Below are 72,089 nucleotides of genomic sequence, written 5' to 3' on the forward strand. Positions count from 1 at the left end.
GGCTTGTGGACTGATTTTGGGCATTGTTTGATTTTATAATATTTTATTAAACCCTAGATACTTTTTCTCTGGTTTTTTTGTGCGAATTCTCTCTTGTGAATAATCTGTTGGAGCTAGCCTGCAGGATAATCACTATTCTGTCCGGTTTCACTTTTTTGTATTCATGCAAATAGGCTTGACAAGCTCTTGCAGAATAGGTTTAGTGCAGGTTTTTGTCTTTTTGTATGTAGGCGTCTCTTTTGCATCTTTGATTACCATTATTTGTTTTTCTTCACTTTATAAATAAAAAGATTTTTTTAACGAGGCATATGATGATCATGTAGGTTCATTTTCTTCAATAAAATCTTATATTGCTGAGAAAAAAAAATAATGCCTTTCCTTTTCTTATCCATGTAAAGTCCTACATATGTTGTATTTTACTACCAGCTTTGTATCATGCATGTATACTTGGATTATCCCAGCGAATTGTTACTGTGAAAAGTTTTGAACTTTATCTTTAGATGCTGTTACTAAGGTCTACAACGTAGAAGCAAGGATGTCAATAAGATTAGTACACTATATTTGTTTAGGATGAGTATACACATGACTACATCGATATTTACCACTAACAATATATTGATATGTACCTCTAATATTTTAATAGGGTAAAATTTATAAATTATCATTAAATTTACTAAAATAATATTATTTGTCATTAAATTTTTAAAGTTACAAATAGACATTAAAATTTGGATTTTGTTAAAAATGGATATCAAACATTAAATGTTAAGGGGTGATGTAGTATGCTAAATTAATAAAAAAAAATATCTTATTTGACCCCTCAATTATAATTAAAATTTTATTTTGATATATTTCAATATTTTTAAGTATACTTTTTTATAAATAAAAAATTCAGATTTTTTAAATATATGATAACAATTTTTTTAATCTAAAAAAATATAATTTGTAAAAAAATTTAGTTCATCAAATACATCTAAACTTCTAATAACATATCAAATAATTTGTATTATACAAACTCAATATCTATAATATGACAATAAAATACCATATTTATTTTGGTTACGTCTATTTTGTTTTCAGCTCAACAAACTTAGCAAAATTGTTTTAATTAAAATTAAGAGTAAAATGAATTTTAATTACAATCGAAGGGCCAAAAGAAATTTATTTTCATTAATTTAGTATATCATATCACCTACTTAATGGCAATTAGTGGTATTGTACTCATTTTGTAACAAAACATAAAGTTTAATGTTCATTATAGAAGTTTTAAAAGTTTAGTATCTAAAAATATCATTTAAATATAATTAATAATTATTTGTAAATTTACTCTATAAAGTAGTGGTAATATCCATACACGACATTCATTTTAGAATATTCCGTTTGGTTATTATTTATATGCATTGATGGTAACAAGTAGTTACTAATGATTATTTTTGGTGGGTTATTGCACTAGAAAGAAGGGAAAACAGGGGAGGATTTTCTGGTTAGTTACTGGTTAATTTGGGAGGGGTTCCAATATTATAATAGTATCTATTCAAAGATTTTCAACCATAAAAGGACAAGGTATAGGTTATTTAATAATTGATTACAAAGATAACCCCATCTTCCAAATGTTGACACTGAAGTTTCAAATAAAAGGATATGGAAAGATTATTAAAGGCGATTATCGTTGTCCAAATCAGTTGCTTCACTTAAAATCTTGTTCAAAGCATTGCAAGAAGATGAAGAGGGTATTTTGTTGAATTGGTGAATTGAATGCAAAGGCAGACTTAGATAATTCAGATTTGAAACAGTCATTGGTAAATTTTGGGAATATATTTTACGAACCAAATGGGTTGCCATTGAGTCATGATCATGTTATCGGTTAGAGTATGATCTAATTTCTTTTCCGACAGTCCATGAAGTTACAATCATAATAATGATAAAATTGTAAAAACACCATGGTAATTCGTTTGATCCTATAAATAGAAAGTAGGTTTTCCACATAAATGTTGATGTCTTTTATTTTTCTGTTCGATCATATTAAATTTCTATTAATCGTTCCAATAACTATAACCCTATCCGACTCAAGGAAAGATCTCAGTCTACTAATATTCACTCGTATTATCTTCGTTACCAGAAATATGAGATTGAGCGTATTGTAAAGCAAATGATAGAAACAAGAATTCCAGTCAAGCACAAGTCCTTTCTCTACCCCTGGTGTTCCATTTCTCTGGCTAAAAGGTGTTGTGAAGGATTCTACTCCAGTCCAAGAGCTTCCTTCTTTCTTTTCTAAAGATGTCTTGTATGTTATAATTATCGAAACAGTAATGACAATGAATACAATCGAACAGAAAAATAAACAATATTTACCTGAAAAATCCAAAAGAGAAGATTACGGGCAGAGGAGAAGAAAATTCCACTGGATAAAAAATGTACAATATCTGTTACATTGTTACCTCTCAAAACCCTATTCCTTATGGGTCTCACACTTTATCACTGTTTTGATTGTAATTCATGGGTTAGTCTAAAAAGAAATTGGATCATAACTCTAACAAAGCACTACGTGAACATACGATGGGTTATTGGATTGTCTTGAATGGTTCTCATGAGGTGTTGATTAAATTGAAGAACTTGCCTGACAAGGAGAATACTTGAGTCTTATGCAAATAGTAGGAATTAGCAATAAAATTCAGGTTGTGACTCAATTCTAAGATCTATGCCATTAAACTTCTACTGTCAAGAAGGTAAAAGTAATATGTCACATCTATATCAATGTACAGTTGTCATCACCTTTAGTTTTTTTGCTGATCAAAGATTGAAGGACAACATCACAATAATGGGTATTAAGGACTATAATTATGACACTAATGACGACAGGACATAATTTCATTAAATTCTTACAATTTTCTCTTCATACAAATTATTTTCAGGTAGGTAAGGGCATGACCGTATGTTCATGTTCTTCCCCTTATGCCATGAAGAGGCAACCCAAAAATGTTGGTTATGTGGTCAGGTGAGTGGACTCCAATGGTGATAGGGTACCCCACACTTTTAGTGATCATTGAAAACTTTTAAAAGCAACCAACAAACAGCCTTTTCAGTTTACAGTTTCCACTTTTGCTGCAATAAGAGAAACTTCATCATCTCATTTTCCTCACCAATATCAACTCTTTTCGTCGTTCTCATTCGAAGTTCCATTCTCGTCCATGCAATCCCTTCTCAATTTCTTCAAGTGGTTCCAATGCATTTTTCGAGGTTTCTTGTACCTCATCACTGTAATTACAGATGAAAGGCGTGAAGGGAAGATTTCGAAACATGGCTCTATCCTTCAGCTTAACTTATCAGTTCACAAAGAGCAAGAGCAAAAGCAACATTATAAGTCTCCCGGAATCAGTAGATGGTTTTAAAGATCAACAGGAAGAAGAAACTGAGTTCGAGTTTGATGTTGGCGACACACGCTGCAAAGACCTGAAAGGCATAGTGCCTAGAGAGGATTCTCAGTTTCCAACATCTTCAAAGACTGATGAGCATAGCATACAAGAAGTGAAGGAGGACAATGAAGAACATCCATCGTTATCAGATTTCGAAGAAATGTCCACCAGGAGGAGAAGATTCAGTGGTGTTCTACACAAGCTTGAGGGGAATCAGAAGAACATTTGAAGATTGCAGGAATATCAGATTTCTCTTAGACAGTTTCAAGATATCGGTCCAGGAAAGAGATGTTTCAATGGACATGGAATTCAGGGAAGAACTATGGAGGATATTAGGTGGCAGAGTGATCCCACCCAAGTTGTTCATCAAGGGCAGATACATCGGAGGAGCCGGCGAAGTTTTCCGATTACACGAGCAAGGAAAGTTGAAGAAGATCTTGGAAGGGATACCATCAAACTGCCTGTGTACTAACTGTGCCAACGTGAGGTTCCTGTCTGCTCAAACTGCAATGGCAGCCGCAAGGTTTTTGCAGGAAAAGAAGGCGATGAACTGAGCACCAAATGCCCTGATTGTAATGAAAATGGATTGCTTAAATGCCCTGTTTGCTGTTGAAATCTCCACTTACTATAATTTGTACCCTTTTCATTATGTTTTGTATATTCCTTGCCTTATCTAACATATTCTTAGGATCAAATTGTCCTTGTTTCAAGGCTTTCAAGTCCATTACAAGGTATGATGACTATGTACAAACTTCCTTCAATTCCTATAACAGGGCTAAGTTAATCCTTATTATGATCTGGTTTTGGTTACATGTAAATTGTTAACTTTAATCTGTCCAACTTAATTCCAATGGACTGATCCGTTACATGAAATGCTGATAAGATTTTATCGATCAAAACTAAATTACCATGTGTTAGGTAAAAGTAACGTTTTAACATTTAGAAAATCGTAATGTCAAAATTTCATAACGTTTGATTATATTTTGGGATGGTGTAACTAGAGGAGAGGAGGATCTATTCAACTGGTGAAGGAAGTTGTCCGATTCAACTTTATGGTAAAAATTAATAGGGTTGGGACTATAAATATTAATCTTTGTATAGAGTGGGGTCTTCTTGAGTGAGTATCGAGTTTTTTTGTACTCTTGTTAGCTCGTAGTAGCTTGCTGTTTCTGTAGACATAAATTATACAAAATTATTAAAAAAAACAAAAGTCATTTAGTCCTTTTTTTAGCATTTTGAACCCCAACATTTTAATTTTAGGACAAAAATTCTATTTTGAAGACGGTTTTGGTGACTAGCATTTTCATCCACAGAAAAATTTTTGTCTTAAAATGAAACGTTAAGGGCCAAAATGACTATTTAGTCAACCTTAAGAGCACTGTTTTTTCATTAGGCCTTAAAAAAATGTAATGGATGTGATTATCTTTTTTTTTTCTTTTTGAACTCAAGATCTAGATAACTGAGGGTCCATTTTACGTATTAACCCATTAGTTTCCTCTTCCATTTCTTTCTTGATCAGTTATTACAATAAATGCTGGAAATACTTAGAAATGGTACTTTAACCTTTTACTTTAACTATCATATGTTTGTTAATTGCTTTTTCCTTTAACTCCCACGTGGTTGAAGTTCTGACCTTTCTTGAATGCATGTAAAGTTAAAAGGTTTAATTTAACTTTTACCATAATTTTAGGGTAAAAGTTATAAAGTTGGTAATGGTATCAATCATTAGGTATTACTAGAAAAAATCCTTTTAATGACGCGCAATGCGCATCTATGGGTGAGATGACACACAAATTCATGTCATTGAAGCCACCGACATAAATATTAGATGACGCGCAATTGTGCGTCATAAATCTATGACACGCATTTATGACATTCATTGCGCGTCATTGAAGACCCGTCATAAATGAAGATGACACACATTTGTGTGTCATAAATTTATGACACGCATTTATGACTTACATTGCCTGTCATTGAAGCCCACGTCATAAATGAAGATGATACATATTCGTGTGTCGTGATTGTATTTCGTAAATTATATATATATATATATATATATATATATATATATATATATAATATATATATTGTAGATTGACAAATAATCAAGCTAAATCACATTTAATGCCTTGTAATACTAAATAATATCATATTATATAAAGCAATCAATTTGCATACAATATATTCACATTAAGTGATAAACATTCAATTTCATGCACAATTCTCAGTTACATAAACTTACAAAAATTGTAGAGGGATAAACATTCAAATTCCATATATATGGAATAATGTGACAAATTTACATTCTTTTTAGAAGGATAAAACATGACAATTCAAATATAGAGTAACAATCACTGCTAACTGAGAAAGTGAAATATGAAGAGGCACCTCTACATGCTTCAAGTAATCTGGAACATCTGATTGCTGCATGTATTTCATTCCTTCAGTTGCATAAAACTCGGATGTGCACTCCAGGAAAGGCTTATCAAAACTTTCGGAGTAAATGCCCAAAGCAGTAAACATATTCAAAAGATGGTTAAGTAGTGTACATCAATGGAAATCATTTCATCAACCTAAAAAATATGAATTCCCAAAAACTAATTTTTGGTCAGCTTAAATGCAAGTAAGATCAATAAAACATTTGTTTAATCTCAGGCTTGAATGCCAAATAATTTGCTTTATAGTCAGAAAGAACAATTATGAAAATATCCTAGAACTTTTCATACTTTCACCAATTCAACAAAAAAAAAAAGATTTCATTTTCAACCATCTCACAACTTTTCGGCATAAATATCACGTACTTCTACTCTAAGACAACATGAAGGGCATATAGATCATGGAACATTACAACTCAAATGAAAAACAGGAGCATTCCAACATGGTAATTAATGGAAATCATTTATTGACTTCTCAATAGCAGGCCTTTGGTTTGTAGAATACTAGTATGTTCTCTTTATCTACATCCCCACTCAAAGCTTACCCACAACTCAGAAAATTTTATAAAACTAATTTAACATCATAAAATTGATTTAGTGGGAAAAAAGCTGCATCTCATGGGTCAGTAAGCATCAAATAATTGTTATGTTGCCCGAACATGTCATTTTTAAAGTACCTGAGTTTTACACTTATGCTGACATGTTGGATATAGGTATGGAAGTATAATCCACATATCTTTATCAGATACATATTTGAATCTAATACTCACTCAACATCCATTAAGATAGAGCAATAATATTTAATACCACGAGCATTAATATTGAACAAATATCCATGAAATTTAGGTCTTAAATCAACATCAATTGTACATTTCCTCACAAGTAAAAATTGTCAAATATTGAAAAGGCTTGTCAAATGCTTACACTTGTTAGGTCTATTGTGGTCTTCCATGGACTTGTAAAGCATGCCTTTGAATTCTTGCATCACTTTCAAACCTCTTCAAGAACTTTTTTTAGTATTTTACTGACAATAACAAATAATGTTAAGTTTACCTGCTAAGAAGATAAAGCAGCAGCGGGCCGTGTGAAATTATATTAATTATGGATTATAGATATGGTATTCTTCAACCAATACATAATGTCTTCACAAACATAGCTCTTGAAAGGCCTCTATCTATACAGACTCGAGTATAGAACAATCCTGAACTGAGAATAAGACCACCAAAATCATGTGACACATGCATAAAAAATAAAAAATAAAGGGTCCAATGCCTGATGTCAGCCATAAGGAATCATGCATATAAATAATGTATAGCAAATTTGTTTATAGATGCAATGGATTTATGGCTAGAATTTTGACTAAAATTATGCTCAAAACGTCAAATAATATGGTCACTGTATGCACTACAACCAAATACCACCAACCGTGTTCATGCATTTCTATCTTCTACATAACAATTCCAAGCATTCTGCTTGCATGGGAGGGGAGAGCAATTGATTTTGCCTGTCATAATACAGCTGTGGAGTCGTGAAACGGATTCAATCAAACGCTACTTTTAAACTTAAACTGTAATCGAAGGGAAAATATTTGAATCTGCAAACGTATTTTTGAATATTCTAGTGAAAATAACTAAAATAAGCTTAACTAAAAGTTTGGTTCGGTAACGGATAATCCTGCAAATATTACCTGGCACTGCAATCAACATCTTCACCTGCTACCATTCGATATCTAAGCAGTTTTCGGCTTCACGACTTTTCCTTAGTTGCCTCTTTGTGATCAAGCTCTTCATCCCTAGAAGAACAATAATGCACCGCATTGCGCAACAGACTGCCATTAATGAAAGAATCAATGAAGTTTGCACATTGTATTTCGTAATGCATAGGGAAACACTTCGGATATGGACATGAAAATACCTTCAAAAAATCACCAAGCAGAGCAGGGTACTGGGGTCTTCAGGTCAATAGTTGTAGAAGTCATAGAAAGGAGTGCTAACCCAGTAAATACACAAACTACGGCAAATGAAAGAACAATTAGACGAGACACAAAAGTAGAATCAAACGTAATTGCTCGGTGGAATTAACATATAAATTCATAGTTCAAACGAAACCAAAATAATCACTTAAGAAACAAAATCTCACCAGGAGGAAGACTCCAAAGCCATGGCCAAATACAAATAGAATAGCACCGAGTCTTCTCTACAAAGTTTCACCAAACAAATTACATAATTCACTGACATTTCATTTATTGAAAAATTATGGGCATTAGAGTTTAGGTATTAAATTAATATTCAAGGGAGAAAAACAGCTCATTGAGGAATTCAGACAAGTGATACCCATCTAAAATACCTATATATTAAAATTGCAGATACACAGTCTGTGAGAGTGACGCTGTTATTAAGTTTATTACGAAGTATAATCTGCATAAAACATACGGAAGACAGGAACGATTGTAGAGTGTTAAGCATACTCCCCTGGTGCAGTTGCTTTACGCTCAAACTTCTGTGCCACTGGAGCTGTTCTCGACTCTCTCATCTAGCGAACCCTACGAGCAAGCTGTCAAAGAAGAACTCTTCTTCACTAATCATATCCAATAGCCACTTGATTTTAAAAATCCATTGAAGGAAAAAAAGTACCTCAGCTTCATCTACACGTTTTTATGTATCAGGCACTTCTCCATCCCATACTCCATCGTCGTCTTTCGTTGGCCTCCCTCCAGGTCTCCCTCTGGCTCCTCCCTTTGGATCTGCAAAGATAACCAATACATCTGAAAAAGTGTTGTTTCCTATCCAGCATTTTTTTTCCCTCGAGTATCCAACCTCTTCGACTGAATGTTTGAGATAAAAGCAAAAACGATATAACAAAAAGTTAGAAAAAGATTAGATGAAAAGATTGACATCTTTTTTTATTATTAGGAAATAGAAAAAGACAAAAACCCTGTGGAAAGACAAATTTGTTTTTTAGAGTCACTCAACTTTGGGATCTAAACAAAAGACAAAACCCAAATGCAAAATGAGCCATATCTTTCTCTTCCTTGTCTGGTTTTCAAGGAAAAAGACAAAACCCAAATGCAAATGAGCCATATCTTTCTCTTCCTTGTCTTGTTTTTCAAGGATTTTCTGTCGTTTATGCAACGAGGAATATTTAAAGTTATCAAGCAACGAGGGAATAGATCAGTCCACAACATATGTCATACCAATATTTCCTGAGCTGTGAATCTTGGACGTTTTTCGATGGATTCAAAGCTATATATGAGAATGAGGTTATGTTGCTTTCAAATGCAACCCATTATAATTATATCAGTAGTTTCAGCATAGAAAATGACTGATTCAACCACCATCTAGGCTTCCCTTATCATCCTACTTGTTTTATCAGCAGTGTAATGAATGTAGAAGCAAAGAGTTATGGTGCCGTAAGACAATGCAGAAAACAATGATTGATATAGTTCTGGCCATTACCATTAAAATGAAAAAGAAAACTCATTAACCCAATTCCAAACACATGCACACAAAAATCAAAATTCAATTTCCCAGTAATCAAAGGAAACAAGAGAAAAAAAAAAAGAAATTCCCAAAAAGAAAGTAGAGAAATACGTGTAAAAAAAGAACAAACCTTGAACAGAAAGGAAGATCAGACCCCCATTTTTCAAAACCTTGTGACCAAGCACATTTGGATTCTTCAAAATCCAATCTTTTAAACCCAAATCCCACCTTCTCCATTGTCATCAGCCATAAAACTTGGCCCTGATTCATGGGTTCCGATCAAAACTCAGCATATGGCCTATCAGGCTTAATCTCAGACCCAGAATTCAAAGCTAAAAGCCTCACCAACTGTGCCTACGTCGTTTTGAACCCAAGCTCTTAGCCACTTCACCTTTTCGACTTAGCCTTCGTCCTGAACAAAACCCAGAAACGAAACAAAGGAAACTGATTTTACGTAGAGAGAGGGAAACAGACTGGAAAAAGAGACCAAACGAAGTGAAGATGAAAATTATGGGGGGAAAATTAAAGACGACCTTTAGATGACACACAATGAAAATTGTACTCTGTGTATTTGCTAAATTTTTTAGATTATGACTATTAAATATGATACACATTATTGTAAGTCATAAATCGTTAAGATTTTAATAAACATGACATTTTTTATGACACACATGTTTTGCAAATCATAAATTAGCGTGTGTCATCGTTCGTGTGTCATTAAAGGTATATTTTCTTATAGTGGGGACTAAAAAACCAACAATTTTCCCTTTTTAATGGAGTAAAAAATACAAAAGGATATAACAAAATTTTTAATGGAAAATGATGAGTGTGGAACATGTAGTGCTCATTTTGTCCGAGGCTTCATCCAAGTTTTGTACTTCCATATATATTACTAGTTAGTTTAAATACAAGAGGTTATTGAGCTTTATTTAGTTATATATTATATATATATATATATATATATATAATGTGTGTTGAAACATTTTAATATTAACTCAACAATGTGCATATAATATAGGCTTCCATATTTTATTATTGTTACTAGTTATATAAGGATTAATTATTAGTTATTAGTTATGCATGTCTATATATATTTATAATATTATTAAAACATGTTTCAGTGGTGTATCATTATATATAACATACACACACACACACACACACACACACATATATATATAAAGTTTAAAGCACCATTTTTAAGTAGGATATGCTAAAGCATGATTGGGTAGCCAACATGTGAGGGCAGGTTTTATTGACAAACTATGTTATGCTCGACTGATTTCTTTATGATTACTGACTAATTTTCTTTTGTCTTCTGCATTGCACTATTCATTCTATGGTATTGATCCGTGATCGATGTCCATATAGAAGGCTAATAATATGGAACGAATGGTACAAAAAGAGGTAGAAGATAATACAGATGTTATGAGATAGTCTGAGCAGTCCTAACTTACCAATAGAGATAGCTTACAGCCTAGATATGTGTCAGATTTGATTGTTACATCCACATCAATGTCTTTCAAAATGATCTGAGCGAGCTGAATGAGATCTAGGGAAGATAAGAAGCAGTTTATAAGAAGGTGTTCTATCAATTATAGGGTGACATCTCCTATCTCCTAGTAATTCCGATTGATCGAAATTGTTTAGAGCTCTTGCGTAATTCTGGAATTTTACTTTTGGCATAGTAGATCTGTCACCTACTATAGAGAAGTATCATGCTTTGATTCATTGTTCGAGATTACACAGGGTGTACACCAAACGGCCAAAAATTTATTCTTTAAAAAAAATTACTTTTGATGACTGAGATGAGTGAAGAATGGGTCATAAGAAGCATCAGAAGAAAGAGATAGTGAGAGCATCACGTGGACTGCTCTTAGAGAAGTAATTGATCGTCATCCAGAAAATAGAAAAAAGATGGACTTGTTTACTCTGGGAATTTATGGGCTAGTCATATTCCCGAAGGTTCTAGGGCATGTTGATGTATCAGTGGTTGATTTATTTGAGAGATTGGATAGACATGTGGATCATGTTCCAGTTATATTAGCTGAGACATTTTGTTCTTTAAACTCATGCAGTCGAGAGGTAGAAGGGCGCTTTATAGGGTGTGCACCACTTTTGTTAGTTTGGATCCTTAACCACTTCAAACATGTTGAGAGGGCACCTGGTCGAGTATTTCTAAAAGGATTTTTTCCCTTGAAATATTATTTCCGAGAATGGCCTGGGGGTTTCACGTAAGAAAAATGGATGATCATTTTCAAAGATATCCGAGATGGTGACATACTGTGACGTGCTTCATGGAATATCTCTTCAAACATAATCTATAGGTGTGGAGAGCGAGATTGGGTTCCTTTTCTAGGAATATAGGGTTCTATGGGATATGGTCTGTTACTGGAAACTTGAGATTTATTTGGGTGAGAGTTTTCATTCAAGGGAGTGCAATACAAGAGTAAAGTCAAAGGGGTTTCCGACGTATGGAAGTAGACTCATCGAGTAAATATATTCACATTCGACCTGGAGCTTTCACAAGAATACGAGGAATGGAGAATAAATTGAGTTAATGATAATATCCAGATGGTTAATCCCTAAAATACTCATCCCATAGAAGAATATCTTAGAGTTGTACCATCTCCATTATAATTAGTCATGAGTAATTTTGAGGCTAAAAAAAAGCAGTGGAAAGAAACTTTACAAAAGATGGAAGATGAGGTGTACCAAAAAAGAGTGGAAATTAATATCCAAAAGGGTTGAGCTGACCGAATAGAGAAGATGGAAACGAAACAGCGGTTGGATTTTAATGATTTCCAGTTATAATACCAATGAATAGGAAAAGCTCAAATGACGCTAGCTCAAGTAAATCACATGTTCATTGGAGGCAATAAGTGGCAAGTATTAAGAGATAAGCTGGAGAAAGTGAAGAAGAGCTCAAGCGTAGTAGACATCAGGCCAATATACTTTTAAAAGAAAAGAGTGCATTAGGGTAACAACTACAAGAGAGTCAAACCCGAAATGAGAAACTAAAAGGTAAGAACTTGAGTTTAGAGGCATCATTGTGACGATACTAAAGCCAAGAAGGCAGCTCAAGTCGTGGAGAGGTGGAAAGCCTAAGGAAGCGTGTGAATAAACTTGTGACTATGGTCCAAGATTTTCAGAGGAAGGCAAGTGAACTTCCTATAGTCCCCTATGAAGGAGCTATACAATGGCGCTATCATTGGGAACAGGCTCAGTGGAGAGTTAAGCAAAGGGATGACCTCATTGCAAGCTACCTATAACATGCTCAAGGAGTGGCTCAGTACTTGGTTGACTTGGCACATGAAGCTACTACTGTAAGTGAAAGATTGGAACCTAAGACTAAATGAGCTCAAAGGATTATGGAATTAATTGGGCATATGCAACAATTAGAGAAGATAGCTCAGATCTATTTGTGATATGTTTAATCCTTGGAATCGAACTTCGTTTCTAATATAAAAAGTTATTTCAAGGAATCGTTCCAGTATCAACACCTTGAATTTTGCATTTGCATTTTATTTTCCGCACTGTATTTTACTTTTCGCATTGTATTTTATCCATGTATATTCATGTTTTCATATTCATTAATAAAACATCAACCTTAATAAAAGGATTGTATGGCATAATACTAGGAACTTCCAAGCATCTGTACAATACCAGGAAAAAGGCAATAGACAAAATAATCGCCTAAATTGAGAAAACTTAACTAGAAATACAAGAGAATATGAAGAAATCTCAAGAAGATATGTGTGAAGAAATGTTAAAATCCCATAATGATATGATGGAGAAACTTGAGAACATGCTACAAGGTAGAAATATAGATCGAGAAGAGACTTCAACTGTCGGTTCTACCAACGAAGAACATTTTTACCTCCCTGGGCTTTGCACCACGTGCGGATCATGGAAATATTCCAACTGTTGGTGTTCCCACAATGAACCCTTATACCCTCCAGGTTTTATACTATCTCATGTTAGAGCACAACAAGGAACAACTGCTCATCCAGGAAGAGTGCACATAAACTTACCTGAAACCTCCGTAAACCCACACCAAGTTATAGACATCCCAGATTTTGATGAGGAGGGAAGAAAAGAGTATAACAAACAGCGATAAAAGAAATGAAAACAATTAAAAGAGTAAATCATGGCTATGGAAGAGAACACTAGCATGTATGGGATCGATACCAAGAAGTTGAGTCTGGTTCTTGATTTGGTGCTACCTTTCAAGTTCAAAGTTTTGGATTTTCAAAAATTCGATGGCACGAGATGCCCATCTGCTCACATCAATGTGTTCTACAGGAAAATGACTGCCTACATAGGGGATGATTAACTATTGATCCATTGCTTATAGGAGAGCTTAGCAGGTTCAGCCATTCGATGGTACAATCAGTTGAGCAGAGTTTACATCCGATCATGAAATGATTTGGCTAAAACCTTTCTAAAGCATATAAGCAGTGAGGCCTAATCAAATCATGCTGCAAAGTATGGAGAAAATATTTAATGAGAGCTTCAGAAAGTATGCTCAGAGGTGAAGGGATGTGGTTGTACAAGTTCATCCACCGCTTAAGGAAGAGGAAACCAACATGCTATTTATAAACACTTTAAGAGCTCATTTCATTGGCCACCTCATAGGAAACTCATCCAAGAGTTTTTCTAATTTGGTTACAGTAGGGGAGATGATCGAAATGGAAATCATGAGTGAAAGGCTTGATGGAGTTGAGTCTAGCAAGAAACCACCAGCAAAAATAAAGGATAACAAAGTCATTAATGTGAGAAAGTATGACTCCAATAACATCAATGTGTCTCAACTTCAAGCCATATGATCATCCATACAAAATTCTGCTAGGCATGGAACAAGAGATCCAAGGCAAGAGATAGAGAAGCTTTATTTTGATCCGATTCCCATGTCTTACAAGGAATTATTTTAGATCTTATATGATGGACATGTGGTGTCACCTTACCATGTGTCACCTCTGCAACCTCCCTACCCTAAATGATATGATGCTAATATCCAATGTGAGTATCACGCAGGGGTTCCCTTATATTTGATAGAGAGTTGCACTGCCTTTAAGAAGATTTTCTAAAGGTTAAAGAAAAAGAACGTCATCAACATTGGTGATAGTGAGAAAACAAACATGGCTTAAAACCCACCACCAAACCATGTAGGTACATGGGTCAATACAATTGCTGATCAACAAGGAAAGAATATCATAACAAGGGTAAGTGAGGTAAAATCACCCATGCATTGGATACAGGGGTCAGATGATCAAGGCAGGCATGTTGGTCTCTAACCGGTAGTTAAACAAGTTGAGAGAAAACATGTATGCCAATATCAAAATTGTGAAGGACATACCATACAATACTATTCTGAATTTCGAGCTTTAGTGCAAAGAATGTTGGATGATAAAGAGATGGAATTTTACAAAGAAGTCGTTGAAGAAGAATAGACAAAGGTTTTTACATCTGAGGGTTCTTCTAGGAGAGTTTACAACGCCTATTGCCCTCTAATCATTACACCAAAAACTCGTGTGGTGAGAAAATAACCCCTAAGGTGGTAATCACACCCCCATCTCCATTCCTTTACAAGGACAACAAGCAAGTTCCATGGAATTATGAGTGCAATATGGACTACATAGAGAAAGAGAACGAAGAAGCAGATGAAGTAGGCCATTTCACCATGAGTAATAGATGTTACTCTCCCAATCAGCCTAGAGGATTAGAGAAAAGATCTACCAATGACAAGGGAAAGAAGGTTAACTTACTACTGAAAGAGGATTAGTCAGTCATTAACGAGCTTGTGATAGAAAATAAGGTTGTGGAATTTCCAAAATGTTTAAACACAACGAATATAGCATTGTTGAGCAACTGCATGACTACCTATTTGTATCTCATTCCTTGCTCTTCTATTAACCTCTAAGACAAACTGAGACGCTTTATTGAAGGCCTTGAGTTAATTTTTTGTGCCGAAGGATTTACCCATAGACAAGCTAGATAGATTGGTTGTAAATATTCAAGCTGATAACTTTATTTCCTTCTTCACTGATGATATCCCGTCTGGGATGATTGGCAGCCACAAAGCTCTATATATCACTATAAGGTGAAAATGACATGTTTTATGTCGAGTGTTAGTTGACAATGGCTCTGCTCTGAATGTAATTTCATTGGTAACCTTAAAAAAGTTACCTATCAACAATACACATATGAGGAATTGCCAGAGCATCGTTCGTGCATTTGATGGAATGAAGAGAAAAGTGCTATGGAAGATTAACATCCCTATAACTATTGGCCCATCTACTTATGAGGTTGAGTTTATTGTTATGGACATCATGCCTACCTATAATTGGCTATTAAGAAGGCCTTGGAACCATCAGGCAGGAGTAGTTCCATCCACGCTGCATCAAAAACTCAAATTTGTGATTGATGGGAATTTGATATGCATTAATGCTGAGGAAGACATTATTGCTTCTGTTTCTATTACTACCCTTATGTTGAAGTATATGAGGAAGTTGTGAAGTGTTCCTTCAGATATCTAGATTTTTTCAATACAATAATTATGGCTGAGGGAATGAAGATATTCAAGCCAAGACTGTACAACTGCACCCGAATGGAACTCAAGCTGACTATAGAAAGAGGAGCCAAGCCTAAAAAGGGACTAGGGAGCCTCCTACAGGGACATATTAATCCTGTTTTTAGTACCACCAAAAGAGATCGATTTGTCTTGGTATATCAGCCAACCTTGAGGGAAAATTAAAGGGAATCCAAAAGAGCCAGTAAAGGAGAAGAGCAAGGTTAGTTGGAGAGGATCTTAAGTGGAACCCAATTACTTTCCCGCCATTGTATATACCTTTATGTCTAGAGGTCATATGTTTCAAGGAAGTCAGTAAGTCAAGAAATTGATTATTGAAGATGCATTAAAATATCTAAGTATTAATGTGATATTGGATGATGAGGCTGAAGAATAAATGGTTGTAGGAATTTACCCTGCATCGCCAAGCATATTGCTGAACAATTGGACTACAGAGGAGTTACTTATAGTTTAAAAACTTTTTTCACAGTAATATAAAACTTTCATGTTGTCTAACCCAGGGCAATATGTGATCTTATGTAAGGGTTAATCTATGTTTTTTTTCAATGAAAGATGCATTTTTATTAATTCACATAGTGGCAAACATTATACCATGCATTTATTTATTCTTTATTATTTATGTATATATTATTCATTACATTTATCTTGATATGGGATAGATTCTCATGTATGTGTATATATATATGTGTGTATATATATATATCCTCTCGTTCGTTTCTTTTAGTACCTCAGATGCAGTAGCATGAATACTGATGACACTAACCCGTAGATTGATTTTGAGCTGCCCATATGTCAAGGGGAAATCGAGGGTTGTGATAATGATGAGAAATGTGACTTATCTTTTGAACTGCTAAAAATTGTGAAAAGAGATATAAATAGATTCTTCCTCATGAGGAACCTATTGAAACTTTGAATTTGGGATCAGATAAAGATAGAAAGAACAAAGATTGACACCATCTTGTTTGTATAGGGACGTCAAGGTTTGGTTGAACTTCTTCAAGAGTAAAAAGGTGTGTTTGCTTGGTCATATAAGACATGTCGGGTTTGGATACAGGATTGGTAGTACATAAATTATCGATAAACTGAAGTGTAAACCTCTGCAACAAAGCTTAGAAAATCAGACCCAATACTACTAAAAATTAAAGAAGAAGTGAAGAAACATTCCATGATGGATTCCTTAAAGTGACCAAGTATCCTAAATGGGTGGAAAAAAAAGCATCTCAGTACCAAGAAGGATGGGAAAGTTCATATGTGCATTGACTACAAAGATCTAACAGAGCCAATTCGAAGGATAATTTTCCTTTGCCATACATAGACACACTAGTGGATAATACTACTGGAAATTCCTTGTTTTCATTCATGGATGGGTTCTCTAACTATAATCAAATAAAGATGCACCCTGAAGATATTGGAAAAAACTATGTTTGTCACCATGTGGGGAAATTTTACTACAAGGTGATGTCGTTTGGGTTGAAGAATCAGGGGAAACATACTAGAGAGCCATGGTAACCTTTTTTCAAGGAATAATGCATAAATAATATAAGTTTATGTCGATTATGTGGTTGTCAAGGCCAAGATAGAGGAATAACATGTTGAGAATTAGAGGAAACTCTTCCAGAGATTTAGGAAATGCCAATTGAAACTCAATCCAAATAAGTGTACATTCGGGGTAACATCTGGAAAGCCCTTAGAATGTGTAGCAAAAAGAGGATTGAAATAAATAGACAAAGTCAAAGCTATTCAAAATTTACCACCCCCCACGAACACAAAAAGAATATTGGGGATTCTTGGGGAGATTAAATTACATTGCTCAGTTTCTCATAATTGACCAAGAAATGTTATCCCATTTTTCATCTTTTCTTCAAAATAACTCAGGGGTATAGAGTGATGATTGTTAAAAAGATTTTGAAGCAGTCAAGCCAATATTTATCAAATATCCCAGTCTTAGTGCCACCTATCTCAGGCAAACCATTAATATTCTACTTGTCAGTGTTTTAGAACTCGATGGGGTGTGTATTAGGACAGTATGACCAAACTAAAAAGAAAGATAGAGCAATTTACTATCTCGATAAAAAGTTCACTGATTGCGAGGTAAAGTACCTACTCTATCTTCAGAAAAGTTGTGTTGTGTTTTGGTTTGTCTATTCGAAGGCTCAGGCAGTATTTGCATCACACCACTTGGTTGATCTTCAAACTTTACCCTTTGAAATATCTAATGGGTGTACCTACTCTATCTTGGAAGATTAGCTCGATGTTAGATTCTATACATAAGCCAAAAAGTAGTTAAAGGGAGTGTCATAGCCGATTTTATTGTAAGAGGGCTTCTGAAGAATATGAGTCGTTGAGTTTGATTTCCCAGATGAAGATATAATGGTTATTTCAGTAAAGGAAGCAATTACATCTACTAGTGAACATTGGAAGTTGAACTTTGATGGTGCTCCAAATACCATGGGACATGGAATTGGGTAATCTTGGTCTCAACTAGTGAAGAATTTCATCCTTTCACTATTTGACTAAATTTTGATTGCACAAAAATATAGTTGATTATAAAGCTTGTTTTTTGGGTCTTAGAGTTGACATGAACGTAAAGTAAAAACACTCAAGTATATGGGGACTCAGCTCTAGTAAGTTATCAGCCCATTGCTTTAATTGAAAAATAAAAAAAAAACCCTGGTATTATGATATCTTGCAATACATCAGATATCAAAGTTATCCTGAGCATGCACCTAGAATGACAAAGAAATATTAGAAGAATGGTTGCAGGGTATGCTTGATGGTGAGATCTTTACAAGAAAAGTCTATATCAGGTTTTATTGAGGTGTGTGGATGCCAAGAAAACTAGAATAATTGTCGAGGACGTGAATGAGGGGGTGTGTGGTACCCATGCCAATGGACATGCAATGGCTAGACAAATAATGAGATTTGAATATTATTGGTCAACAATAGAGACCGATTGTATCAATTATGCCAGAAAATATCACAAGTTCCAAATTTATGGAGAAAATCCATATCCCTCCTTATCCATTGCACATGATGACAGCTCCATGGTCATTCTCTGTGTGGGGAATGGATGTCATTGAACAAATTATGCCCAAGGCTTCAAATGGTCATTATTTCATCTTGGTGGCAATAACTCACTAAATGGGTACAAGGGGCTTCCTATTCAAATGTCACTCAGTTAAGAGTCTGTAAGTTCTTAAAGAAGATCATATCAATATGGTTTACCAGAAAGAATCATATCTGACAATGACTTGAACTTAAACAATAAGATGATGGAATCATCTATAAGTATTCAAGATAGAACATCAAATTTCACCACTTATCACCCAAAGATGAATGGGGCAGTAGAGACACTAATAAGAAAATCAATAGGCATATAGAGAAGAGACTGAGACCTATAAGGATTGGTAAGAGAAATACCATTCCCTTTGTTTGCTTATCGAACTTCAGTACGAACTTCAACTGAGGCAAATCTATTTTCTTGGTCTATGGGATGGAAGCTATGTTACCTATTGAGGTATAGATTCCTCACTTCGAGTTTTGTTAGAGGTAAAATTAAATGAGGCAAAATGAGTACAAGCCATATATGACCAATTAAATCTGATTGAAGAAAAAGATTAAATCCATTGTCATGGTCAGATGTACCAGAAGGGCATGATACGAGTGCATGATAAGAAAGTTAACTCACGAATTTCATGAGGGAGATCTTGTACTTAAAAGATCATACTCATACAAAAATTTCCGAGGAAAGTGGATGTCGAACTAGGAGGGACTTTATGTGTGAACAAAGCCTTTTTTGTGGAGCTTTGACCTCATTGAGATGGATGGACAGTAGTTACCTAACCCTATGAATTCTGATGTTGTCAAGAATACTTTGCTTAAAAAAAGAAGAAATAGAGAAGAACAAAAAGGGAAAAAATAAAAAGAAGAATAGAGTAAAAATAAATAAAAGGGGGTTCAAGATAAAAATTCGTAAATGGCGTCTTGAAAACAAAGGTCTCAAAGTGAAAATCCGTAAAGGGAATTTTGATTTTTGTTAAAATCCAGGATTCATGTATGGTGGAGGTTCTGAATTTATTTGAAGTTGAAAGAGCTCCTAATTCGAGTAGTAACATCAAATGGTGATCAGGTTGGGACTGGAGATTGAAAAGGCTTTGATTAAAACAACCAGAAAAAGAAATTGAATGTAGATGAGATCTAATACTTGTTTATGACATCTAATATCTGGAGATTTGGTAGTCTAGAGGAACTTCACGCCCTTACAAATTGCCACAATTCTCGAGATCCCTTTAACATAAGCTACACCTGAGTCACTCAATGGCGTTCCAGTTCAAAACCATATTTATTATGATATAGGGACACCTAATTCATTTCTTTTATTTTTCCAGTTAAAGGATTATCATGTATTTACCCAAAAGCCCTTACAATTATATAAAGAAAAGAGGACTTTTTCTTGTTAGTTTCCTTTGCAAGCATCTTACACTAAAATTAAATACATATATTTTAACTTGAAAAACATGATATCATCGTGTATTACTGTGCAAAAAGTTTTGGGAAAGTGCATGCATTCTGAAGCTTACAATGGTTTTAGCATGAGGCTTGCATGATGATGGCTACAGAAAACTAAAACCTTGGAACATAGAGAATTTAAGCAAATTGAGGATAACCTAAAATATTTATCATTGATCAAGCAGTTAGATTTCAAAAAGGAAGAAAAGAAGATTAGATCCAACCAAAAGCGTATGTGATCAAAATGGTCAGTTGGGGTGAATTGGTCGTGATTTTTGGTTCAATATTTAAATGAATCATTAGGGTTAACGAGAGAGGTTCTCCTTTGAAAACAAAAATATACTAAAATTGATCATTGCATACATGTTAGGCATAAATAGGATCATCATTCATAAAATGCATGATAACCAATGCAATTAAGAACTTATAGATCTTTCAAAAGAAAACTAAAATCGAAGATGTTTAAACCTCAAGATAAAAGTAACCAGTTCAAAGTCTAGAAAAAAGAGAAGTTCAAATGACACCAGAGTCAAGACAGATTTCCATATCTGATGACTACGAGATGAGTTTCCACAAGAGAATTGATTTCCAAAGATTCTCCTGAATTCCAACTTTCGGGTATGATGTTTTCAAATTCCATAGTGTATATTAACAACTGGTAATGTTTAATTTTCAGATTCGATCCTCTTAAAGACAAGATAAACAAATCGATCCTGGTTCAATTCTTTCCAAAGAGTGGTGAAGTAAATCAAATTTCTTTAAAATATATGGTTTTCCTTAAAGACTAGCGGAGAAGATCCTCATTTTTTAGATTCGATCTGCTTGAAAATAGTGAAAAAGGTCAACCTCATTCAATGTTTCATGAAAAACAATGAATTGAATCAAAACTCCCGAGTTTGATCTCCCCTAAAGAGTAGTGGAGTAGATCCTTATTTCCCAGATTTGATCTTCTTGAAGAGCAGTGAAGCAAATCAACTTCGTTCAACCTTCCCTAAGAGTACAAAGCGAATCAAGATTTTTCAAGATCTGATTACCCGAAAAAATGAGTTGATCAAGTCTGACCTACCTTGAAGTTGCAGTGTAGCGGACTAACCTTTTGAATTCCTCATAACCAAAAAATATACCATCCTTTAATCTTTGATGTATTCCCGTTGCACACAATGAGAAAGAGAGGTACATGTAGATGTTCATTTTGTCTGGGGCTTCATCCAAGTTTCATTTTTATTTTCATATATATATATATATATATATTATATATATTACTAGTTAGTTTAAATACAAGAGGTTATTTGGCTTATTTAGTTATATATAAATGTACATATTATATAGGTTTCCATTTTTATTATTATTACTAGTTATATAAGGATTAACTATTAGTTATTAGTATGCATGTATATATATAGTTGATTATATATATTGCTTTTAACATAGTTTAATTATTAGTTGTTATTATTATTAATTATGTGATTGTATATATACTATTATGGAAATGGTGACTTTTAGTATATAATATATGGGATATATATGTAATGATTAACCTTTTATTAATTTTGTTTACATGGGTGTGTCCACACACACACACACACATATATATATATATATATATATCCTAAGGTACAAAAATTAGTTAAATGAAGTCCAAGGGTTACAAGGTAAATGATCCAAATATGAAGGTCCAAAGTTAGGAGGTCCGTTTATCAAAGGTGAAAAAAAACCTAGCTGTTGTTTTAACCATAGGTGACGTCAATTCCCATCCGTTTGATCTGGGGGCAATCAATGGCCCAGATCAAGGTTTGATTAGGGTTTTTATAACCCTAAATAAAATCTTTTACCACCACTGATCAAGGAGTATCAACCATTGGATTGAAGGGCACCAACGGTCCAAATTGTACCGTTTGGTCCCCACCTGCCCACGCTGCCACCACTGCTACTCCCTCTGTCATGACAGTAGTAGGGAGCAGAAGTTTTTTATCACCACAAAATGTCAAAGGGACGAATAGAACGCTCCCCATCGGCGTCTCATACATTGAAGGCAAAATCAAAGAAGATATCAAAAATGAAGATCTTTCTCATCACAAAACACACGAAAAAAACAAAAATAATAAGTAAAATCCTCCCTTCGATCAACAGAAGCCAAATAACGAAAAGGGGCTCCTCCCTTTAAAAAAAAAGAAAAAACAAGGATAATAGCAAACACCAAAGAAAAAAATTTTAAAAAAGGAACCAAAATCCAAAAAAATTGAGAGAAACCATAAAAAAACTTACCATGTTCGATACGATTCATTGTTACTTACGTCGGCGTCCCCTGGTGTCAAAACGCCACTTAAACCAAAGATAACTCCTTTTGGCCTTCAACTAGAGCTTCTTTTGTGTGTTTGAGAGTTTGTGTCGTAGAGGCTTAGTTGGTGTGGGGTTTGGATAGTGAAAAGAGAGATTAAAGGCCTTTTGGCACCTTGTCGAAGCCCATAGAGGGCGACAACCACGGTGGCCAAGTGGGTTGAAGAAAAAAATGAAAAAAGAAGAGGGGGTGAAAGACTAGAGGAATGACGCTTATAGAGAAAAGAGGCCTAAAAAACAGAGAGAGAGCACAATGTACTAGGGTTTATAATTTTACCTAAATATCATATATAGTATAGGCACCAAAACGGTGTTGTTTTGTGTCTAGGCGCTTGGGGTAGGGTTTATTGTAAGGGCACTGCCCATTCTCTTTCTAATTCATTTTGGTCCATATTTTGTGACTTAAAGTTTTTTATTTGTCTCCAAACTTTGCCACCATTACATTTTAGTCCTTGTCCCAGTTTATGTAAGTTACGTTTTGTTCCTAATTTATGCCCTATTTCATTCCATCGGTTAACTTATTATTCTCTTTATCTAATCATTAGTTCATTTGACTTTATGCGGTTTGCTTTTGGAATATGTAATCTTTTAACCATTGATTTATATCCCCATCATAATCCATAAATATAAGCTCGTATACATATTAAATCATGGATTTGGAGCATAGATTTAGCTAGTTAATTGTGTGATGGTTACAACTCATACCCTTAATTATTTATTATTTGGAGGTGTCCTTATTTCTTTTTTTATTATTATTGTTGACTAAATATTCAAACGTGACCTTTTTTTATTAAACTCAATTGTTTGTACACGTGTTTTACTCTAACATGTATATTTACTGTTTTCTAAAATGTATATATATGTACATTGACATGTATGATTTTTTTAGGTAATTATGGTCATATGTTGATCTATCATATTTACTTGTGCTAAATTTCATTTTAGGTCCTTGATTTATGTTTGTTGTGATGTTATCCCTTGTCTTGTGCTCGTCTGAAATTAGTCATAGTTTCCTTGTTATTTAATTCCTTGTTTCCTTTTATTTTTGTATGTTTAATTTTAGTATTTACGTTATGGTATTTATTTCCTATATTCCATATTTAAGCCATTTTGTTTTTTGCATTTATTTATTAATGTTTAATGGTATTTTATTGTTTCTTTTATGTGTGTGATTGATTTGATTTTGAACTTGCCCATTAAAATATTTGGTTTACGACTACCATGTTTGTATCTTATATTTGCCTTTGGATTTTTTATTTATTTACTTACTTTTAAATTTTGGTTGCATGTTCCCACGTTTTTTTTTTATTTTTTTATTTTGGTCCATCGAAACCTATAGTCTGAAACATGCCGTCGAGAGAAATATTTCCTCCGTTTTATACGCTTTTTCTAACTAAGAACTTCCTTATGAAATTCTATAATAGTGTAATTCTTGTATTTTTTCTTGTAGATTTTGACATTCTCATAGGCTTTCTTACAAATCCTTTTCATCTTGTCCGAAATAATTACTGGCAAAGTATCTCTTTTTCCTAAAAATGTGTTTTTTCAAGTTTTCTGACAACATTTCAAATCGATTTGAGGAGTCTGCAAAACAAAATGTAGCATTTAGGATTTGAGGGACTAAAACATGAATTACAATTACAGAAAATATTTTCTCGAACTCTTTGATTTCATTTTCAAATTCCTCCAATTCCCTGCATAGATTCAATAAAGTTAGATTCCATATAATCATCAACGGTAAACTCAATATATCAACAAAATTAATACTAGCAACTTTATCTAGATGTTGCATTGTTTGTATACATCAAATTTTACGATCTTACCGTCAAACTCCATTGTAAGAATTCCACTTCTTACATCGATTTTCGTATTTGTTGTGCTAAGGAAGGGACGACCCAAAAGTATTATGAACAAGTATTTGTTCGGTCGTTTTCATGTCAATGACATAGAAATCTGCTGGAAATATAAGCTCATTTACCTTAATTAAGACTTCTTCCAAGAGTCCTTTGGGATAAATTATTGATCGATTTGCCAGCTGTATTGTAACTCTTGTATCCTTCAAAGGCTCATTAGAAAGTAAGTTGTACATATATAAGGCATTATATTTATAGAAGCTCCTAAATCGCACATTGCATATTAATTCCAACTTTACAATTTTGCAAGGTATAGTAAACATACCTTGATCTTCTAACATTGGTGGAAGCTTACGTTGGAAGACAACTGAAACATGCTCTCCCAAATTCACTTTTCTGTTCTGGTAAACTTTCTTTTGTAGTACAAAGGTCTTTAAGAAATCTAGCATATATTGTATTTTTTGGATTACGTCAAGGAGGGGTATGTTGATTTCAATCTTTCGGAATACCTCCAAAATTTCCTTCTCTTCAGCTTGTTTGTCTCTTTTTACCAACCTGGAAGGAAAAGGTGGCAGAGTTTCATAGGAGTTTCATAGGAGTTGGTGTTGGACCAGGCTGTGAAACTTCTTTCTTTTTTCATTGGGATTTGCTTCAATCTTCTTTTCCTTAGGAGGGTCTGCGCCAAATGCTTCTTCTTTTACTTGGGATTTTGAATTTTCTTCACTCTTTTTTGGATTTGTACCAACATCCTCTGGGACTGGTTGTTCAACTATACTGCTCCGGATAGTGATGGTGCTAACATTTTCCCATGGGTTTCGTCTTGGTTTGTGAAGGTAACTTCCCTTGTGATTCTAATATTCCCATGATTTGAGTCAGTTGGCTCATTTTTTTAATCCAATTCTTGTAGATGGGCCTCAGTTCGATTTTAGAATTTTTCCTAGGAGAATTCCAAACGTTCAACAATGGATTCCAGAGAAGACTTTTATGGTTGAAATGTTTGTGAGGGCCTTTCCTGATAAGCTTGATTATTCCTTGTGTTTTGACATAACTTAGATTTGGATGGTCTCTTCATCCCAGATTATAAGTATTGGAGTATGGGTTATAGGGTCTTTAGGGAGGTACCAGAAAGTTCTGCAACATTTTCTTCTGCGCCAACTTCTTCCTATAGCATCGGACAGTAGTCTTTCGGATAATATGGCATTGTGCATATTCCATATACTTTTGTTGATATAATTTTCCCTGCAACCAAAGAATTAACTATATCAGTTAATTTATCGATTTTGTTTTCTAAGGAAATAATACTTATCTCATGGACCCATCGGCTGGGTTCACTTGAATTGCCAAACTACTGAGAGTTACAACCATTGCAAATTAATTCCCTTGTTGCAGCTGGTGTTTTGTTCACAAGAGCTTCTCCACTAGAACCATCTATAGTTTTCATCTTTATGGAAGCAACCATTCATAGAAATATTGGAGGAGTGTTTGCTCGTATAATCCGTGTTGTGGATAGCTTGCACAAAGCTTCTTATATCATATGTAAAGCGATTCTTCATCTTTTTATCTTATTCTCAGAATCTTTTCCTTAATTCACTTGCTTTTGCTGCTAGGAAAAACCTGTCAAGAAAATTCGAGTTAAATCAGCCCAAGTATTTATAGAATTGGGAGGTAAATAAAATAGTCAATTCTTTGGCTAAACAGATAAAAGAAGGGAAAGCTCATAGTTTTATTTGGTCTTCATATACTCCCTGAGGTTTCATGCATGAACATACCATATGAAACTCTGTGATATGTTTGTGGACCTCACTAGAAAGCCCATGGAATACATGAAGAAGATGAATAAGACCCATTTTTAGAGTATACGGAGTGCACTTGAGGAAAGTGATGCATAGAGGCTATTGTATGGCAAGTGTCGCGACTAACTGGAAATTGTCTAATCTGCCATTGGTTATGGCGTGTTCTCTATTCCTATGTATATTCGGTTATTGGTTCTTCATTTGTATCAAAGGAAGATGATTCTTCTGAATTAAATTATGGATTTAAATGCTCCATTATCGTTTCTTCTTTTTTCTTTTTCTCGCTTTTTTGCGTGAATTCGTCTGGCTCGTGCTTCAGTTTATGGATCAAATTCTACCAAATCACTTGGATTAATTCAGTCATAAATAAAAGAAACAACTTATCAGTTACTTTAGGCGAAGTCCTCGACAACAACACTAATTTTGACAAGCATCGTTTTACTGTCAAAATAATTTCAGCTTCTTATTATAATAAATAAATAGGGAGAGAGACAGTAGAGTAAGCATGGTCGGTTCACAGGGACTTTGGTGTTTCTGATCAAGTGAACTTTCGATTTAGATAAAGATGAGATAAGGTAGCTTTTGGATGAGATTAAATAAGGGGTTCAAGATTGTTTTTTAAAATAAAAGATTAGAATAAAATAAAAGATAAAGATAAAATAATTAATAAAAGATAAGGATGCAATAAAAGATAAGGATAAAAAAATAAATAAATTCAAGTAATTGAGATAAAGAAAACTTATAGTGAAATTAGCCTCAGACTTCAACTTTGCCTCAATTCCAGTTAATTCATCGGAATAGATTTTTGCTTCAATTATTTGTCGTTACATCTACAGGGCCCAACCCCTGTAACTTGTTTTCTCTCTTGTGAAACGATAACCCAAAATCTAATTTTGGATATCAGTCCTTATGGAGACAAACTACGACTATCGTCGTAAGCACCAACCTGTTTTATAGATCTGGAAAACTTGACTCGGACTGTATTGGCTCAATGAGAATCGAGTTCGATCTCAATTCCCTTAGCGGATCGCCGCTAAATATGTTCACATGAAGTTGAACTTGCTACCATCCGATTCCTCTTCCCAACTTTAAATCATAACAACTTCCTAACCAACGCCGACTTTTTTATAAAATGCGTTTTGATTTTAAAAATAGGTCGATTACCATTCTTTTCCTCCAAAAAATTGAGAAAATAACTCGAAGTTATTAGTGCTTTTCAATCCTCGCAGTAGGGATTGAGTCATCGCTTCAGCCCTTGGCTATGGAGAAATTAGTTGAGTATGACAATCATACTTAGCATCTGTAAAATTAAAATAAAAAATAAAACTTTTGAAAATAAAGAAAGAATTTTTATAAAACCAGAGGAAAGAAAAGAATGATTCTGAATATATTTAGGTTTACTCTGAGAGGGTAATTATAGCCTTCAAAAATCCTAAAAACAAGGAAAATATAATTTCTAAAAATAAAAGATAATTCTTAAAATATTTAAATTAAAATCCTAAAAATATGAGTTTAATTTGAATTCAATTTCGGAACGTGCGGCTGATCCATTCGTCCTTCTAGAAGCACTGACTGTACCTTCTAAAAGGTGCTGACACATCGCCTCGTCAGATGCGTCATGCCTGGAGTCATGCCCACTAATCCATCATTGATTCCGAAAATAAAAAATGTATAATTATGTTCTTTAAGTATAATTTCAGAATCTAGTGTCCTGCACATAAAATGATCAAAACAAATAAATCAACCACAAAAACTACAACTAAGGAGTAATTTAAAGATAAAATAATAACTAAATAAAGCAACTATCAATTTTCATTGTGTATGTGTACATACTCTTTATATTATATTAATGTTGGGTCATGTGAATGCAATGTTATAATCCCTTGTTTCCGTTATAAATATGTCATCAAGTTAGCACATATATGTTAAATACGTGATATGTTTGTGTGAAATTGACATGTTTTTTCGTTATTTACAAAAGTATGGTAAATGTATGAATAATGGATCCTTTGTTAATTAATTTAGTACAGGTTATAAGTGTTTTAGAATGTGTAGGTTCGTATGATGCTTAGTTACATGTCATCATTTTGCATAACATGTATGATATCCTCATGAGCATAATTTCATCTGATAAAATAATTGGATTAAGGTAATAACCCTTTAATTTTAATTTTAAGGTTGTTGTGAAGTGATTGTCTTAACGAAAAATCACTTTTGATAAATTTAAAATGAAATGTATCCCATTAAGTGAAATCCTAACAATCCCGATGTCTTTAAATATTCGAACATCCTTCTTCTTTCTAAAAGGATTGGTAATTTTTAATTTAATTTGTTTTATTTATTCTTGTTCATGCATGCATTTGAATAATATGAATTTAGAATGAAATAGTAATATTTCTTTATTCGATTTGAGTGAGAACTGACTGCTTTATGGCATGAGAGGTTTTTTCTTCTCGATAGGAAATAATTAAATATTGTCATTTTCATCCTAAAATTTAAAGGTGTTATTTAAAGGGATCTTAAATTAAATTAAATTTGACCTTGTAAATTTCATTGCAAAGATAACTAATTAATCGACTAAGTACCGATTTAGGGTGTTGTGGGGGTGCTAACCCTTCCCATGCGTAATCGACTCCCGAACTCAATCTTTTGGAACGTAGACCTAAAAACGTCGTTTTGATAAAATTAAAATTAAATTTAAAATACAACCGTTTTGGGTCCCCAACGACACCCTAATCAAACATTGGTGGTGACTCCTCAAACCATTTTTTAATTTTAAAAGGAAAACACCAAAATAATTAAAACGATTTTTTAAATCACACTTAATTAAAAAATTTGTTTTAAGAAATCATTTCGAGAGAACATGAATTTGGGTGATCATTTTGAAACTTAATAGTCGGGACTTAACAAAACAACACTCTATATTCAAGGTTTATTAAACTTTTAATAGTTGAGACTCAATAAAGCAACATCCCTATAGTTAGGGGATCATTTTTTATTTACTCATTATTTTATATGTATAGTATATTTAATAGTTAAAATATCTTACCAATTTACTTTTCTTTTCTTTTTTAGAGTTTATACGTTTTAAATAGATCATAACAACTTTTTCTTCTTTGATTTTGTTTAGCTGTGGTGGCACCGGTTTTTTATGCTGTTGATTGTTGGTTCTCTATCTCTTTGTTTCTTTTTTTAGTTTTTTATAAGAATAACTCTGTCTTGGCACATTTATCTCTGCCTTTATGACGTATTTTTATGTCTTTGTGGCACGTTTTTCAGTCGTTTGGTCGTTCTTTTATTTATGTTTTTCTCATGGTTGGATTTGACGATGTCACGACTGATTAAGATATGCTTATTTGTAATACAAATGATCCCCTGTTATAGACCCGTATTGAATTGGATACGTGATTTTGTGATCGTGGATAGTTTCTCACGATGCTAGGCTCTGATTTACAGTTCTCGGTGTCTTCAATAGCTTAATCCCTATTGTGGTTTGTTTGCCGATGCAATAGATTTGCTTGTATCTATTTTTGTTGAGTATTTTGATTGAGTTTTTAACCTTTTCCATGTTTGTCCTTATATGATCTAAAATGACTAGTTTTAAGTTCTAGGAAAATGTCCAAATTATGTATTTAGTTTACGATAATAGTTGTAAACTCTTATTGTAATATTGGATATTTACTTTTTAATAAGATTAGTGGCTTTTATTAAAAAATATCTTACCAATTTAATTAATAGGTATTGTAGTAATTACTTTTATTATGTATATCTTTTATTTATTCTTTAAAATGATATATATAGATATATATATATCTAATGTATCATATTAATTATACTACTATGATAATTATTTTTATTATGTATATTTTATTTATTAGTATAACGTTACATGCATATTTTCCATATTTAAAATGCACATTCTAGTTATTTCTACATAGGATACCTATTGCATTATACATTATGTATATATATATTTAATTATGATACTGTATGCATATTAGCTTTAAATATTACTTTATATTTTATTTATATTATTTTTAATAAAAAATATAATTTTATGATTATAGTATTTTTATCACTTTTTAGAAAAAAAGAATTTCGTTTGTTTATTTTTCTTAATGGTACTTATAGTGAAATGAATTTTGGAAAAGCCTTTTAAATTATTGAAGTGTAATTCTGTACGATCATTCAAATGAAAAATATTTAAATAAAATTATATTATTTTAAATAAAAATTATATTCATATATTTCCAACTATTTAAAATACATAGTTTTGATAGATTAATTGGTTGAAAAAGCTTCTAAATTATTGGAGTATGATTCCGTAAGATTATTCAAACGAATTGGTATTTAATTTATATTTTCAAAATGTGTTTATTTTTCAAAAGCTCACTCATTTAAATAAACCAACATCAATAGAATGATCACACTTTAAACTTTTCCTAGCATAATCGACTCCTAAATCACTTCAAATAAATTTCAGATAAAACGTAGACCTTTATTTGTCTTATAAAATAACTTTTGTATTTTTTTTTAAAAAAAAAAGGCTCTTTTAGTTGTTTGACTATCTAGCTCAAAAAGCACACTAAAATTGATTTTTTTTAAAAAAAAAGTCGAGATGCATTCCGAGTTTAATGACTCTATTAGGAACATTAGAGAGTTGGGTCGTAATTTGTTATACATTATTTTGATAAGTGGAAATCACAAGTCAAGTCCATATTTAACTTATGATTCTTTTAATTTCTTTCAAGTTTTAAATTATTGTGTTTTTTTATGTAAATAGTTGTACTAATATTTTAAATTTTGTATTTAGCTTTGTGGAAAATTTTCCGAAATTGTGTTATTTTATTTGCTTCTGTTGGAGGTTATTATGAGATGAGCTCCAATTCTAACATGTAAAATTTAAACTTTACTCGTTTTGGCCTGACCTGAACTATTTTTTATGTTTCTATTATATTTATGATTTTATTTTAATATATTATTTATAATCATGTAAAAATTAAACTTATAATAATATATAATAAGTAAGTATTAAAAATACATTAAAGTTGTTTAACTATACAAGAGTAAAAATGATTTTTTTAAAAATGGGTAAACTACTTAAACGGTCACTAAAATAGCAGTTTATGTTTCAACACTTAAGGTCCAAAAGTAACAAAACGATCACTAATGCTATCGCTTCTAATAAATCAGTCGCTCAATGGTTACCACAAACCACAATCACATAAATCTGATGGCACATTTGGATGACTGAGTTGACACTGTTTGACCACAGTGCCAACATTTGACCAACTACTTTAATTCTCATATAAAGAACATAAATCTAAGAAGTAATCTCCTCACTAACCAGCTCCTCTTGAATATTGGATCTACACGACTGTTCATATAACTTGACTTATGAATAGTCGTGACAACCCTACGACTAACACGAATTAAAAGTCACTATAAATGTCTCTTAATACAATCGAGAGAGAAGCTAGCACCTTTTATTACCTTCTTCTCTTTCTTTTTTTTTTCTCATTACTGACCTTTGCAATACGATAACACACGGGCAACGACTGTTTTTCCGACTTCCCATCTAAATAAAAAAAAGGATGAATCATTCACTACCGATAAGTCAAATTTATTCCCATTAACAATACGTTTAATGTGGTGAGATTAAAATGCAAGCAAAGTGATGCATCTCCGAAACTTCCAATAAGTGTTGAATACAGTAAATTCGACACCGAAAAGGTGTTCAGAATATCTTAAACCAAGGACCATGCTTCCTGATAAACACACTATTTAATCTTTTATTATTATTATTTTGATGAATCATCATCGTCCCAAAGTCGTAGTGGTGGTATAATTTCTTGTTTGCATTGTAAAAATGATTTTAGATTGCTTATGATAAAGTATGCAAATCCCGGGGCATACTCCAATGATGTCTTGCTTTTATGTTTTAGTATAAAGTCAATCTGATGTCTGATTAAATTTAGAACATCTGTTGGAATATGTCAAAAACCTCTCCTTTCCTCCATCATCATCTGCAAAATCAAACCTTTAATTTATGTTAATTTTCCAGTCAACATGGAGAAACCACAACTCTATTAGCCATTCGGACAAACAAAATAAGAAGCTGAAACGGGTGCCTCTGTTAATCCGCATTCACATCATGAGATACAGAAACAAAACTAGTTAAAACAGTAATCACACTTTTCTTGGAATTTACAGTAAGTTCCTAAGCAGCAGCTTCAGTTAACGGGACCTTCGACAGTAAGTGGCGTGGCTGCTGTCGTTTTAGTAGCAGCAGTCATTGTAGAAGCACAAGTCTCGGGTAGTGGTTGCAAGAACTCGGTATACTGGAACTCATCTGTAGTCGGTGATGTAGCGGTGTTGATGCCATTAAACCCTTCTTGATATCTGCCTGCAACTCCCTAATAGGTATAGCAGCCAAGAAGCTCTTTATGTATTCCTTGCAGGATTCCTTGCCTTGGCAAACAACCTCCCACTGTCCTCACTCTCGATTGATTTCTCGGGTTTGACTACTTCAGCCCCTGCAACCGAACCCTCCTTCCCATTGAACTGTTTAACCTCTAAATTATTGGTTCAGTTATTGCTGTAGCTATCTGCTGATCACCGGTCGACTCATCTGATGATGGAGCTTCATTATGTAGCTTGTGAATTATGGTATATGCGGTCAAATTTCAAGATGTAAGCTTGATTACATCCCTCGTAAAGCCTCTCTCCTAATGTGTCATTATATAGTAAGCTTCTGGGTCAACCTTGAGGATAAAAAATGGTCGTTCCAACTAACAATGTAAACCTCAGGTTGATCACAGTTTGGACATTCCAAACCAGCACGATAATCTCATCCCATATGTTATCGAAAGACATTGCATCATGCAAAAAGTCAAATCTTCCCTCACCATCCCCTCTGGATGGAAAAACCCGATAAAGGACTATCTTGGTACTACAGAAAGAGACGTACTTTTTGCTTGGAGAACCGTCTCGGGATCAAAGTGCTTGTCAGGGAACCGTCCCTATAGGATTCATTCTCGCAGAGGCTCCTCCATTCCAATGAACCTTCTCTGATCAAACTATCAAACTGAGACTTAATCGGCATCATATCACGGTATTCTGAAGCAATCGGCATAACAGCAACAGGACAGTACAAGCACTTTCACCGGCTGCTCGCTCACTCCGCTGATCATAGAAGCAAAAAGACTTGTGATTGAAGCTTCATGTTCCATCACGGCTTACCACTTTTCTGTTCCCAATGCCAATAGCAAAATTATCATCCCCAATTCAGAAACAGATGTAAGGTTTGCAGATGAATCTTTATCTCCCTTGTGTGACTGCCAAAAGAAATTATAGTTATATTTAGAGCTTTATATACTTTGGTAAATAAAGATGATAATCGAATAGTTGTAGGAAAAGACTATAAAACATGAACATTATGTTGAAGGATAGCCAAATCCTAAATCAGATACATAAACTGAAGCACATGCATCTTAGTAGTGTATGAACTCATAAGAATATGCTATTTAATAATCAACAAAAACTCTTACCCCGGGTGCATGAGATTCATCTGAGCTAAGCTACGGCGGTCAAATCAATGTCATCGCCACCTTCTCCGAGCCCTTTTTCAACAGGTTCCCCTTTTGTTAGAGACCTGAACTCAACTTCCTTTTTCTCCAAGACAATATGCTGCGCTTGGAACTCTGCAGCAGGGATGGCTCCGACGGTGGGTAACGAATCCTCAACATTTGAGACGCCAACATCTGAATTACGGTTACTGTAGTACAACCCAATCCTCATCTCCCTCACTGATCCTCATGCTGGAAAACGATCCTCCTGCATATTTTGTATCTGCAAGAGTATCATAACTAAATGACTTCCTGACAGCAGAGTCTTCCTTGACCTCATCGATTCTCCTTCTCAGAACCGTCAAGTGAATCCGTATCCAATGGATACTACAGTTTCTCCAGTCCCGACAGATGATGCAACAGGCACTAACGCACGCTCTACAGATTCATAGGTTTCTTGGGTAGTTCTTAGTTCCAAAAGGCTAAGCATATCACAATGAATTACAGCATAAAAATTAGAAAATGTGAAAACCAAAAGAAATGGATAAAAGGAACATAGTAGATCGTAGACTGCTGCGCGATAAAGACTTAAGAAGCACATACACAGAGTTGGGGACCAGGCTCGGCAGCACCGGTGGAGGTGGAGTACGAGCTCCAGTCCCGACAGATGATGCAACAGGCACTAACGCACGCTCTACAGATTCATAGGTTTCTTGGGTAGTTCTTAGTTCCAAAAGGCTAAGCAATATCTACAATATGAATTACAGCATAAAAATTAGAAAATGTGAAAACCAAAAGAAAATGGATAAAAGGAACATAGTAGATCGTAGACTGCTGCGCGATAAAGACTTTAAGAAGCACATACACAGAGTTGGGGACCAGGCTCGGCAGCACCGGTGGAGGTGGAGAGTACGAGAGGTATGTTTAACTCAAACTCTTTCCGTTCAGCAGCCGAAGCATATTCAGCAAGATTCAATGATGCTGTTCCAACAACAGGATCTTTGTTCTTCAATCCCTGGCTCGAAACCTTCACCGAGCAAGATAAATTAGCAAACTTTTAAAATAGTACCAACTATCCGACAGTCAACTTCCATAAAGAAACAAAACAACCAGTCTAATTGTCTAAAGGACATTCAGTTCAACCAAATTAATACTATAGATTATTGTAAAAATAAAATCTAATGTTATGAACTTGTAAAGAAACAGATCAGTCCAAAATATCTTCAAGCAAATTTCAAGACCAATCGAACGACCAAAATAGCATTCTCAAGGAAATACAAAAACATAATGAAAATATAGTAAAAAGTTCATACAAAAACTGAAACTTCTAAAAGCCAACAATTTTTTTTAAATGTTCCCTTTAGACTTACATTCAAGGCAGAAAAAGCGATCTCCCAAGGATGAAATACACTGTCTTTATAGGCCGATAAATTACAAAGGGATTGAAACTCCTCATCCCATACAACGACGCCGTTCTCGTCAACGCCATCGACTTCTTTGGTGAAATTCCTCTTCCCCGTTCGCCTTAAAGAACTGAGTGAAGCCTTAAGACCTTTCCATCGAACCTCGACCTTTAGTTTCTCGAGCTTCTCCCAACCTTCCCCGACCAGATCCCACCCCCTCTAATCTTCTTACAATTAACTTTACCTCGTACTTTTTCGAAACCAGAGGCGGCCATGGTCGCCACCTCATCATCTTCACCACCATTTTTTTCAAAAAGAAGACCCTTCAATTACTCGAATTGTCAATATTCTAGTGAAACCAACGAAACCCATAAATGCTATTTGATTTCTTTCTGGTTTTTTGTAACACAAACCCAAAAAAAAAAAAACTTGGGGTCCCTTGAACAAAATACGAAGAAAACTAAGAATGGTTAGACAAAGGATCAAAAATGGAGCTTTTGATTGTTAGAAAAGGAATTGAATTGATTTTGAGGAACAAAAGGTGTGGTTTTTATAATAAATATAAGAGAGAAAATCGCCTCAGTCACCAAAATTCTCATATAATATATGATTTTAATCAATTTTTTTGGATTTGTCAAAATAATCAACAAAATTACAATGCGATCGCTAATTCACAACGCGATCTCCATTATCGCAAATTCGCGTTGCATTTCGCGTTGCGATAGTTGAAAATCGCGTTGCGATGATCTACAGTGTCGTTTCGATTTTCCCAATTCGCAATGCGAATAAATAAATCACAACGCGAATTGGGAAAATCGCAATGCGATACTGACTATCGCAATGCGATACTTACTATCGCAATGCGATAATACAAAATCGCAACGAGATACTGACTTTCGCAACGCGATTCTGACTTTCGCAACGCGATAATACATAATCGCAATGCGATTTTCAAAGCGCCATTAGTATCCTGGCCAAGTATTTTATTTTTAAATTCCAAACACGAATATTAATATATTGGAACACTGAACCGTCCACAGTATATCCCGTAATCGCAACTCATAACCTAAAACCTAAAATCACAACTCAGTCTCATCTCCATCTCTCACTCTCTCACCCATCTCCGACGAAATCCGTCCCCATCTCCAGCGAAATCCGTCTATCTCCATCTCTCAGAGCCACCCTCACAATCAGAAATGGAAAATCAACCAAATCAACCAATGAGGGTTAGTTTTTTTAATTATTTTCTTTTTGAAATTTTTGCATTATTATTAGGTTTTCATATTGAAATTGATGATAAGTTTACTGGTAATTTCAATAATAGATTAACCATTTCACTTAGATTGCTTATTAAATTAACCGAGAATCGCAACGCGAAATGCAAATCGCAACGCGATTTTAGTTTCGCGTTGCGATTCTCGTTGCGATAGTCAAATTCGCGTTGCGATAGTCATTTTCGTGTTGCGATTTTCATTTTCAGAAACTATTCTTCTTCTGCAAATTGAAACTTGAATGAATTGCATTACTTCAACCAAAAAACAAAGACAAATACGAAATTCACAGTGTTGCAAATTTAAGTTTGAAGAATAAACTACTACTCTTTATGTTTATTATTGTTTTTTGTATATCTTCACAGTGTAGTTTTTGGTATATCTAACTTAGTATGTTTATTGTTTTTGTAGAACTTTTATTCGGCTCAATTGACCTTAAGAAATAAAGTCAGCCTGGCCAAAACAATTGCGTCGAAGCTTTCATCTGCACAAAGAAAAATGTTTGAGGATACATGCTTCGGGCCATGGCTGAAAGTACAACATCCCGGTGGAGATGCGATGTTGACACACCTGTTTCTTCAAACCATGACTAGCGATCTACCAGAGACTATACAACGTCGTGATGAAGAGATATGGTTTGATTTTCCACCGGTGTATACGTGTTTTGGGCGGGAGGAGTTTTGCTTAATCACCGGTCTACGCTTCGGACACGATGATGTAGGTCGGTACACTAGACACATTACCCGCCCATCATGGCTATCCCGGGTTTTTCTTGAGCTGGAGAGGCTGAATCTACACGTAGAAGACCTGACAAGATTGTTGAATAAGAAAGATGGTTTTACTCGGATGGATGACGTCGACGTTGTCCGAGTATGCCTTCTAATTCTTTTGCATGCCGGCTTTTTAGGCAGAGAGGCCAGACAACCTATTCCAAATGATCTAATCAAATTGGTAGAAGACCTAAATGCGTGGAACATGTTTCCATGGGGCTCGTATTTATGGAAAGCTACATGAAATAAGTTATCGTCTGCCTTGGATGATCGAAAAAGTTTGCATGGCGATGGTTCCAAATACACTTTGACAGGCTTTATTTGGGCCTTTAAGGTAAGAATTTTTATATAATGTTTCCAAAATTATAAGTAATTATTTAACAATTACTAATGTTTGTTATTATATGTTTGTAGATTTGGATATTTGAGGCCTTTCCCGCCATGAAGACATATGCAATAAAAACTTCAAATGATATTCCCAGGGCTATTTCCTGGAAGAGGAAACGGACCTTGCAATGGGAAGATTTACTACGGTATACGACAATAAATAATGTAAGTTAACATAAATACTACCATATGTTTATAAACAAGTTATTACTAGTACACGTTTAACTTTTTGAGCTTTTATATTGTTAGGAGGCCAACACTCCTCTACAGAGGCTGACACCCACGGAAGCTAAGCTTGCCACTGATTGGTGGCAAGCTAGTAAGCGTTTTTTTGATGGAACGGTTAATGAACAGCCTCCACTTCGGGAGCTATCACCTCGCTCAGAGCTATCACCTCACCCAGACCCATCATCTGATCGACCCGACTATACACCTCCACAACGACAGCCATCACCTATTCTGTCACATCATCGAGCCTCTTCTCCACCATCACCGCAAGATAGGCGACCGACAAAGATGCCACGACGTTTATCTCCCTGTTCTCCACCTCCACCTCAACGGGATGATTAGGGGAGTTACGTGATGAGGTTAATGCCTTGCGTGAGGAGGTCGATACTTTACGCAAAGACGATGGTGCATGGCGTGTTGTGTCTACATTATGCGGTGAGGTAGCCGCTCTACGTGAGATGGTAGCATCGTTGCAGAATGAGGTTCATACTCTACGCAACGAGGTAAGTTTAAGATTTTTCATACTCGTAATTCATTCAGTTGCTGCCAATACTGCTAAACTGTTTTTGTTATTTGTTTTTGGTTTTGTTTTGTCTTTTGGTTAAAGTAATGCAATCCATTCAAGTTTCAATTTGCAGAAGAAGAGTTTACTTTTGCAACACGAAATGACTATCGCAACGCGGAAATGGCTATCGCAACGCGGAAATGGCTATCGCAATGCGAAATGAAAATCGCAACGACAAAAGCGCAATGCGAAATGAAATCGTAACGACAAAATCGCAACGCGAAATGAAAATCGCAATGCGATTTGTGTTTCGCGTTGCGATTTTGTCGTTGCGATTTCATTTCGCATTGCGATTTTCATTTCGCATTGCGATTTTGTCGTTGCGATTTTCATTTCGCATTGCGATAGCCATTTCCGCATTGCGATAGTCATTTTCGCGTTGCGATTTTAAGTTTCGTGTTGCGAAAGTAAACTATTCTTCTTCTGGAATGTTTATATGTTGTCCTTTTAAATGTTTATATAAGTGCTTACTTCTAGAATGTTATCTGAGCATTTTGTGAACTATGATAGAATAATGACTTGGGTGAATACAATGCTAGTTTGAAACATATTTGTCTTTGTTTAATATCATGTCTGTTTATTTACTGATTTATGTATTAATTTTTTTTAGCGGCCCGATAAGGTGGATGCTTTACGTCGGGTTTTCCTTGCACGACGGAGTTCACGCATCAGACGGCGTGGACGTGCTATTACGTCTCCGTTCACCCCAATGGTGCGAAGACTCCGCAAGAAGAAGCCCGACTCACCTGTCATCCCTCAAGAGTCCCCTCCAATCGTTCAAGAGGCCCCTATCCTCCCTCAAGAGTCCTCCCCCCCACCGTTCAAGAGGCCACTGTCATCGTTGAAGAGGTCCCTCCCACCATTCCAGAGTCTGATTCACATGGGGTAATATATCGAAGTATTGAGAAACCCCCACCGGTTTCGGACATGATGGATGAGAGTTGGCTCTCGTATGAGTTACCAGCTAGTACCCTTCCGGTATCTGAAGTGGAGAGGAGACAACTACCGGAAATAATTGTGGATAATACCCTTTGGGCTAAGACCGCAGTTGATTTTTATCTACATGAGCGGAGCCAAGGGTGTTACACTGACATAAGCAAACTCAACGATGAAATGTTTTTGTTGCTTGATCGGTCTTGGTGGGGTGTGCTATTAGGGGTTGAAGACAGTGGCTATTTCGATGGGGAGGTAAGTCTTATATTTGTCTTATATATGATTTTGATTAATTTTTTTAAAAATTAATGTAATTCACTAATATATGTATTTTTTTTGTAAAACAGCATATCGATGGGTGTCACGTCTACTAATAATAAGGAAGCTTAGGAAAAATAAAAAAATTCGCGATATACAATAATGCCGGCGGCTTTTCATGCAGTTCACTTGAAGAATCAACGAGATGAATCATTTTCGTTGGGCAATGGACAAGCTAAACTTTATCCTGCATGGTGGGAGGTCGATAAGGTTAGTGTTTATTTTTAAATTTTTAAAGGTGTTCATAAATAAGTGCGCAAATAAATGAATTATTACTTATGATTGCAGATGTTTATCCCTGTTTTGGAACGTCGTCATTGGCTTCTCGTCCAACTTCAGCTCCCATCCCTGAAGATAATGGTGTATGACAACATGATAAATTACATATCACTGTCTGATTTGAGAGATATGATCAAGGGATGGAGCTCTCATTTGGCTAAATTCTTGGATGGGATTAATTATTGGACTCATTCTGGACACAAGAAGCCAAAGAAGTTCAATGTCACAGTTGTCAGAGACGAGACCGCGCCACAACAATCGCCGGGAGCCAGAGGGGATTGTGGTCCTCTTGTATGCTTGTGCTTGGCACGTTTGACGACGGAAAGCACAGAGTTTCTACCTCCCACCGATAGAGATAGAGCTGCAGTAGGCTTGTGGTTTCGGTATTATATGGATAGAGCAATATATTCGAGACGCTGCCTACCTGCATCTGCCTTATGAAAGTGTCCATTGTTAATTGGTAAGTCAAATGCAAGTTTTGTTAACATATATACTCCTTTTGGTTTGAAAATGTTTGGTTAAGTACCTAGAATTCAATAATTTGCTGTTTGTAGGTTTTAGATGTGTAGTAAGTCTTGTTTGAGCAAATGTTTGGTTTCTGCAGGTTAATCCTTAAGTGAGCTGCGTGAAATGGATGTACGGGGTCACAAAGTTGTTGATTCATTGATTCAATTATTTATGAAGAAATAAGAATTATTATTATTTTTTGATTGTTTAATTGATTTGTAAAAGATGATTTGTAAATGTTGATTTGTTTAATTGATGTGTACATAATTCTATTGTGCTTATTTAATTGATTGAAATGTAATAGTTGATTTGTTTTTTCAATCTGCATTATGTTGAAGGCAAAACAGACTATCGCAACACGAAACTGACTATCGCAACGAGAAAATCGCAATGCGAAATGAAAATCGCAATGCGAAATGAAAATCGCAACGAGAAAATCGCAATGCAATTTTCATTTCGCATTGCGATTTTCTAGTTGCGATAGCCATTTTCGCGTTGCGATAGCCATTTTCGCGTTGCGGTTTCCCCGTTGCGATAGTCAAATGAATGTCTAATAAGTGATAACAACTGAACATATCATAGCAATGTTCAAACTCAAGTTACAAATACATGCCTAACTGAAAATGTTAAAAGTGCATACATAAAATACACATAATACAACGTTTGCATTTAAAAATCACCTAAGTTAACAGTCCCAAAAGGTGAAGTCGGTTGTGATTGGGATTTTGAAGATGATTGCGATTTTCAGAATCTCGTTGCGAAAGTCAGAATCTCGTTGCGATTTTGTATTATCTCGTTGCGATAGTCAGTATCGCATTGCGATTTTCCAAATTCGCATTGCGATTTACTTATTCGCATTGCGAATTAGGAAAATCGCAACGCGATACTTACTTTCGCAACGAGATAATACAGAATCGCAATGCGATTTTCAAAGTTCGCAATAGGTTTTAGTTTCGCAACACAAATTTTTGTGTATATATCTACGCAGAAGCAACAACTCATAACCTAAATCCCTAAATCGCAACTCATTCCATCTCCATCTATCACTCTCTCGACGACATCCGTTCCTATATCCGTTCCTACCCTTCCCCATCCGGCAACAGGTCTTAGTTTCGCAGCTCGTTTGTTTAGTAAATTAATTTACAACCATGAAATCATCTAATGTTGATCATGTTTGGATAGATTTTTGTTTTGGAGGGTCATGGGAGAATGTTCATGGTGTTTTACAATATATGCCTATACCCATGAATCTTAAACTAAAACTGTCATTAGAAAAGTTAACTTATGAAACTCTAATGTTACGTGTTTCAAAGAAATTGAATTTAGAGCCCCTAAGTGGATTTAGGCTATCTTATCAGAGGAATGGTAAAGTTTATTTGTTAACCGACAATGAAGATGTTGAACGATTCATTGCTTACATTAGTGTTTCAAGTGATGATGTTACATTGTATGTTTTGAACCTAGAAGTAGTATTGTTGGGTCAGTGACCAATTAGACGATGATGAGCCAAGAGAAAAAATTGTGAGTACTAGTCAGTATTTGAAATTTGATCTTGGTCAATACCCAGACTTTGATATTGGTCAATACTCGGATTTTGATGATGTTTTAGAAGAAGAAACAGACCCTGCGTGTAATGATTTGATATTGGTCAATACCAAATTTGATGATGAAACAACGTTGCCAAGGAAGATGTTGTTGATGATAATGAGGAGGAAGTGGAGGCTGTGAATGAACATGTTGAACATCCATTCCGTAATTCATATAATCCTGAAGAAGAAAAAGAAGAAGAAAAGAAGAAGAAAAAGTCCCCAAAGAAAAGAAAATGCCACGGGAGTATAACTGGAATATGCCATAATTACTTCAGATACCGGAAGAAGAGTTGGTAAAGAAAGCAGTTGATTGTTACACAAAAGTTATTCGTATCAAGAAAGATGATTGTTTTGATACAAAGGAAGACTTGAAGATAGATTTGTATACGAAATGTGTGGAAGATGGCTATCAACTAAAAGTTAACAAATCAAGCAAAGATCGTTTCGAAACAAGGTGTATGATTGACAAAAACTGTACGTGGCGTATGATTGCAAAGAGGATAAAAGATTGCGAAATGTTTCAAGTTAGGACTTTTATTGATAAACATACATGTTCAAGAACCTAAGTTTTTCCTAACCATAGACAGGCAAACAAAAAGGTGTTGGGTGGTTTTCTGGCTGAGTTAATGTTTTTGAATGGCAGGGTATATCGGGGACATGAAATTATGATTGACATGAATGCTCAGTTCAAGATTAGTATATCATATTCTCAAGCTTGGAGAGCCAAATGTTATGCCTTGGAATTGTTGAGGGGGTCGCCAGAAGCATCGTTTGCCCAACTGCCGGCTTATTGTCACAATTTAAAGCTGAAAAATCCTGGGTCGGTAACTTATATCAAAACAGATAGAGATGGACGCTTTGAGTTGCTGTTTATCGCCATTGGTGCTGCGGTTAATAAATCAATATAATTCTGTTGACTCATTTCTGTTAGTTACATGCATTTCACATTTAAATGATTATATTTCTTGTGTATATTATTTGTAGATTCGTTCGTTTATTACTTGCATGCGCCCATTATTATAGTTGACGGAGCACATTTGAAAGGTCGATACCTTGGAGTAAACTTATTAGCAGTAGCCATGGATGCTAACAATGGGATATTGCAAATAGCTCACGGGGTTGGCAAATCTGAAACCTCTGATTCATGGACATGGTTTATGGGGCATCTTAGGGATTGCATAGGTCCTATTAGCAATCTGACAATCATATCCGATAGGGAAAACTCAATTGACAACGCTGTTAGAAGGTGTTTCCCAGATGCTTTTCATGGACTTTGTGGTGTTCATTTGTATAGAAATCTAAAATCAAGGTCTGCTGGTATAAAAAAGCACAAATGGACATACTGGAAGGCTGTAAAGGCTTATCGGGAAGTGGATTTCAATAAGCATATAAACTGTTTAAGACGTGTTTTGCCTCAGTGTGCTCAAACACTAGAAGATGTCGGGTTTGAAAGATGGTCAAGAGTACATCAACTTGGAGCAAGATATGGTTTCATGACGTCTAATAGTGCAGAATCAATCAACGCTCTAAGTCGTCATTCTCGAAAATTACCCATTACTATGTTAATGGAGTTTTTTCGAGCCTCTATTCAACAGTGGTACTACAAGAAAGAAACATGTAGGTATTATTTCTTTGAATTCGTAACTTATCATATATTTTACTAAGTATTATTTATTTAAATTTACAGGAACATTGGAACATCGTGTTACACCATGGACTGAAAAAAAGATAACGAAACGTGTTGTGAAGTCAACGTCATGGAGAGTTGAACCATGTTCAAACACTTTGTTTGAAGTACTGGATAATAACTTAAATAGGCTTGTCGATCTAAATGCAAGGACGTGTAGTTGTATGAAATGACAAAAATCTGGTTATCCGTGTGGCCATGTTATAAAAGTTTCTCTTCATCTAAACCAAGATGATTCAAGCACATACGCAATGGATTGCTACACTACAGAAGTATATCGACAGACTTATGCCGAGATTGTCTACCCTATTCCACATCCTTCTGAGTGGGACATACCAGATGACTTACAAATAGTTTTGCCACCAGCCATGGACATAAGGCTACCTGGCCGACCAAAAAGTCACGATCGTATATCGTCTAAGGGTGAAGAGAAGAAGAGATCGACATGTAGTCGGTGCAAGGAAAGTGGTCATACAAGGTTGACATGTGGATCACCAGTGCCATCACAATCATCTTTTCCTCTACCAAAATATGGATCATCATCAAAATCCAAAGCTCATATGGTGTCAAGAAAAAGGCAATCAAAATCACAATCATCTTTAAAATCCCAATCACAACTGGCTTCACCTTTTGGGACTGTTAACTTATGTGATTTTTAATGCAAACGTTGTATTATGTAGATTTTATGTGTGAACTTTTAACATTTTCAGTTAGGCATGTATTAGTAACTTGAGTTTGAAAATTGCTATGATCTGTTCAGTTGTTATCACTTAATAGGCAATCATCTTAATGTCTATCGCAACGCGGAAATTACTATCGCAATGCGAAATGAAAATCGCAACGAGAGAATCGCAATGCGAAATGAAAATCGCAACGCTAATTTCGCAATGCGAAATGAAAATCGCAACGAGGGAATCGCAATGCGAAATGAAAATCGCAACGCGAATTTAATTTCGCGTTGCAATTCTCTCGTTGCGATTTTCATTTCGCGTTGCGATTTTCATTTCGTATTGTGATAGTACTTTTTGCCTTCAACATAATGCAGATTGAAATCAACAAAATCAACCATTACATTTCAATCAATTAAACAAGCATAAATAAGAATTATGTTAACATCAATTAAACAAATCAACTTTTACAATCACCTTTTACAAATCAATTAAACAATCAAAAATAAGCAATAATTATTAGAGAAAATAACACTTCTACTATTGAATCAACTTTTGCAGCCATACATCATTTTCACGCAGCTCACTTCTGAGATTAACCTGCATAAACCAAACATTTGCTCAAACAACACTTTTTACACATCTAAAACCTACAAACAGCAAATTATTGAATTCTAGGTACTTAACCAAACATTTTCAAACCACAAGCCTATAACATACCAATTGTTTATGGACATTTTATAACGCGGATGCAGGTAGGCAGCGTCTCATATATATCGATCTAGCCATATAATGTCGAAACCACAAGCCTACTGCATCTCTATCTATATCGGTGGGAGGTAGATACTTTATACTTCCTGTGATCAAACGGTCCAACGCCAAGCATACGAGAGGACCACAATCCCCTCTGGGTCCTTTCGTTTGTTGTGGTGCGGTCTCGTCTCTGCTAATTGTAATATTGAGCTTCTTTGGCTTCTTGTTTCCAGAACGAGTCCAATAATTTATCGCATCCAAGAATTTAGCCAAATAAGAGCTCCATCCCTTAATAATATCTCTTAAAGCAGCCAATGATATGTAATTTATCATGCTGTCATATACTATTGCCTTAAGGGATGGGATCTGAAGCTCAACGAGAAGCCAATGGTTACGTTCCAAAACAGGGATAAACACCTGCAAACATAAGTAATAATTCATTCATTTGCGCACTTATTTATGAATACCTTTAAACTCAATCTAAAATAAACACTAACCTTATCGACCTCCCACCATGCAGGATAAAGTTTAGCTTGTCCATTGCCCAACGCAAATGATTCATCTCGTTGATTCTTCAAGTGAACGGCGTTAAAAGACGTCGGCATAATTGTATATCGTGTATTTCTTTTATTTTCCTTAAGTTTCCTAATTATTAGAAGACGTGACACCCACGCATCGATATGCTGTTTTACAAAAAAAGACATATATTAGTAACTTACATAAATTTACAAAAAAATAATCAAATTAAAATATAAGAAAAATATAAGACTTGCCCCTCCATCGAAATAGCCATTGTCTTCAACCCCTAATAATACTCCCCACCAAGACCGATCAAGCAACAAATAGATATCATCATTGAGCTTGCATATGTCAGTGAAACACCCCTGGCTTCGCTCATGTAGATAAAAATCAACTGCGGTCTTAGCCCAAAGGGTGTTATCCAGAATTATGTCCGGTAGTTGTTTCCTCTCCACTTCAGATACCGGTATGGTACTGGCCAGTAACTCATACGAGAGCCAACTTGAATCCATCATGTCCGGCACGTCAGAGGGTTTCTCAAGAATCCTACATATGACGCCATGTGAATCGGGCTCTTGAATGGTGGGAGGGACCTCTTCAACGATGACAGTGGCCTCTTGAACGGTGGGAGGGGACTCTCGAGGAATGATAGGGGCCTCTTCAACGATAGGAGTGGACTCTTGAGGGATGACAGTGGCCTCTTGAACGGTGGGAGGGGACTCTCAAGGAATGATAGGGGCCTCTTCAACGATAGGAGTGGACTCTTGAGGGATGACAGGCGAGTCAGGCTTCTTCTTGCGGTGTCTTCGCACTATTGGGGTATACGGAGACTTAATAGCACGTGCACGCCGTCTGATGCGTGAACTCTGTCGTGCAAGAAAAACCCGACGTAAAGCATCCACCTTATCGGTCCGCTAAATAATTAAATACAAATATCAGTAAATAAACAGACATGATATTTAAACAGTGAAAACAAAGACAAATATATTTCAAACTTTCAACCAAAAGACAAAACAAAGACAAATACTAACTTCACAGTGTTAAAAAATACACAGTTTAGCAGAATTGGCAGCAATCGAATAAATTTACTTCAACCAAAAGATAAAACAAAAAGACAAATACTAACTTCACAGTGTTAATAAACAGTTTAGCAGTATTGGCAGCAACCGAATAAATTTACTAAGCAATCTAAGTGAAATGGTTAATTTAAGTGAAATTACGAGTAAATTTATCATCAAGTTAAATATGGAAAATCTTAAACTTACCTCGTTGCGTAGAGTATGAACCTCATTCTGCAACGATACTACCATCTCACGTAGAGCGGCAACCTCACCACGTAAAGTAGACACCTCCACACGCCATGCACCATCGTTATCGAGTAGAGTACCGATCTCCTCATGCAAAACATTGACCTCATCACGTAACTCCCTTGACTCATCCCGTGGAGGTGGAGAACAGGGAGATAGAAGTTGTGGCATCTTTTTCGATCGCCTATCATGAGGTGATGGTGGAGAAGAGGCTCGATGATGTGACGGGATAGGTGATGGCTCTCGTTGTAGAGGTGTATAGTCGGGTCGATCAGGTGATGGCTCTAGGTGAGGTGATGGCTCTCGAAGTGGAGGAAGTGGAGGCTTCTCATCATTCGTGCAATCAAGAAAACGCTGACTAGCTTGCCACCAATCAGTGGCAAGCTCAGCCTCCGTGGGTGTCAGTCTAATTAATGGAATGTTGGCCTCCTAAAAATATAAAAACTCAAACAAAGTTAAACGTCTACTATTAATAACTTGTTTATATATGATAGTATTTGTGTTAACTTACATTATTTATTATCGCATATGGTATTAAGTCTTCCCAATTCAACAGACGTTTCCTCTTCCAGGAAATAGCCTTGGGAATATCATTTGAAGTTTTTATTGCATATGTCTTCATGGCGGGAAAGGCCTCGAATATCCAAATCTACAAACAATATAATAACAAACATTAGTAATTGTTAAATAATTAATTATAAATTTGAAAACATTATATAGAAATTCTTATCTTAAAGGCCCAAACAAATCCTGACAAAGTGTATTTCAACCCATCGCCCCGCAAACTTTTGCGGTCATCAAAGGCAGACAACAACTTAGTCCAGGTAGCTTTCCATATATACGAACCCCATGGAAACAGATTCCATGCATTTAGGTCCTCTACCAATAATATTAGCTCCCACGGACAACATCGACGTCATTCATCCGAGTAAAACCATCTTTCTTATTAAACAATTTCTTCATGTCGTCGACGTGTAAGTTCGGCTTCTCTATTGACTCATCAGGAAAAACCCTGGATAACCATGATGGGCGGGTGATATGACGAGTGTACCGGCCTACATCATCGTGTCCGAATCGTATACCAGTGATTAAGCAGAACTCCTTCCGCCCAAAACAAGTATACGCCGGTGGAAAATGAAACCATATCTCTTCCTCACCACGTTGTATACTGTCGGGTAGATCGCTAGTCATGGTCTGAAGCCACAAATGGGTCAAATTAGCATCTCCACCCGGATGCTGTACTCTCAGCCATGGCCCGAAGCAGGTTTCTTCAAACAATTTTCTTTGTGCAGGTGAAAGCTTCGAAGCAATTGTAGTGGCTAGGCTAACTTTATTCCTTAATGTCAATGAAGCCGAAAAAAATTTCTACAAAAACAATAAACATACCAAGTTAGATAAACCAAAAACTACACTGTCAAGATATACCAAAAACAATAAACATAAATAGTATTTTATTCTTGAAACTAAAATTTGCAACACTGTTTTGTCTTTTGGTTGAAATGAAAATCGCAACGAGATAATGAGAATCGCAACGCGGAAATGACTATCGCAACGAGAGAATCGCAACGCGAAATGACTATCGCGACGAGAGAATCGCAACGCGAAATGAAAATCGCAATGCGATTTTGGTTTCACGTGCGATTTTTATTTCGCGTTGCGATAGTTATTTCCGCGTTGTGATTTTCATTCTCGAAACTATTCTTCTTCTACATTACTTCAACCAAAAGACAAAACAAAGAAAAATACTAACTTCACAGGCTAAACAGTTTAGCAGTATTGGCAGCAATCGAATGAATTTAATAAGAAATCTAAGTGAAATGGTTAATCTATTATTGAAATTACCAGTAAACTTATCATCAATCTCAATATGAAAAACCTAAAATAATGCAAAAATTTCAAAATAAAAATAAAAAAAACTAACCCTCGGAGGTTGATTTTCCATTTCTGAATGATTGTGAGGGATTTTTGACTGTGAATGGTTGTGAGGGATTTCGCCGGCGATGGGGACGGAAATCTTCGGAGATGGGGACGGATTTCGCCGTAGAGAGTGAGAGATGGAGATGGGACTGAGTGTTGTGATTTTGGGTTTGAGGTTATGAGTTGCGATTACTGTGGACGGTTCAGTTTCCGATTTATTAAGAAAAAATTCGTGTTTGGAATTTGAAAAAAAAAATACGCGTTAATACGAATGACGCTATGTAAATCGCGTTGCGAAAGTCAGAATCGCGTTGTGAAAGTCAGTATCTCGTTGCGATTTTGTATTATCGCATTGCGATAGTAAGTATCGCATTGCGATAGTCAGTATCGCATTGCGATAGTCAGTATCGCATTGTGATTTTCCCAATTCGCGTTGCGATTTACTTATTCGCATTGCGAATTGGGAAAATCGCAACGACACTGTAGACCATCGCAACGCGATTTCCAACTATCGCAACGCGAAATGCAACGCGAATTTGCGATAATGGAGATCGCGTTGCGAATTAGCGATCGCATTGCGATTTTGTTGGTCATTTTGGCAAATCCGAAAAAAGTTGGTTAAAATCGTATATTATAAGACATTTTTGATCACTGAGGCGATTTTCTCTAAATATAAATGAAGGGGGTTAACTTTAAAGCAAACACAAGCCGAGAGAGAAAGAGAGAGTATGGCTGTATAGTGGCCCTTGTGGGTATCGTCGGGGACGGATGTAACGGCGTAATAACGAGGTAGTTGACTTCCGTTTTCCTTTGCTTATTTTTCTTTTTGTCTTTGGGGGATTCCAATTGCCTTTTCAGTTTTTCTTTCCACTTTTCTTCGCTTTTCTACAAATATAGGTAAAATTATTAAAATAATACATATTTGATATCTATTTTCTGAAATAGTATCGAAATAATATTAATTCTCAAAATAGAATCCATTTGTGTCAAATAGGGCCAAAGCACTTCCACGAAGACGTATTGTGTGGTAATACGGGGGTAAAAGCACTGTCACGAAGAAGTTTCTTCGTCCTATGTAGGGGTGTTCGCGGTCGGTTTGGATCGGTTTTTGGCTAAAAAATCATCCGATCCGAAAGTATAAATATTTGCGGTTTGGATCAGTTTGGATGTTTCTAAAAAAAATCGATCTGATCAGATCTAATTAAGTGTGGTTTGATTCGGTTTGAATTTGTGCGGTTCGTTTCTAAAAATTCTTCCCTGCCAGTTCTTGTTTGAAGTTTTAGTCACGTTAATATTAAGGCGATGTAGCAACATTTGTAATGGAACAACTTAAGTGCTGACTCAAATCTACCATGTCGTAAGTTGAAAGGCGCTTGAAGTAGAGGATGATCCTGCAGCATTGCCTAAGGGACAAACCATCAATGTCGGAACCAAAGATGACGTCTCTGCCATCAAATAACTTGGCTACTGTTCTGATTAGTTGTTATATGATGTTGAGTTTCCTCAAATCTCCATCTCATTAAGCAAAAGCCTTTCCTCGTACTATCCTTTAGCTTCCCCAATTTTGAGATTGAAGTCGAAAGAAAAACAGGGTTACTCAAATTTCCTTGATTTGATTCCAGTGCCCTTTTCATGGTTTCATTGTTGTAACCAAAGCTTGCCATTTGGAATGAAGAAAAGATATCTCTATTTATATAGATATGATTACAGAATGTCTTTATATATTATAATATGATAGCATACACTCTCTAAACAAACATATTATTACAATACCAATACTGATGCATAAAATTAAATATGAAAGGATGGAGAAGGGAAAAGGAACGAAACACCCAATGTTTGTATTATCAAGAAAGCAAAAGGAAAAAAAATTAAAAACTAGGAGCCCAACCAGGTTCGAAAAGGTGACCTCTTGATCTGCAGTCAAATACTCTACCGCTGAGCTATGAACTGGGATTGTTTTAAACTTGTAAATTAACTATTGTATTTCATCGGTTTGGATCGGTTTTAGATTTCTAAACCGAAACCGAACCGAACCAATCGGTTAAAAAAAAACTAAACAAACTAAATCAATTTCGATTTTTTTCGGTTAATTTTTTAGATCGAATTAGATCTGAACACTCCTAGTCCTATGTAGAAATACGGGGCAAAGGCACTATCACGAAGGCATGCCTTCGATTAAAAAATTTTAGAAAAAGATAAAAGGTGCGTTTTGGAAACAATGTCTTGCTTTAAATTTTCAAAATTCAGGAAGGCACGCATTTGAAACAACGTCTTTCTTTTAAAATTTTGATTTAATATTTTTTGTTATGATTTTGAAAAGGTTAATATTTAATTTATAAAATAATTAATGTTTAGGGTTAGGGAATTAAATTTTTTAATATTTTAAAATTTACAAAAAAAAAATTAAATTAATTAAATTGGTCGTAGTTTATTGCATTTATTGTATTTAAATTAATGTTTTCGAATTGAATTAATGTATTAATAATTTATTTTAAATTAAATTATATAATATTTTATTTATAATTTTTTTAAATAATACTATGTCTAGTTTTTCAAATAAAAAATTTATTTTATAATAAAAATAAGATTTAAATATTAAAAAATAAAAATTACTAATGAGCAACATTAAAAATACAACTTAAAATTACTCTCCATTCATTGATGATCTCTATGTCGCCGTCGTCATCGTAATCGTCATCATTATCATCATAGCAGCCAATTTACCTTGATGATTGTCCAACATTTCCATGTACAAATGAGTACTAAGGTGATAAATGATAAGCCATGAAAAATAATGAATGTGGAGGCGTTTGAGGAACATTCTCACCGCTGAATGGGAACGAAAAAATGGAGAGAATGATGACGGTGAATAGGACGATGAGGAGCATTCTCATCATGTGACTTCATTTGGCGCCTAAAGGATGAGAAGTCATGTACATTCGGCCAAAGCATCACGTGCCTTCATGTTTGCACCCAATCTAGTCGAACAATTACAAGCATTCGATCAATGACACAAGCATTCACTTTGGTGCCATCTTGAACCATCACCATGACTATTCGGTCAAGGAGCATGAACCTTCATCAGACACCTATCTAGTCGAACCAACATGTATCTTTTCGGTCAAATGCATTCAACAAGGGTTATATGCATTCAAAGGAAGGCTAGTCAAACCAACACTTCACCATTCGGCCATGAAGAATATTTATCATTCATTGAACCACCATGTAACTTCAAAGGGTCACCTAGGCTTGCCGAAACATCATCTATTCATTCAGCTATTTTCCTTTCAATTCTAAATAAAGTCAATGGCTTGGCATTTGTTCGACATCTCATACAAATTAATTAAACTTTCTTTGTGAGATTTTTTTTTTCTTCAAGTTCTTTGTTGAACTTTATAGACTTATCAAGTACTTGTTACTTGTAGTGTCACCCCTTTCATTCTACCTGATATTTGTTGTTCCTAGTTGTTCATAACTAGAGGGTCCAAGTCATTTCTACCACCCAGATATAGAACTTATAAGGTTTTAGGGTTATGCTTTAACATAGCATAGTTTCTATTGTTCTTGTTCATACTATTACCAATACCATCACCATCATCTTTCTTTCTTCATAACCATCACCACGCCCAAAAACAATCCACTATTCTATACTTCATTCATTCTTCATTACTTGTTTTCTAGCCCAACTTATCACCTATACATTTACCCACCTTTAACCATTCTTTTGAGGCCATCTTACTTGCAGGTTACTTGTATGCCTTCTTAGATCCAACAATCAAAGGGTTGTTATTCATCAACAATCAAAGCGATAACAATTACCCTTCATCACACTTCGTCCACGCCTTCAATTGTGACCTTGACTATTGTCACGTCCATTACCACAACCACGATTGCTAAAATGACCTTTATTTTTATGTTATAAGATGTCACATTCACTTCATGTAATGGAGTAAAGCTAGTAGGATGAGACTCGTGATTTTTCAGTAATAGTTTATCATTTTACTCGGCCACAAGAAGATAAGATACTAACTTAGAATATTTCTTAAAACTCTTTTCACGATATTGTGTCTGCAAAACAATATTATTAGCATGAAAAGTGGAGTATAATTTTTTAACATATCACCATATGTGATATACTATAAAAACAAATAAACTAGATCAACTGACAATTATTATTTTAATTATTATTATAATATGAATATAATATAAAAATATCTTAAGATATTTTAAATACAAAATACAAAATACAATATAAATAATAAAAGTTCATCCTCTTGAAATACTTCTATAAATATTATATTCATTGTCGACACTCGTTTTCGTATCGACATTTTTAATATTATTATTATTAATTATAATTATTTATTATTATTATTATTATTATTTTAAGGCTTTACAAACCTAAATTGGGCCCAGTTACAACTCAACACCCGGGCCCAGCTACTAAATGACCTAACAAGCCCAGAACCCGAAGCCCAAACCCAAGCCCAATACTAACACTAATCATTTAGGGTTTTTAAACCCTAGTCGTCGCCGCCACCAGAGCCAAGAACTATCATCGCCTTGGCTACCTGACAGTCGTCGTATGATCGTCAATGTCATCATCTCTCTGCCAAGATCCAAATCAACATGCAATTAAGCAAAACAGGATAAAAATACAAAATACAATATAAATAAGAAAAGTTCATCCTCTTGAAATACTTCTATAAATATTATATTCATTGTCGACACCCATTTTCGTATCGACGTTTTTAATATTATTATTATTATTGTTATTATTAATTATAATTATTTATTATTATTATTTTCAGGCTTTACAAACCCAAATTGGGCCCAGTTACAACTCAACACCCGAGCCCAGGTACTAAGTGACCTAACCGGCCCGGAACCCGAAGCCCAAACCCAGGCCCAATGCTAACTCTAATCATTTTAGGGTTTTTAAACCCTAGTCATAGCCGCCACTAGATCCAAGAACTTTCGCTGCCCCTGCTACCTGACAGTCGTCGTATGATCGCCAATGTCATCATCTCTCTACCAAGACCCAAATCAACATGCAATTAAGCAAAAGAGGATAAAAATAAACCCCAAAAATGAATTATACCCCTGCCACCGCCGTTTCCACCAACCGCAGAAGCTCAACTTCTCCAACACGCTACCACCATTCCTCTTATAACATCACCAAACACACAAAAAGGAGTTAAAAACACGAAAAAATCAGATCTGAAGGAGAGAGTTTTTCGAGGTTTTTGGAAACAAAAAAGAAAAAAAAAGAGGAAAAATAGTAGGGGAGCTTTCAAGGTTTTGGATACCGAAAAAAGAAATAGAGGAAGAATAAAAGGGGTTATTTGAATACAAAAAAAATAGAGACAAACAAGAAAAACTTACTTTTCCCTTGTACGTCGGCCACCGTCGCTCCTCCAAGGACAAAGGTGGCCTTTAAGCACTGAAGGTAAACCCTCACCCATAAATATAGGTTCAGATTTGTTTTGGGGAGGTTTTTTTAGGAGGTAGTAAGGTGGGAGTTTGGTTTTAGGGGTGTTTTGGGTTTCATTCACCCATCATCATTGTCGATCTACGACGACTGTGTTTCCAACGACGAGAAAGAGATGAGGGGGTTTAGTTTTAGGTCACCGATCCCTTGTCGGGCCGTTGAAAGTGGTGGCAGGAGGCTTTTCTAAAGGAAAATGAAAAAGAAAAAAGAATGAGATGGGGAAAGAAGATAAAAAGCGGCTGAGTAAAACAAGTGGGATCTAGGGTTCCTTGAAATCCCATAAAGGGATATTTAAATTAGATTCAAAATGTCACCACTTTGAAATCTAGGGTTTCTGAAACTTTTGCACATACGGTAACCCCTCATATGGACGTTCTAGTTTCACAATATTTTGTTTGTCATTGAATGTAATTTTTGGTTTATCATATTTTGTGCCCTTAATTTTGTCAATTTTACATTTTAGTCATCCCATCTGTATTTAACGTTACTTGGGTAAATAACTCAAATGGGACCTTGAATTTTATGAAGTTGTGTTTTAGTCCCTATTTAATTTTTTTGATTTTTGATTTTGTTTTTTATTTCATACGCGTTATATTTTGGTCACATAGTTCAAGTGTTTTTGTATATTATAATGTTTTCATGTAACTTTAAATACTCTCATTTTGGTCCCAAATATTATGGTTTATTTCTATGCTTAATGCTTTATTGTCTAATATTTACATTTCTATGCATTATTTCTTATTATATTGTTGATTGGTTTTTAAAGTTATTGTCTTTGTCAATTTAATCACTAGTAGATGTAATTTGTTTAAGTTTTTGTAATTTTATATTCTAATATTCTATACATACATATATACTTTTTTTTTGTCCATTGTTCTAGATATGAGAATATATTTATTTTATATTTTATTTAGCTTAATGTCTAAGTATATGTGTATATAGTAAATGTATTTTATGTTGTTTCAAAGAGATAATCGTATATATATATGTTAGATTATTATTTTTATGCATGTTATGTATGTAAATATGTAATTTGTTGCATATAGATTTATGTTTTAATTTGAATTAATTTACATGGTACCCTCATAAGTATTTCTTGACTCGGATCAAAATAATTCAACAAAGGGTAATATTAGTTCATTTTAAGATTGTTGTGAGGTGACTGTCTTAACGTATAAGAAAGTTATTTTTGATAATTTTAAAATGAAAGTATATCTCATTAAGTGACACGAATAAAATTGATTACATTTAAATTTGAGACTGAGAAAAATAATATGTTCTTTTATTTAAATTCATCAAGAAAAGACTATTAGATCAAATCTAAGGCCTCGTCTTGATGTATTTAAATAATTGAAGATCCTTATTCTCATTAAAGGTTAGTAAAATAAATAATCAATGGTACTTTCTTGATGTATGCTTATAATTCGTTTTATTTTTGCATGTGTTTTTTAATGGGTTTTCAAAATAGTAACACTCAAATCGACATTGAAAATAGTAATATCTTTTCATTTCGGTTGGAGTAATAAATGAATACTTTAAGGCATGAGATGTCATTTATTCTCGATTGGAAATAATTAGATATTATCGTTTTCTCTCGAATCAATATTGATTTTTAAGACGTAATAGTGATATCTCTTCATTTCGATTGAAGTAATAGATGGTTGCTTTAAGGCATGAAAGGTAATTTATTCTCTATTGGAAATCATTAGATATTATCATTTTTACTCGAATCAATATTAAATTTTAAGACGAAATAGTGATATCTCTTAATTTCGATTGGAGTAATAAATGAATGCTTTAAGGCATGAGAGGTCATTTATTCTCGATTGGAAATAATTAGTATTATCGTTTTCTCTCTTAGAATTATTTTGTCTTATTATTTTGAATTAATAATGAAACTTTAGAATGGAATTTTAATATTTATTTATTTCAATTGGAGTAAGAATCGATTGCTTTAAGGTATGAGAGGTCGATTCTTCCCGATATGAAATAATTAAATATTATTGTGCTTCATCCTAAAATTCAAAAAGTATTATTTGCATGGGATATTGAATTAAAGTAGACTCGAATTCTTAAATTTCATTGCAAAGACAACTAATTAATCCACTAGGTACCTATTTAGGGTGTTGCGGGGGTGCTAATCATTCCCCACACGTAACTAACTCCGGAACTCAAATTTTGGTAACGCAAACCTCAAATTTATTATTTTAATTAAAATTAATATTTTATTAAAATGATGAATATATTTTTGGGTGCCCAATCAAACCCTAATAAAATATTGATAGTGACTCCTCGAACCATGTTTTATCATTAATCGATCATAAAAAAACGTTTGAAACGAGACCCTATTTCTTTTCAAAAACCATTTCGACAGCTTGGTGATTCCGCTGAGGAATTCTTTTAGAGAGTCAGGCCATTAGTGGACTAATTAATTATCTTTGCAATGAGAATTCTGACTTCGTTTAATTTTACTTTTGAGCGTTTGATTGGTTTAATTAAATTTTTTGCTTGTAATTTGATTAACCACTAATTAGTTGTACTAATTTGTTTGCTACATTTGCATAACATGAGCTAAAACCCTACTCCGTCCTATTTAAGTATGAGTGAGAAGCTACTCCCTCGTGTGTTTTTCACTTCCATATGGGATAATGGATCACTCCTGGGACTCACGCCTTATGGTCCTCGTAATGGTTTTCACCTCCGTATGGATACGAGGAGATAGGTCCCCTCGAATTGAACTCGATCCGAAAGCTTGTGATGGGCCATGATTGAGGGTTTAACGACCCAAGGGGGCACCAACAAGTAAAATTTGAGAACTTCTTACTTTAGAGCCGAACCTAACATATAATAAATAGAGAACCCATATAGAGTATTACCCAGATCTTAAGAATCCCGTGAGGAGAGTGCATAAGGAGAAACTTTTTTGAGCCTTTTAATTTTTATATTGTATTTTAAATTTTTGAGTAAATATATGTGAACTAGAGATCATGTGGTTAGGTTTACTTCTTTCAAATAAGAATGTGAACTAGATGGCATGAGGTTAGGATTTTTATGTTAAACAAAGCATGTGGGTAGAAAGCATGTTTGGGTAAGATTTATTATACCATGTATGTGTAGTCAACCTGTGAAGATAGGTTTTATTTAATTCTTATATATTTACTATATTGTTTATCTTATGTGTACTTACCCGATTTTGTTCTATGTCTATTTTATTTTGATTTTATTTTCTTGCATTTGTATATTCATGTCATCCAAAGGTGTTAATTCGAAAGTGATTGACTAAATAGAAGGTCGTTCATAATGAGACAAGAAATTATTAGCCGTGAAGTCAAAACCAGGAAATCCAAGATGTTCTAATGATTCATGAAAAAATACAAACAATGAATGAAGAAAGTTAAAGCTAACTGAAGACTTCCTTTAAAGGCGTCAAAGCCAATATTCTTTCTCAGGAAATGTAGTCATAGCAAGGACGAGAAGACCCTTCACAAAGGCATGAAGACCACTTTTAGTTGGAAGTAGGAATAGAGAAAACTTTTCAATAACAAGCAATTTAAGGAAACCAAACGTCATTGATTGTGATAAAACTAAACTACATGCTATGCAATGCAATGCAATACAATGCAATGCAAAGTACCTTGACTATTTGTAATGGTAGTGCTATGGTTGTCTTTCGGCTGTGCAACACAGGCGTTTGCATAATGTTTTGGGGCTGGATTGTTTAGAATCTATTGGTGATGTAGTAGAAGGTCCTAAGGCCTTCAGGGATCGGGGTGAATTGAGGCTCATCACGCTGAAATGCCTTCTTCAAGAATAGGGAATTTCTGTGGCATTTTTAATGGTGCTACATTGTGTGGCTCTGTGGGTTAAGAGGGTGCTGGTAAGGTTGATAGCTGGAGCATAGTCTATTGGCGTTCGGTTGTTATCACTAATTGGATTGGATCAGGATCTTCTATCTCCTCATCATTAACATGTTGGGGAACATCTACTGATGTCATGGCATCATCAAAGGGATTTAAGAGCGTATTAAGGAAGACTGGGGTATCAAGAGCTACATGTGGAATGAGCTCCATGAAGGCAGTCGCCACAAACTAGTCCCTACGCTTGACATAGGCAAATAAGGTCATCAGGTTGCTGGTCAGCTATTTCACTTGATCCTGGGTTCGCTTAGTGAGCTTCTCTAGAGCATCTAGGTTTTCCATGGCATCTTGGTTTGCATCAGTGCAGGACGTGCTCTCCTCTTTTTCCTTGCCCTTGTTTTCCTTTAATCCAAGCAACAAAGGCAGCTTAGCCTTTGTAACACCGAACAACCCAGGTAATATTTCATCAAACTAGTCCTCAAGCACATTCTTTTTATGGTAGAGTGCCATATAGAGGTTTGGAAATACCAAGGCACTGGCGAGTCGCTACAAACAAGTATGAACTTGTTCCACGATTATCTTCCCTATGTCAATGGAGTGACCACCAACATAAAGTGCACCAGAAGCATCATCTACAGTGAGACCATGGTATTGTGGGTAGTGGGGAGAAACTATGCTTCATAAAATGATTCCACAACTTATCCCTTGGTTGTAGCCTCTCGTAATCCACCAATCATCGGCTGGTTTGTTGTCCATTCCACTTTGTATTTGAAAAATAGAGGTCTTCTAATATTATATGGTAAGTCTCATTATCTGGCTCCTTTACGAATGTGGTGTGGCTATCAACAATATCCTGTAATTTAAAGTAACGATTAATAGGCGAAGGGGTAAAGCAAATAGAAATACCATGAACCACCACGACATGTTGATTTGGTATAAAACTCCTTCACAAGAAAGGCATTCATGTTCACCGGATGCCTAGAAAATTTTTTCCACTTGTGTTAGTGAACAATGTCTATGACATCGCCTCCAAGGTCTGCATCTTCAGCGTTGGAGAAGATGAAACCTAACTCAAAGAAAACCCGATGGTTTTTAAGCCCTTGAAACTATTCTTGTGCCGCTTCATCGATGAAACGTGTTGAAGAAGAAGGAACCACCCTTGGAGGATGTGAACACACTATTTATTGGTTAACAAAAGAAAGATAAGATGAAAAAGCTTGAAGCTTTTCATCTATGGCGTGTAGTTTGAAAGAGGGAAGAAGAATAAGAGATGAAGTTGAAGTGAGAAAGTAAAAAGATAGAAATAAAATAAAAAGGGAAAAGGGGGTTATTTAACGGATGGATGGGGTGTGGGTTGGGGAAAACGACAAGCATTAAATGTAAAAGTAAACCAAAAAAAAGGAAAAATTTTAAAAAAGGCAAAAGTGAAGATTTTCACTCCTATTTTTGTCTTGGTGCAACACACTCCTATGTCCTTAACCGTACGGTTCTCACATGTCTTCTGTGTGGGCCCCTAAAAATTCAAAATTACTTAATTAACCAAAAAATAACTGAGTATAAAATAAAATGAAATTAAATAAACATTTATATTTTTCAAAGGAGTAAATCCAAAATGTCATGGCATCTTCAAAATGCTCTGCAGATTTCGGCGTCTTGCAAGAAGAGTGTCGATTTGTTACGCAAGAATAGAGTTCCTTGATAAGCTTTCAGATGCTGACCGTTAAATTTGAAAATGGTCCCATCATCTATATTCTTGGTATCAACTGTGCCATGAGGGCAGACATGGTGTACTTCAAAGGGTTCGGACTATCATGACTTTTGTTTGTCAGGAAATAACTTAAACCTTGAGTTGAAGAGGAGCACCTGTCGACCAATATGAAAATGTCTTGGAAAAAGCATTCGATCATGCCACTTCTTTGTTTTTTCTTTGTAAAGCCTGGAATTTTCATATGCTTGTGCTATAAATTCTTCTATTTCATTCAGATTGAGAAATTGTTGCTCCCCAACTACTTACGCATCAAAATTAAGCTTCTTGATAGCCCAATATGCCTTATGTTCTAACCCCAAAGGTAGGTGGCATACTTTCCCATGCACCATCTTGAAATGTGACATTCCCAAAGGTGTTTTGAATGTCGTTCAATAAGCCTAGAGTGTTTCGTCAAGCGTCGGGGACCAGTCATTCCTTCTATGATTCACCACCTTCTCCAGTATTTGCTTAATCTCCTAGTTGGACACTTCAGCTTGCCCATAGGTTTGTGGGTGATATATTGTGGCAATGTTTTATCGTACCTCATATCTTTGTAATGTCTTGGCAATTATCTTATTATCAAAATAAGTTTCTTCGACAGTGATGATGGATCTAGGCGCTCTAAATCGGGTAAAGATGTTCTTGTAAAATAACTTGGGCATGGTTTTAGAGTCAGTCTTTGGTGTTGCAATTGCTTCAACCCACTTAGATACATAGTTGTCGACAACATTTTTTGCCCAGGCGGGGAATGATCGATACCGACTCTGGGGTTTTTCTTTGAAAAGAATTTTGAAATGTGAGGAGTCACCACAAATCATTTAAAGTGCAATTGGAACACCATGAAAACTGGGTGATTTTAATAAAAACATTTTATTTTTATCAAAATACCGAGTTTTAAGGTATGTGAAAATCCAGAAATCAGGTTCGGGAGTCAGTTACGCGTGGGGAAGGATTAACACCCCACAAGCGCCCAAAAATTGGTACCTAGTTGATTACCTTATATTTATAATTGAAAATTTTGAGTTTAAGTTTTATTTAATTCAAAAATCATTACGGATGCAAAGTTGAAAAAAGGTATTCGTTTATTAATGCCAATAGCATTCGCCCCCTAGCATAGAAGCATGAGATCAGCTATTGTGCCTAATAACTGGAAATTGCCTTAATTTTAAAAATCATGATGTAATCTTGAAAATGATGTCGACCTATTTCGAGAAGCACCTGGTAGTCACCCCCTAAGCATACTTGTGTGAGATATACCATTAATTCCCTAATAAGTGAACATTTTCTTGGCTTTAAAATAAAATGCAATCAATTTTTTTTAATAATCCTAATTAAGCTATGGTAAAATAAAGGCTTTTTCTAGTTTAAGGTGTCAAATTATGGAATTAAAAGACCTAGAGGTATAAACCTAAAATTGTAGGCTCTAATATTATTCCTATATTATTTTTAAACCAATTATTAAATCGAATAACCGAGATGGTCCCTCGAGCATTTACACGAGGGTCGACTCGAATTATTTCCTAAATTAAGAAGACTATATCGAAATCTAGATAAAAGTGGGGGCTCTATTTAACCTATTTGATTATGTCAATCTTAAAGGTATAATCAAAGTTCGGGGACTAAAAAGGTCAAGATCTAAAAATACTGAGTTCTAAAAGACTTAAAAGTTTAAGGACTTAAATATATAATTTCTAAAGTTGAGGACTAATTAATAAACCAAAATTCTAAGTATTGTCTAAATTAACCTATTAAAAAGAACTCAGCCTAAAGTGTCACTTTTTTAGAAAATATTGATGATTAATAAATTAACCAAAAAGAACTCGAATCGATCCCTAATTAAAACTGATGTGAAATCCTAATTTCTAGATCATATTTGAATTACATGTCAAATCTAAGAACACATTAAAAAAACTAAATAAAACTAAAATAACATATTTAAAATAAACAATAAACATGTAGAAATAAATAATTAAAAAATAAACAAAGTATATATGGATTAAATGAATTAAATTAAAAATGAAAAGACGAAATTAAAGCATAAAGAAAAAGTACTACAATGCATAAATTGAAAATATAGCATCAAAATCATGAATAATTAAAAAATCGAATTGATTAATAACTAAAACGAAATAAATAAAAAACAACGGCTAATTGCTAATAAACCATAACCTGAAATGGTGATCAAATTAAAATAAAATGCAATAGGATGTCAAAATCGTAATAAATAGATAACACATGCACATAATGACTAAAATATAAAACATGTCAAAGTCTAGAGGACCTAAAAACTAATTAACCTTATTATTTAAGCCTAAAAATAATCTATTAAATTAAAAAAGGAAAATTACAACATTAGTCCACGTAATTTAAAATAAAATTAAAAGGTTACTACACATGACCAAATTGTAAAAACAAGCCTAACTTATAGTGGCCAAACAGAAATTTTTCCAAAAAATATATATCATGCATAAAAATGGATAAATCACAAAAGCAATCCCTACAGGTGACTAACATGTAAAAAGATGTGTAAGTTAGGGGGATTAAAATGTGAATAACCCAAAAATAAAAGGCATACATGTAAATGGGGAAATTATAGAAATGTCCCCTAGGTGATCGTTTTGTAAAAACACGCTAAATGGGGGGACCTCATCATGATTTCCCCCAAAAATTCCCCTATATAAGCCTACTTTTCTTTTAAAATTTTATTTCAGATGAGAGATTAAAAAAAAAAAACTTTTAAAAGCTCTCCATTCTTTCCTCGGCCGACCTACTGCCAACTGCCATAACCCCCTCCGGTTGCCGTTCAGCCATCAAACACGGTGGCCGAAATTCCTAAAATGACCCAAAATTTTCCCTGAGCCTAGATATACACTCCCAGACCCACACCCTAGGCTAAAACTACCCTATATAAACCCCAACATGCCCCCGAAAGATCCCGATTGTTAGGCTTTTGGGCCTCTGGCCACCAGAAAGACTCATAGGTAACTCCGATCTGTTATCCTTTTATTTTTTTACTATGAAATAATAACCTTGGATTCTATTAGTATTTGGCTAAAAAGACCCTATTTTGTGTTATTCGAAACATGCAAATTATTTTTAGACCAAAATAATATCTCTTTTGGTTATTCAAAAATGGGGTTACTATTTTTTAAATGAAACTAATGGTTCAATATGATTTTCAAAACTGAAAAAGTGCCTTCCTTTTTATCGAGACTTGAAACGAGAATCAATAAAAAAATGAAGAAACTATTTCGACTGTTCGTTGTTATTGCTTCAAAAAAGGGGGATTACAATGTTTTTCAGCCCAGAAAAAAATGAGAGACTTTCTATTTTTAATGCATGGGTCTTTATACCCGTTTAGTTAGAAGTTACAAATGATTCATATTTTTGTTTTCTTCTTTGTTTTTCCTGCAGGTGGTGGCGTGTTGTTTGGCGTGCAGGGGTGGTAGCGTGCTGAAGCCTCCATCTGGCATTGGGGTAGAAAAAGGTGGCCATTGATAGGGGATTGGGGGTGACTACCCTAGAGGTTAAGGTTAGGTATATGGTTTGGTTTGGGCCTCGGGCCTCGGGTCGGGTTTAGGTTTAATTTGTTTAGGTTGTGTGGGTTCTGGTTGGGTTGAAAAATGGTGATTACAATAGTCTACAACAAGAAAGATATATAAGTCTCTAAAAGAATATGGAAACGGTCCCATGAAGTCAATGCCTCAAACATCAAAGAGCTCAATCTCTAAAAAATTTTGCAATGACATTTTATATCGCCTTGAAATGTTCTCAGTACGATGGCATCTATCACACGCTCTGCAAAACTCATGGAATCATTGAACAGTGAAGGCCAATAAAATCCTGATTGGAGGACCTTAGCAGCAATCCTCGTACTTCCAAAATGGCCTCCATAGGGGGCTGTGTGGAAATGATGTAGAATGTCTCTTTGCTCCTCCTCAGGGACACAACGTAAAATTATTTGATCGATGCATTGTTTGAATAAATATGGCTTGTCCCAAAAGTACAACTTGGCATTATGCTTGAACTTCTTTATGCCCTGGTTGTTCAATTCATAAGGCAAAATACCACTAACAAGAAAATTGACTATGTTAGCGTACCACAGAATTGTCGTGGCATATAGAATTTTCTTATCACGGAATGCTACTTGTATATATAAAATGTCATGACATTCAAAATTGTTTTCTAGCCTGGATAAATGATCTGCAACCTGGTTCTCAGTACCTTTTCTATCTATCACCTCTAAGTCAAATTCTTGCAATTGTAACATCCACCTAATGAGTTTAGCCTTGACATCTTTCTTGTTCACTAAGTATTTTATAGCTGAATGATCAGTGTGAGCAATAACTTTGGTGCTTATCAAGTATGACCTAAACTTGTAAAATGCACCAATCATTTAAGGTGCAATTGTGACTCCATAAAAACCAGGCGATTTTAATAAAACATTTTATTTTTATCAAAATACCAAGTTTTGAGGTCTGCGAAAATCCATAAATTGGGTTCGGCGGTCTGTTACGCTTGGGGAAGGATTAGCACCCCTACAAGCGCCCAAAAATTGGTACCTAGTTGATTATCCTATATTTAGAATCATAATCGAACTTTATTTAATTTAAAAATCATTATGGATACAAAGTTGAAAATGGTATTCGTTTATTAAGGCCGATAACATACGCCCACTAGCATAAATGTGGGAGATCAGCTATTGTGCCTAATAATCAGACATTGTCTTAATTTTAGAAATCATGATACGATTTTGAAAAGGATGTCGACCTATTTCGGGAATCACCAGTAGTCACCCCCTGAGCATACTTGCGAAAGGTATACTATTAATTCCCTAATAAATGAACATTTCCTTAGATTTAAAAAATAAAAATGCAATCAAACAAAATTTTATTCATCCTAATTTAACTAAGGGTAAATTAAGGCTTTTTCTAGCTTAAAGTGTTGAATTATGAAAATTAAAGAACCTAAAGGCATAAACCTAGAAGTATATGTTCTAATATTAACCCTATTTGATTTTTAAACCAATTATTGAATCGAATAATTGAGATGTTTTCTTGAGCATTTAGGCGATGGTCGACTCGTATTATTCCCTAAATTAAAAGACTAGTTTGAAATCTAACCTAAAATGAAGGCTCTAGTATTAATCTAAATTAATTTAATCAATATTGCATTTCAAATAATTAAATTGGAACCTCGAGCAAAAGCGAGGACCAAATTAAGAATTCTCTTAATTTAATGACTAAATATGAATCGAATAATTAAAAGACTATGGACTAAATTTAAAAAAAAGTGATCCATCAAGGACTAAAAGGATACAAATATTAAAGACAATTAAAATATATAATATTACTAAAATTAAAGTACTAAAAACGAATGATATAAATAAAATAAAATAAAAATAAAGTAAAGGACTAAATTGCATAAACATTTAATTACCAAGCTAAAAAATAAATTAGACATATAATAGGGGCTAAATTAAAAAAATTGAAATTTTAATTGCTAAATCTTAATAAAATAAAAAATAGATTAGGGACTAAAATGTAAAAGCACACAAAAACTATAGGACTTAAAGATAATTATCCATTTTTAAGCCTAAAATACCCTATTAAACAAAAATGGGAAAATTACAAAATTAATCCACACGAATTAAAACAAAATTAAAAAAAACTACACATGACCAAAATGTAAAAACATGTTAAACTTCGAGGGACCAAACAGTAATTTTACCAAAAATACATAACATTCAAAGAAAATGGAAAATAATAGTTTGGTCCCTACAGGTGACCAGAATGCAAGAACACACTAAAATCAGAGGACTAAAACGTGAATATACCAAAAATCTATAAAGCACACAAAGAAAAGGAAAAATAGCAGTTTTAGTCCCTATAGGTGACCAAACTGCAAAAATACGCTAAATCTAGGGGACCTAAGCGTGATTTTACCCTAAATTTCTTCTATATATACTAGTTTTTCTTTTTAATTCATTTTAAACCTAAACAAAAAAATCTAAAATGCTCTCCCCAGATCACTCTGAAACCCCGAATCTACCAACCTAGGCCCCTACTTGGGGCTAAAATGCCAAGAAACGCCCCTAAATTCGAGGGAAAAGCCCCTGACACTTCGGCTTCCTAAACTCTGGCGACCTCCTCTCTATCTCAGGTAAGACTACGATCTATTTCCCCCTTTATTTTTATCTTTATTACTGCTAAAAATGCATTTGGATGGTTACTATTTCAGAATAAAAAGATTACCTTTTTTTACGCTGGTTATTCAAAACTAAAAAAAAAAGTAAAGGCAGAAAGAAACTATTCGAAAAGAAAAAAAACAACCTTGAAACATTGTTTATTTGCTTCGAAAAATCCAGAGTTACAACAAAGTTTTTTCCAACCCAGCTGAGACCCTTTTTTCGTTCGGGTTTTATACCCATTATAGAGAAAATTGAAATGATAATATCTTGTTTCTTCCTTATTGTTTCTGATACAATGGTGTGGAAGGGAGCTTGGCGTGTCGGGGCAATAATCTCCCCTGTTTAGTGGCAGAGAAAAGTGGTTTTTTGTTGGGGGACTAAGGCTACTACCCTAGGGCTAGGGTTAGATCCGAGTTGGGTTTGGTCAGGTTTGGGTCGGGTCTGGTTTGGGGCTAGTTCAGGTTTTATTTTGGGGATTTGGGCTTGAGATCCGGTTTGGTAGAAAATGGTGATTACAATAGGCATATCATCGAGAAGCCTCCACCAATTATACATTATTTCTCTAAAAGTGTTGATATGCCTCCTCCTTGGTAAAGAGCTTTGAGTTACCTCTATTATACTCTAACTAAAAGGATTTCCCAACTGTCTATCTATCACCCGACCAAGAAAGTTGAGATTTCTCCATACATATAATTATCGTTGAGATGCCTCTGCCTATTTTTTAAGTATTTCTCCTAATGCATCAAGATGCATTCACACATTCTACAATCTATCTACAAGGTTATAGAGTTATCTTAACCCCAACTTACAACTTATGGAACCCATCTAATGGTTTGAGTTGTCTCCACTCCAGCAATAGGAGTTCTTTCATTTTGTTTTAAAGAATATCAAGATGCATTTTTCCTAGTGGTAGAAATACCTTCATTGGTTCTACCAAGGCGAATATGCCTCAGTCCATGTTGTAGTACTTCTCTGAAAGCATGGATATGCCTCTTCTTATCCTACAGTGCTTCTCCAAGAGCTAAGTTGTCCCATCTCTGATAGTGACTATTCATATGCCCCGCTCCTCTACAACTAAAGGAATTCTTATTCTATCTCTTCAACACTAGCCAAAAGAAAGTCGATTTGCCTCCATTCTAGTAATAAGAGCCACTCCATTGTTGCTCCTAGAACAATAAGATGCATCCACCCTAAAAGCATCGAGATAGCTCCACTACTTTTATGGTATTTCATTAAGAATTTTGAGTTTTCTCTTACTCTAGTTGCTAGAACTTAAAGAATCACTCAAAAAGTGTTGAGATACTTGTACTCTAGCAATTGGAATTTTTTATTTTTATTAGGAGTGTCATGATCTCTTTTCCCTAGTGTAGACACTCAATTTCGTTCAGGCTTCGATTTAAATTTCTATTTGAATACTAATTTTTATTGTTATTTATTTAAATTAATTAAATTAGTGATTATACATATAACTGTTGGTATGAATTAGATTTTAATATTAGATAAATATATAAATAGATAGATAGATAGATGTTTAGTCAATTAATAGTAAATATATAAATATATGTATATAATGAATATTAAATAAAATATGTGTTAAGTTTTATTAATTTTTTTAGGTCTATTACAAAACAAATCCCATTAGCTCAAGGCTCGAATTCCAAGCACGGTTACCAGGAACCCTAGAGTTTCTTCTATTCTAACCACTGCCAAGGTTTTCTAGAAGCATCCATGTGTGCCGCCCACTCGATGATTCCTCAGCTTCCATGAGCCACGACAACGTGCACCAATGGCCTCCAAACTCTGCATGAGCAGGCAACTCATAGAGAATGAACGTGGTCTGTAATACTTTAAACATCAGGTTAGGGACTTAATTGAAAAGAATTGAAAATTTAAGATTTTTTAAATAAGTGGTAAAAGTTGAGGAAATGATTGGGAATAATGTTTAGACTAATTTGTAACAATAGAAAAATTAAGAGGGCACTTTGGTCTTTTAAGAAGGAAAATGAATTTTTAACATATTGCCTTATTAGGGTAAAGGGGGGAAAAGAGGAAAGTTAGCCATTTCTCTTCTTCTTCTTCACTCACGTGGATAGTGCTCTCCTCTCTAGCATAAGGTAGACTTTCATTAGTTAGTTTTTCCTTTAAATTATGGGTAGCTTTGGTAACATTAAGTGATATGTAAGCTTAAGGAAGGACTGAAGAAGGGTAAAACTAACTGGTGGATGTTTTATAGGAGATTTAAAGAAATGAGTTTTTTAATGATATGTTTAAATATGTGTTTTTATGGAGGTTTATTAGTAAAATTGACTTGTCAAATGATTGAACGAGAGATTAGAAATATGAGATATGATTAAAAACATGTTTAGAAAAATGGTATGATTCTTGAGTTGAGATGTTCCATGAAGATGTTAGATGTTAAAGGTGGGAAAATGAAGTAAGTTAGTTGGGTTAAGTAAAGAGGAGTTAAATAGTATTGTTGTAGGTAAAAGTATAAGATTAGAGGGGAAAATTAAGTGAAAATCAAGCTGAAAAATGGTAAATCCGGGCAATGGTATCGGTAATGATAGAACAATACCGATACTATAAGTGTAAATATGTAGAAATTGAATGAACAATATTGGTACTGATGCAGTGGTATCGATACTAACAAAACGAAGTATCGATACCATGGATCCAGAATGTCAAAATGGTATCGATACTGTAAAGGTGTATCGGTTCCATAGTATGGTGGTATCGATACTGAGAGAAGGGTATCGATAAAAGGTAACACAAAATATAAAAATTGTATCGATACTGAAAGGGGGATCAGTACCATAGTATAGAAGTATCGGTACAAGGGTAGTAGTACCTATATTATTGAGCTTGGAACAACAAAATAGGTTAAAAGTTTTATAGAAATTGAAATAATGATACTTTGAATAGTATAATGTTAAGGAGTTACTAACATTGATATGTTATGTGTGCTTAATGGATACTTGTATAGATCGTAACCAAGCTCCTGAATCTAGCAAGAAAAGGGGGAAATATAAAGTTGCTGACTAGCTAGACGTCTCTACACCTTATTAGCGGGGATTACCAGGTGAGTACATTTATTGTATGTAATTGAGATGAAGATAATTTACAATGAGTCAAGTTAGAATGTTTTAATTTAATGTATGTTTTATAATAGTTAATATGGTTTTATTTAATATATGAAAAGGATATTGTGAATGAGTTTTAGAGTATGAACTACTCTAAAATGAATGAATAAAATAATGCATATGGGTGCATTATTGGCATGAAAGGATGTCATAATTGAAATGCATATGGGTGCATTCTTGGCATGAAAGGATGTCATAATTGAAATGCATATGGGTGCATTCTTGGCATGAAAGGATGTCATAATTGAAATGCATATGGGTGCATTATTGGCATGAAAGGATGACATAATTTAAATGCATATGGGTGCATTATTGGCATGAAATGATGCTATAATTGAAAATGCATAATGATGCATTATAAGTATGAATGGTTGCTATCAATGAAAATAAAGAATAATGACTAAAGAAATAAAGAGAAAAAGAAAAAAATATAAAGAAAAATAGGTATGCTAGGCATACAAAAAATAATTATGATAACAAGAAAAGGAATACGGTTTAACTAAGGATGATTATAGAATTCTTAAAGAATATATAATTTAGTGTGAACTAAATTATATGGCATACTTATGTATACATAAAGGTTACTTTATAATATTATATCTCATTAAGTAAATACTTAACGTGTGTTGCTTCCACGAGTAGGTAAAAGCGAAGGCTAATCAAGTAAGGAGTGCAGCTGTAGCAGCAGATATCATCAATTAAGGTTGACTCGTCAGTAACATTTGGACAATAGTAATCATTTTGAAACTTATCTGACATGTAATTAAACTTAATAAAATATTTTGTAATGTTTTTTCAATGAATATTTAATTATTGTGTTAACTCAAGTGGATTTAAGATTGAAACAAAATTTTACGGGTTTTTCAAATGAGTAAATATTTTTAAAGCAATGTGACATATGTATTTCGTGTACGAAAATGTATATGGGATATGGATGTTACATTTATTGGTATCAGAGCTACAGGTTTAGCCGATTCTCGGCCGAAACCATTTCTATTCAAAAAAAATTACATGCCATTAAGATTGTCAATGTTACTGATATGGTGTCATTAGAGAGTGATTGATGACATTCTTTACTAATTGTATTGTTATTATTATGTATGTTTTAATAGATGTTAGAATCCTCGAACTCACAAAGAGCGGGGTAACAATAAATGCAAGAAGAAACGGGAAATGAAAGTTATGAGGATAATAGTGCACAACCTCTCCCCTTTGAAAATGCAAGTGCATCTGCACCTCAAGGGATTTTGGTGCCTGAGTTTGGAACTTTCATGCAAGCCCTTGATGCCATACTGACTCAATTTCAACCTCCCCCTTCTCCTCTAGCACCGAGAATGTTGATTCGAAGAGGTTGAGGGTCCTATGGAGGTGGATATGTGGTTAAAAGATGTTATAATAATGCTCGAAAGTCTTCAGTACTCAAATCCAAAAAATTTGGGAGGAGTTGTATCTTTACTTAGAGGATCAGCTCAAGTATGATGATCAAATACTACAATGTATGCACCCCCAGAGCAAGTGACCTGGCAATTTTTCCTGGAAGAATTCAAGAACAAGTATGTGGGTGAACAGTTCAGACGGGCAATACTGTTAGAGTTCCTTAATCTGAAGTAAGGTGATCGAGTTGTACATGAGTTTGAGCCTGAGTACAACAAGTTGAGTCATTTTGCAACTGAAGTAGTTCCAAATGATAAAACAAGATGTGATTGGTTTATAGAGGGTTTAAGACCAAAGTTGAAAGAGATGGTGTTGGCTTTAAACTTGCCGAGTTTACAAGAAGTCATAAATCGAGCCAAAGCTATTGAAAGAGCTTAGGAAGAGACATTAGCTGCAGAGCAGAGTTTACAGACGGGGAAAAGAATGGGAATGCCTTCAAATCCTCATCATGTTACAAGAGGTAAGGGCTTCCAAATATTCTGATAGAGATAGTTCTGCTGTAGCTTCACAAAAAATAGACAATCCTAGTCTTTTTTTCTTAGCTTGGGTAGAACATCTGGGGAAACGACTCTATGTAAAACATGTGGCAAATTGCACTGTGGAGTATGTAGTTTTATCAGTGGAGCTCGTTTCTAATGTGGCTATACTGGTCACTTTGCCCGAAATTACCCTAAGAAATCTGGGGATAATTCGGTGCAGTCTGAAAGATAGGTGGCAGCCTCAAATAGAAGCAGAGGAAAGGGTAGATCCAGGGGACAATCGGATTCAATGCAGAGACAATAGACTCAGGGAGTCACTAGAATTTATAACATTAAGACCAATGAGGATCGGGATGACCCTGAAACCATAACAGGTATTTTCCATCTTTTTGATGAGCCTATATTTATTTTATTGATCCTGGTTCTACACACTCGTACATCAGTATAAAATTGGTTAGAATTAGAATAATTCCTTTAGAACCAATTGTTAGTGAGATTATAGCGGTAAACCCTATGGGTCACAGTGCGAGAGTAACTAGAATATGTAGAAAATGCGCTATAAAGATCCAAGAGATGGTGTTTCCGGAAAACTTGATTGAGTTACCCTTCGTTGAATTTAAAATCATTTTAGGCATGGATTGGTTGTTTTCACATTATGGATGGGCTGA

The 72,089-nt window shown here is 34.7% G+C and overlaps 2 pseudogenes; one reads left to right on the plus strand and one right to left on the minus strand.

Moving 5' to 3' along the window:
• Positions 1 to 2,993: 2,993 nt before the first annotated feature.
• Positions 2,994 to 4,091, plus strand: LOC120131274 (annotated as a pseudogene).
• A 28,436-nt stretch (positions 4,092 to 32,527) lies between these two features.
• Positions 32,528 to 35,799, minus strand: LOC120131260 (annotated as a pseudogene).
• Between the last annotated feature and the right edge of the window lie 36,290 nt (positions 35,800 to 72,089).

Source organism: Hibiscus syriacus, unplaced genomic scaffold (assembly GCF_006381635.1).
Source record: "Hibiscus syriacus cultivar Baekdansim isolate YM2019G1 unplaced genomic scaffold, ASM638163v2 tig00110551_pilon, whole genome shotgun sequence".
Classification (NCBI taxonomy): Eukaryota; Viridiplantae; Streptophyta; class Magnoliopsida; order Malvales; family Malvaceae; genus Hibiscus; species Hibiscus syriacus.